This window comes from Vigna umbellata, chromosome 5, assembly GCF_029865625.1.
Source record: "Vigna umbellata cultivar VRB3 chromosome 5, Vumbellata_1.0, whole genome shotgun sequence".
Taxonomy (NCBI): Eukaryota; Viridiplantae; Streptophyta; class Magnoliopsida; order Fabales; family Fabaceae; genus Vigna; species Vigna umbellata.
Window position 1 is genome coordinate 10,748,708 of NC_142169.1, and position 72,089 is coordinate 10,820,796.

At 34.6% G+C, this 72,089-nt stretch overlaps 3 protein-coding genes and 1 pseudogene across 4 annotated transcripts; all 4 read right to left on the reverse strand.

Moving 5' to 3' along the window:
- Positions 1-5,834: 5,834 nt before the first annotated feature.
- LOC148197676 (uncharacterized) lies at positions 5,835-17,347 on the reverse strand. The gene is made up of 6 exons (XM_088115610.1): positions 15,514-17,347; positions 14,507-15,423; positions 12,836-14,257; positions 12,357-12,733; positions 10,914-11,552; positions 5,835-6,345 (listed from the first exon to the last, which is right to left on the reverse strand). The coding sequence occupies exons 1-6, from the start codon at positions 17,345-17,347 to the stop codon at positions 5,835-5,837; spliced, it is 5,700 nt and encodes a 1,899-aa protein (XP_087971736.1).
- A 13,743-nt stretch (positions 17,348-31,090) lies between these two features.
- Positions 31,091-35,531, reverse strand: LOC124827703 (SNF2 domain-containing protein CLASSY 3-like). Of its 2 annotated transcripts, XM_047300818.2 has the most exons (3): positions 33,886-35,531; positions 33,627-33,779; positions 31,091-33,302 (listed from the first exon to the last, which is right to left on the reverse strand). In XM_047300818.2, exons 1-3 carry the CDS (start codon positions 35,281-35,283, stop codon positions 31,359-31,361), a joined length of 3,495 nt encoding a protein of 1,164 aa, XP_047156774.1. In that variant the 5' UTR covers positions 35,284-35,531; the 3' UTR covers positions 31,091-31,358. The 2 variants fall into 2 exon arrangements, with proteins under 2 accessions (XP_047156774.1, XP_047156775.1); XM_047300819.2 differs by lacking the exon at positions 33,627-33,779.
- Positions 35,532-37,976: 2,445 nt separating this feature from the next.
- Positions 37,977-39,539, reverse strand: LOC148197677 (uncharacterized; annotated as a pseudogene).
- A 4,595-nt stretch (positions 39,540-44,134) lies between these two features.
- On the reverse strand, positions 44,135-55,276 carry LOC124827705 (phragmoplastin DRP1E). Its single transcript, XM_047300820.2, has 15 exons — positions 54,955-55,276; positions 54,255-54,318; positions 54,066-54,173; positions 53,368-53,469; positions 52,032-52,082; positions 51,870-51,931; positions 48,881-48,971; positions 48,735-48,799; positions 48,434-48,628; positions 48,235-48,354; positions 48,069-48,139; positions 45,895-46,120; positions 45,762-45,812; positions 45,316-45,684; positions 44,135-44,472 (listed from the first exon to the last, which is right to left on the reverse strand). Exons 1-15 carry the CDS (start codon positions 55,096-55,098, stop codon positions 44,344-44,346), a joined length of 1,848 nt encoding a protein of 615 aa, XP_047156776.1. The 5' UTR covers positions 55,099-55,276; the 3' UTR covers positions 44,135-44,343.
- Between the last annotated feature and the right edge of the window lie 16,813 nt (positions 55,277-72,089).

Below are 72,089 nucleotides of genomic sequence, written 5' to 3' on the forward strand. Positions count from 1 at the left end.
ATTTTAAATGAATTTTTTGTATAGATTCAGTCCTACAAAATAGAAACAAAGATGGGGAAATGATAAAATGAATTAAAATGTATGTAAACTACTATTTTTAATGCAAGGACTATTCCTAAAATGAGCTATGATAGAATAGTATGCATATGCATTAAGTAGATGGCTAATGATTCATGAGATGGTATTGAACTGGTTAGAAAATAAGAATGATTACTTAAAACTGTTAGAATGATGTAATGTAATATGTTGGGATGCTTACAATTACGAAAAGCTATGCCTAATTATGAAATCTCAAACTGTTTAATGAAATGCTTGAATGAACATGCAGTTTTGCCAAATTATTTGTAAAATTGCTTCAATGAATCAAAAAAGCAGAAAATGAATATGCAATGAATGCAACAAGTCTTAAACGATGAATATGAATGGAAGATGCTATTTATTCACAAGAAATGCATGCAGAAACGAAAATCACTAACTTGAACCTAGTTTGGCAGCAAACAACACACTGGTGCTTATATCAGTTTATCAAATGTGAATTTTGTCTATTGGCTTGATTCAACCATGCAATGCAAGATGCAAACATATATGAGTGAACATGATTTATAGATTAATCAAACTAGTTGAAGCAAAGATAACTGCAGAATTATAATTTCTAAATCAAAGCAATCTAACAAAACATACTTTTACCTACTTGCTAAAGAGGGAGATTGGTGTTTTTTTTTATATTTCAGAAACTGTAACAGGGGTTATAAACCAAACTCTATCTTACCAACAAGTTCAATTGATGCAAAAGAAAATAAAATGAATTTAGGAATGCAGAACTGAATGAAAAAAAAAAAAATTCAAAGTCAATAGCTAAAACCCCCCTACTTACGTAACTATGCTAACATGATGTAGTGTATCAGAAAATGATTTAGCCGATTGGATTAGGAATGTAAAAGTACAGTAATTTCAAAAAGAAAGTAAAGATCAGAACATGTTCTTGGTGACAGATTTAAAGCATGGAAAACATAAACTAAAGTTTAAGTTCTAAGGGAAACAAACATGAATCAGAATTAAAAGTCTCACTTCAATCTAGGTATTTTAAACCTTGGCCAGAATCGTCTCCAAGTTGCTATCTTGTGAGACACATCTCTTGCCATGTGGTGTGCTCCTAATAAAGAGGATTTCTCCTTAATAGTGGCCATCTGTCATCTTATTAATGGCGTGAATTTACCTTGATCTCCAAAGTTAGAGTATTAGGATTTTGCATCTACAATTTGGAGACACCTTTAAAGGTATATAAACTTATAAATAGAAGTGTCTCTCCCAAGCAAATTCACCTTTGAATTGAGTATTGTTATCCTACCAAATTTGTGTTGTACTACTCAACTTAAGTCACCGAGGCTATCTCATCTCGGTTTCCTCTAGCCACCTTTCTTTAAGAGTTGACTCAACGTCTCTTGAGAGCATCCCAACACCACCATAGCCTCTTCCGTTGCTTGAGTCGTAGCTTGGAGGAGGAGCCACCATCTCACCACATCAACCTATCATATGTGCACAATATTCCCATAGCATCAAGGTTTCGCAACCATCAACACATTTGGGAGTCTCTATTTTGCTTGATTCATATAGCTTGGATGAGCTTATTCCATCATTTGGTAATCAAAGCTTAGGTTATTTTTGTTTGCCTTTATGTTTTTCTAACCTTGTCTTGTTGTAGCTATCTTGGAATGGTCCAAAATCAACATTCTTTACACACAAAACAGTTGTGGCAGTAAACGTTGACTCTTTTCAAAATTAAATTTGTGTCTGTAGTTAAATGAAATCCATTTGAGTCTAGTTTTCAACAAAAATATAATTATCGCATTTGGAATTATGTGAACAAAGTTATAAGTAAAACAATCAACAAATATCATATTTGTCATAATGTTGTCATCAATGTGTTCCAGGTTTTGCTTTCATAGTTTTGACTATTGTTTTATACCTTTTAAATACTTTAAATGTGTTAGATAACATGTTTACATATTTTAGCTTTTGTTGAGTATTTTCTTCATATTTTCCATTCAATCTTATCATATAACATGTTCCACCACTACATAGATCATTTCTTATGTCAAAACAATGATTCACTCACCAACAACGTCACAACATTATGTCTATTTCTCTGTAACAGCACCAACAATTATCACTTGACATAAATCCATTATACCAACCAATATCCTGCACTGCACCACCAAAACAATGACGACAAAAACCCAAAATTGTCAAACATTAACCTATAACTCATTACAACCAGAAGCCATGCACTGAACCATAAAAATAGTGACCACTGCTAGAAACAAAAATTTTACAAAAAGAGCCCAAACACATTTCACTACACTAGAGGCAACAACCATACTACCCTCAAACCACATTAGTAACCAGAATCACATTATGGCACAACACTTAGAATTTCTTAAAGGATTAATCACATACCTGGTCTTCCTTCTCCTACCACCAGACTATGAACCATAATGTGTAGAGTTTTACCCAATACCAACGAAAAGAAAACAGATGCTCAAAGAGGACACAATTTCATATCATATAACGCAGCACGAATTACCAAAAATAATAAACATGAATCTGGAAACCAATACATAATCAACGTAACCCCAAACCTCTACCCAATCTATTAATTCCATAATATTATTACCACCCAATTATAATAAATTCCTGATTGATTCTGATTAGAACTTTCCTTTCTTGCCTCACGTAAAAAGAGTCCGATCATTACATGTATACTTGCACAAAAAATCATATTCATACAACAACACACGTTAATAAATAACATATCTAAAATAAATAAATATACATTTTAGGAACACAACAAGAATGATACAGATGAACACTAACTCATAATAAATAATTCTAATCATTTACACTACACATCACTTTTGTTAAACATATGATTTCTCATTTTAATACAGTTCATTAACATCCAACTCACCTTTCTATAACTTCATCTTTATATAACTTCATTTTTCTATAACTTCATTTTTCCTGGATCTTTAAAAGACTAGAAATTGAAATGGCCATCAAATGAGAAACTTAAACATGTTTTGCATTCAAGTTTTACATTTTATCACCGTGATAGAAATAAAAGGCAAGATGTGCAACTCTTGAACATTACAAGGAGTAGAGTAATGGTTGGGTGACACATTTTTATATACATTTAACACAAGGATAAAATGGTCATAAAAAAATAATTTTTTATATTTTTTCAAAAAGAAAGAGTAAAAAAGTAAGAAATAATAACATTTAATGAATATAAAATGTTTATGTATACGAAAATATCATTTTTCTAACGATTATCATCCTAAAAAGACACACACAACACTACACAGATAAAGGAAACAAAAATAGAAGAAGGACATATTGTCAACGACAACACTACATCAACCTATTATTGTACTCCTACAGCCAACTTTCTTCTTGACATGCAGCCATCCACTTCTTAAGAATTTCCTTCCGGCCTAAAGCATTTTCATTTGTCTTAATAATTAGGTGCTGAATTTGATATGCAAGAGTGATTATAAAAATGGAGGACAAATAGTGATATTAATGGAACACTTGTTTAACAATAACAAACAGGTAAATAATTAAGAAATATTTGAAGCATTCATATAATTAGCAGGCGAGAGAAAGGAAGAAATTTACAGTAATAGCCATGTCATTATTCTCATGACTATTTTTTCAACAGATAATATGGTGACTAGCCTACGCTTTTGTTACTTAATGTGTAGCCCAATGAGAAAAGGGGAAAAAAATAATAGCAACTTAACAAAAAGTAATAACACAACAGAAAATCAATCCTCCTTCTTACAAGAATGTGAGGAGCATCAAACAAATAGATCCAAAAAAAATAGAATTCAAAGTATAAAGAGACATCAACAATCTTTAAAATGAAAAACCCTTCAATGCAAGGGTAAAAACTATAAGTCATCCTGTCGCAACCGGAATCGCGACGGGACGACGATCCAAAAAGGAAACGGGTTTCGAAAAGAGATTTGGAGTCGCCACCATAGTTTATTATGGAAAACTACGGAAAAACCATAAAATGATAAGACATGGTCTACAAGAACCAGATTCTAGGTTCGGGAGTCGGTTACGTGTAGGGAAGGTATTAACACCCTACAACGCCTGCCTTAAGGCAGTACCTTTAACTAAATGCACGAATATGATGTGGTTTTCAAAATGTTTAAATATCCCCTAAAATAAAATTCTAAAGAAACAAAATATATTTTTTAGTTTTTTGGGCCCGACAAGGATTGACCTTGCTCCTACGTATTCTCATTCAGAATGAGAAATCAGGGTTACGTAGTTCTTTTTGAAACTGTTTGAGAAGTTTGTTTGGAAATTGTTTGAAAATTTGTTTTAAGATGATTTTGGATTTTTGGGAAGTGAACCTGACAAGGACTGACCTTGCTCCTACGTATCTCCATCTTTTATGGAGAATCAAGGATCACGTAGTTCTGGCTAGAAATTGTCTGTTGCTTTGAAATTGTTGATGTTTTTAGTTTTTTTGAAAATTTTATATATATTTTTTTTGATATTTTTATAAAATAAACGGAAAAGGTATTTAGCACAAGGACGATGCGTGCGATCACACGTGTGCTCAACCTTTAAAATATTTTTTGTAATTTTATCTAAGAAGGAAGAAAAGGTTTTAGCACAAGGACGACGCGAGCGGTCACACGTGTGCTTAACCTTTAAAACGTATTTTTTGTAATTTTATAAGGAAGAAGAAAAGGTTATTAGCACAAGGACGACGCGAGCGGTCACACGTGTGCTTAACCTTTAAAACGTATTTTTTGTAATTTTATAAGGAAGAAGAAAAGGTTATTAGCACAAGGACGACGCGAGCGGTCACACGTGTGCTTAAACCTTTAAACGTATTTTGCAATTTTTATAAGAAAGAAGAAAAGGTTTTTAGCACAAGGACGACGCGAGCGGTCACACGTGTGCCTTAACCTTTAGACGTATTTTTGTAATTTTTTAGAAGAGAAGAAGAAAAGGTTCTAACACAAGGACGATGCGTGCGATCACACGTGTGCTTAACCTTTAAAACGTATTTTTTTTGTAATTTTATAAGGAAGAGGAAAAGGTTTTTAGCACAAGGACGACGCGAGCGGTCACACGTGTGCCTTAACCTTTAGACGTATTTTTGTAATTTTTTAGAAGAGAAGAAGAAAAGGTTCTAACACAAGGACGATGCGTGCGATCACACGTGTGCTTAACCTTTAAAACATATTTTTTGTTATAATTTTAAAATATTTATAATTTTAATATATATTTTTTTTTGTAATTTTTATGGAGAACGAAACAAACAAGTCTAATAGATATAAATAAAACAAAAGGGGTAGGGGGATACTATACAAAAGGGGGTTATATATAATAAAACCTAATAGTCAAACAAATAATAAAAGTAATAAAATACAAGCAAAACAAAAATAAAAATAAAATAGAGGCCATCCCGATAAGAATAGAGGTGCAAAGATAAAAAACCAGAGGTGCGTGCGGGGTAAAAACGGGGCTCCTTTAGTTCGGGCCAAAATCCTTTTTTCTAACTTTTGTATCTGTCAGGGGTGCAAGAACGAAGATGGAAGTGCATCCTGAAATAGTGTGCTTAGGTCCAATTCATTTTTTTTTTATTATTCTGTTTGCACAGAATGGGTTCAAGCCCAAACGAAAATGGGGTGTGAAACATGAAACCGGGGTGCAGATAAAGTTCCTTTTAGTTTTATTTTTTTTTTTGGCCCAAAATATCTTCAGCACATTAGGGGTTCATTTCCCTTCTCTTCATTCTTTCATTTTCATTCTTCCATCTCCCACAAACACAACCAAATCTCTCTTCTTCCAGCCAAGAAACTCCGGTGAAGGGTCGTCATCTCCGCACACACACTGCTGCCTCGCCATACCGACCACCGCGTGTCGCTGCTTCTCTCTCGAGCCCGTCCGCTCTCTCCGCCATCAGCAACCCAGGGAGAGTTTCGTCTCCGCCGCGCGTCGATCCGGCCATCCAGGACGTCGCCTTCGCCCTCCCTCTCTTCGCTTCCGAGACGATGACCCAAGGAGGGGTTTGCTTCCTCTACACATGCGCCACCACCTCCGCCAAGACCGGCCGCCGCCAGTGCGCCGGTGGCCGCCGCAGATCCTGCCGGTTGCCGCGCCAAGCTTCTCCTCTCCTTCTCTTCTACCATAGACGCCGCCACCCAGTCACCCCCTCTCGGACCCCGAACCAGGGTCGCACCGGCGATGCGACCCGCCGCCCTCGCCGAAGCTCCTTTCCTTACCGGCGCCACCACTCTCCTTCTTTCATTCTCTCTGAAATTTATTGATTAGTTTGGATGTCTTGTCTTCTGAGATTAAGAACGATGGGTGTCTGTTTTGTCTGAAACAGTGGTGGCCTCTTTTCTTTTTTGGAATTAGTCTGATGAACGTTGTAACATAGAAACTTTGAGGGAGTGGACTAAATCTGATAGATTGTGTTACAGGCTGAGGATGACAAAATTTTTGGTGCTTGGCAGGATGGAGCCGTGATTTGGTCTGTTTATTCTGTTTGATACAGGTGGAGGATGATCTTAAAGTGGAAGCTAGCTGCGACCGACATGCGCAGGGTCCAGTGGAGAGAAAAACTATTCCTCTTTTCTATTCTCTCATGAGAGTTGATATGAAAACACCTATGCTGTCTCTGTTTGCTTTTTATTACATGTTTTTCTGGATGCTAATGGGTACTGAAGCTTTGATGTTGGGGGTACGTGCCTATTTGTTATTGTTAACAAAATAGATGAAATTTACAGGCACCGAAACTGCATTTTGGGTGCAGTCCGAATGAACAGGGGTTTTGATTAAGAGAGGAAAACAATATGCATTGATTGAACGCAATTTTATTCGTCTTTCAGCAGGCATAAAGCAGACATACATAGAGCATATAAACGAACATGACCAAAAGAGGTTGGATGTCTGAAGAATTACCTTCGCAGCCTCTAAGAGAAGATAAAACTTTCCTTTTTGTTTTAGTCTCCTTTTCTTTACTGGATTCAATCTCCTTTGCTCTCCTCCGCCGAACTTCTCCTTCAGTAACCAAAATGATCTTGCAGGCAGGCACTGGAAAGTGAAGTGGAGTGGTCTGCTCGGTTCATCCAACACTCGTTGCTTCTCCTCCCTTTCCTTTGGTCCCCCCCGTTTCTCCTTTTTCTTTCTCTGGTTTCGATTCTCTCTTCTTTCCGTTTTTTCTCGTTTCAGTCGTGGTGATGAGTGTCCCCCCTAGTGTGATCATCTCCCCTTTTCAAAACCAAACCCCTTACTTTCTGCTGTACCCCTGAGATCCCCTCTGAGGCCAGATTTCCTCTCTCCCTTTTTTCTTTTTTTTCATGTTTTCGTGTTTCCATTTTGCAGGTGGCCAAAGCTCGTTCAAAACTTTTTCCTCTTCCATGTGTGTCCGCTGTTGCCGCTTAAGAATTTCAGCAAGAAAAAACAAGTAACTTTTCCACGCTGCCACCACGCTAACACTTTCTAAGCATTCGCTGCAACTGGCTTCAGAGGAGGGAAAGAGTTGACCTTGGGATTTTACTTTTCCTTTTCTTTTTTTCCCTTTTTTTCGTTTTCTTACAAATAAAATGGAATAACTAATATATATATATATACATGATAATAATAAAATAAATAAAGGTAAAAATAAAATATAAATTAAAATAAAAATGTAAGAAAATAACATAAAGTAAAATAACAAATAAATAAGAAGGTAAAAATAAAGTATATATTAAAAATGAAAAATGAAAGAAAATAACATAAAATAAAATAAACCTATTAGTCAATCCGGACGAAATTGGGTGTTGACAGCTGCCCCTCTTTACTTAGATATTATCGGATAATATGAAAATTTGATATTTTCATATTATTGAAGTAAAAGCTAAGTAAAGAAAGAAACACTAATTTCGTTCAGATTTCAAGATAACAAAAACAACCATATAGATGAGTGAATGAGGTGTAACAACCTCGTGGAGGGTGTAACAACCCTATGGATGAATGAATGAGGTGTAATAACCTTGCGGAGGGTGTAACAACCCTATGGATAACGAAGAATGAGGTGTAACCTCGTGGAGGGTGTAACAACCCTATGGATCAATGAATGAGGTGTAATAACCTCGTGGAGGGTGTAACAACCCTATGGATAATGAAATGAGGTGTAACAACCTCGTGGAGGGTGTAACAACCCTATGGATGAAGAATGAGGTGTAACAACCTCGTGGAGGGTGTAACAACCCTATGGATGAAGAATGAGGTGTAATAACCTCGTGGAGGGTGTAACAACCCTATGGATGAAGAATGAGGTGTAACAACCTCGTGGAGGGTGTAACAACCCTATGGATGAAGAATGAGGTGTAATAACCTCGTGGAGGGTGTAACAACCCTATGGATGAAGAATGAGGTGTAACAACCTCGTGGAGGGTGTAACAACCCTATGGATGAAGAATGAGGTGTAACAACCTCGTGGAGGGTGTAACAACCCTATGGATGAAGAATGAGGTGTAATAACCTCGTGGAGGGTGTAACAACCCTATGGATCAATGAATGAGGTGTAATAACCTCGTGGAGGGTGTAACAACCCTATGGATCAATGAATGAGGTGTAATAACCTCGTGGAGGGTGTAACAACCCTATGGATCAATGAATGAGGTGTAATAACCTCGGAGGGTGTAACAACCCTATGGATCAATGAATGAGGTGTAATAACCTCGTGGAGGGTGTAACAACCCTATGGATAATGAAATGAGGTGTAATAACCTCGTGGAGGGTGTAACAACCCTATGGATGATGAAATGAGAGTGATCATAGGTTCGACGATTGTCCTACAGAGGAGCGCCGTCGTAGAAGGAAAACCTGTATTCAAATTTTGGAAACATCAGTAGATACTGAGCCGATCATTGAAGAGACTTAGAAGCAAAGGTTGTGTTAAACTTTTCACTACTTCTCTTTCCCCTTAAGGATTTTTCAAACGTTTTTCCTTGCTTCTCATGAAATGTATGATGTAATGCCACGAGGGTGCATGAGTGCATAAACACATGAGACCTTTATTTCGTTCTTTTCTCTTGCTCTCCTTTTTCTTTTCTTTCTTTCTGTTTTTTTCATTATTTGTTATCATTTTATTTTATTTTTTTTGAAAATTTCATGTTTGGAACCCGTTGTCAATATTGTCATCAAACTCGATGTACATTCAAAATGCATTCATTGAAAATAATGTCGAGAAATGGTGAGCCCTTTGATGAAAAGGAAAATAGTGTAACTATTGGTTCAAATTCCCTTTATCGCTTTTTGCCATCCAAACTAGCTTGAACCCGAGAAAGTGTGAGAAATGGTTATGAAAAGTGTATGGCTGAGTGATGGTTTGTGAATGATGGTTTGGGGGAAACATTAACTTTCGTGCTCTCCCCATCCGCGGGGGTGTCGTTAATATTTCAACGATCAAGGCTTACAAGCCTGCCCCAACTTTGCTGTGCACAATAAGTGTGATTTGGAGAGGTGGACAGGTCTGGGTAGGAAGGAATGCCCTAGTTTGACGGTTCTCTCTTGACGGGGAGACTTCACATTTTTCATTTTTCCTTTATGATGCTTTTCTTTTCTTCTAGCGATCGTGTCATTCGCCACATCATTTCGTTCAAGAGTTAAGTTCATGAGAAAGATCAGGACAAACATTCTTCAGTCGGCGTGGACTTTAATTGGCTTGTACCGTGGTTAAAGGTCAAAGGGTTTTGAAAGAAACGGATAATGAAGGCCCAAATAAGTGTTTGACGGTCGAATCGTCTTAACAAGAATCATCTGCAAGGTGTCGAGTCAACTGTCTCTAGGAGTTTGGAACTTCGGACGTCCTTTTATTTTTCATTCATTTTTTTTTGTTTTTGTCGTTGTTTTTTGTTGTTTTTTTTTCTTTGGTTTTTTTTTTCTTCATTCGTCTCGTTGCCTCTATTGTGACCCTTTTTGAAACTTTTCTTTTTTCATTTATCTTTTCCCACAAATCTTCTCCTTGACTTGGATGCCCCTGACGTTCCTTTGGATTGACATCGATATGCTAATGATTCTTGTTGAGGGTGATGAAGAAAAACAGTTATAACTTACGGCTCAAAGAGGGTGCAACTGGATAAATTTCTTTTATCACTTGAGTGAAGAAAAATGGCCACACGTCATTCTGAAGCTTGCTCGCCCTACTTCCCCCAACCTTAAACCTGAAGTGAAACTCTGCAGCGATTGACAAATCAACTTAATTTCTTTTTCTTTTTTTTTCTTTCTTTTTTTTTATTTTTCTCCCCGATCGACGGATCATTGGGTACGCGTATCCTGATGAAAACTGCCCCAGTATTATATTCATGACAATCCTCTATTTTAAAGGGGAACGAGAAAGCTAGGGGTTCAAGTAGTATGAATGCAGATGCTTCAGTAGGAAAAGAACACTAGTTACTATGAATCAAGAAAAGACTCAACACTAGCATTTTTCAAAACTTTGTTTGCTTTTGCTTTTCGAAAGTACTATGCCCTCGGCAGACTTTATTGACAACGAATTCAACATGTGTCTTTTTTTTATTTATATTTTTTTTTTTTTTACGACATCCCTCAGGAACGAGTTCGTGCTCGATGGATATACCTGTGATGCTTTAATTATTATCACTTTCTTTTTCCTTACTTTACTTTAAAACCCAGTGCGACATGAATCGTGTCGAAAGAAAAATCGGAAAAGTTGAATAATGGATAAAACCGTATGGTATTTATTGAATGAAGTAACACAGAATACAACATAATTCAAAAACAGTGTTAATATCCCTTAGTGGCATCCCCTATCGCGGAATCATCATGCGTAAAACTTTTTTACCGCATCAGAATTAACCGGTAAAGGTAACTCCTCTCCATCCATCCTTGTGAGGATTAGTGCCCCTCCAGAGAATGCCTTTTTTACTACAAATGGTCCTTCATAGTTTGGGGTCCACTTGCCTCTGTGATCCTTTTGTATAGGCAAAATCTTCTTTATCACCAGTTCGCCTTCGTGGAACTCCCTTGGGCGCACCTTTTTGTCGAAAGCCTTTTTCATTCTTCTTTGGTACAATTGTCCGTGGCACACCGCTGTTAGTCTCTTTTCTTCAATGAGATTGAGCTGGTCAAACCGAGTTTGAACCCACTCAGCTTCCTCCAATTGGGTTTCCATTAAAACTCGTAGAGATGGGATTTCCACCTCAAATGGAAGTACCGCTTCTGTGCCATACACGAGCGAGAAAGGTGTTGCCCCAGTTGACGTTCGTACTGATGTACGATATCCATGCAAAGCAAAAGGAAGCATTTCGTGCCAATCTTTATAGGTGACTACCATCTTTTGCACAATTTTCTTGATATTCTTATTAGCAGCCTCTACTGCCCCATTCATCTTAGGACGGTAAGGGGAAGAATTGAGATGATGAATTTTGAACTCCTCACATAATTCCGCCATCATCTGGTTGTTTAGGTTGGTGGCATTATCAGTGATAATCTGGTTAGGTAACCCGTATCTGCAGATCAACTCCTTTTTTATGAATTTGGTCACCACTTTTCTAGTCACGTTGGCATAAGAAGCAGCCTCAACCCACTTGGTGAAGTAATCGATCGCGACTAGTATGAAACGGTGCCCATTTGACGCTTTTGGCTCTATAGCTCCGATAACATCTATTCCCCACATTGAAAATGGCCACGGTGCAGACAACACGTTCAAGGTCGTGGGCGGCACATTGATATTGTCTGCATACATTTGACATTTCTCGCACTTCCTCACGTGTGTACAACAATCATTTTCCATGGTCAACCAGAAGTAACCAGCTCTCAAGATCTTCCTGGCCATTGAATGCCCATTCATGTGTGTGCCAAATGTACCTTCGTGCACTTCTTTCAATATCAATTCGGCTTCCTTTGCATCCACACATCTGAGGAGAACCATGTCATGATTTCTCTTGTATAAAATATCCCCATTTAAAATAAAGCTGCCAGCCAACCTCCTTAACGATCTTTTATCGTTTTCAGATGCCTTCTCAGGATATTCTCGGGTCTTAAGATAGTGCTTGATATCAAAATACCAAGGTTTACCATCTACCTCCTCCTCGATGAAATGGCAATATGCTGGCTCTGCATGGCACTTCATTTCAATCATTGGTAATTCTGCATCTTGGTCAACTTCAAACATCGAAGACAAAGTAGCCAAAGCGTCTGCTAATTGATTATCTTCCCGCGGTATGTGGTTAAATGTGATGACGTCGAAATACTCCATTAATCCCCTGATGTAAGCTTGGTAAGGAATTAATTTCGAATCTCTAGTTTCCCACTCTCCCTTTAACTGGTGGATGACTAAGGCTGAATCTCCATATACATCCAGAATTTTCACTTTGGACTCTATTGCCGCCCGAATACCCATAGCGCAGGCCTCATATTCTGCAATGTTATTTGTGCAATTAAAGCATAATCTTGCCGTCATAGGTAGGTACTGATGCTCTGGAGAGATGAGAACTGCCCCTATGCCATGCCCCATCACATTCGAGGCTCCGTCGAATAATAATGTCCACGTTTCTTCGTCCCGGTTTTTTCTACCTTCTTCGAATAGAGCCATGATATCTTCATCGGGAAATTCGGGCTGCATTGGCTGATAATCGCTGATGGGTTGATGAGCCAGGTATTCTGCTAACGCACTCCCCTTGACGGATTTCTGAGTAACATACACGATGTCATATTCTGACAATAGCATTTGCCACCGAGCTATCCTTCCAGTAAGAGCAGGCTTTTCAAAAATGAACTTGATAGGGTCCACCTTGGATATCAACCAGGTTGAGTGACTCAACATGTATTGCCTTAAGCGATGAGCAGCCCACGCCAATGCACAACAAGTTCGTTCTAACGACGAATACCTTTGTTCGCAGTCTGTGAATTTCTTGCTCAGGTAGTATATGGCGTGCTCTTTCTTCCCAGCTTCATCGTGTTGACCCAACACACAACCCATCGACTTATCCAACACAGTCAAATACAAAATAAGTGGTCTTCCTGGCTCAGGTGGACGTAATACGGGAGGGTCTTGTAGGTATCGTTTGATTTTTTCAAAAGCGGCTTGACAGTCCTCGTTCCAAACCACAGCTTGATCCTTTCGTAACAACTTGAACATTGGTTCACACGTAGCGGTTAATTGGGACATGAATCTAGCAATGTAGTTCAGTCTACCCAAAAAACCTCGAACCTCCTTTTCTGTTCTAGGCGCAGGCATTTCTATTATCGCTCGCGCCTTATCAGGATCCACTTCTATCCCCTTTTGGCTAACCACAAAACCCAACAATTTCCCAGATTTCACTCCAAACGTGCATTTGGCGGGGTTTAACCTGAGTTTATACTTTCTCAATCTCTCAAATAATTTCTTCAAGTTGAGAATGTGCTCTTCTTCCGATTCAGACTTTGCAATCATGTCATCCACGTAAACTTCGATTTCCTTGTGCATCATGTCATGAAAAAGTGCCACCATCGCCCTTTGATATGTTGCCCCGGCATTCTTGAGCCCAAAGGACATCACCTTATAACAAAAAGTTCCCCACAGCGTGATAAAGGTTGTCTTTTCCATATCTTCTGGCGCCATTTTGATCTGATTATATCCTGAGAAACCATCCATGAATGAAAATAGCGAAAACTTGGCTGTGTTATCGACTAGAGTGTCGATGTGCGGTAGTGGGAAATTGTCTTTTGGACTTGCACGATTCAAATCACGGTAGTCAACGCACATTCGAACTTTACCATCTTTCTTGGGTACTGGTACGATATTCGCCACCCATTGCGGGTATTTCGCCACAGCCAAAAATCCTGCATCAAATTGTTTCTGCACCTCTTCCTTGATTTTCAAAGACATCTCAGGCTTCATTCTCCTTAGTTTCTGTTTGACCGGGAGGCATTCCGGCTTAAGAGGGAGTTTATGCTGCACGATATCGGTATCCAAACCGGGCATATCATTGTACGACCAAGCAAACACGTCCTTAAATTCCTTCAATAGGACACGCAACCTTTCTCTTATTTCCTCTTTCATGGTTGTGCCGATCTTGACTTCTTTTATCTCGTCTTTCTCACCCAAGTTGAGTATTTCGACATCTTCCTGATAGGGTTTTATTTCTTTAGACTCTTGTTCCACTAACCTCATTAGTTCTGGAGAGGGTTCCGAACCATCTTCATAATCATCTTCCGTATCATCGACAGGGTGCTCCAGATTAGGGATATCGACATTGTTATTTTCAAAATATTCATTGTCATATCTGCATTATTTAAGTTTTTGAAAAAAGAATAAATAAACAAAAAAAACGATGGAGGAGGCTAAATGAGGATAAACACGATTCAAATATCACACTGAAAGCAAAATAAAAGCGTCAACCCGTAAGTCAGGAATCCTAAAGCCCCGGGTAAAGCGATAGGATCAATTAATATATTACATTTCGTTCGAATTAAACATCACAGGTAAATCCACAGTCTTCCAATTGCTGAGCCGCGCATCTGGTGAGCAAGCCCACACGAAGTTCGAGCTTTCAGATCCATCTTCCTCTTCCAAGACCGCTATAAGGCTAGTGTTCACCCATCCAGCGCTGCGAAAACTCTCCTTGATATCACAAATGTGAATCTTCCTCGTCCTTGGTTCCCGTCGTTCTATCCGAGCCAGACTACGCTCCCTCCTTTCCTCGATCAGCCTCTTCTTATCCCCCTTGCTGGGCTTGTACCCTAGGCCATACCTGCTTTTGTTCTCGACCACCTCCAATGGGGATGTCCGCCCCTGTCCGTGCTTGCCTAAACCGCTCCCGTACTTATAGCCTTCTTTCAGCATGACCTTGGCCGCCATGATAGAGGCACATGACAGATATGGGTTTACTGGAAATGGTTCCACATAGGTGTTTCCCACGATCTCCAATGATTGGAAAGCTGTCTCGAGAGCTTCCTCGGCTGCTTCTATATAACGGGCAGAGGATGGCCCACTCACAAGGAGATCCTCCTCTCCAGAAACTATCACTAGCTTATCTCCCATGACATATTTCAGTTTCTGGTGCAGTGTGGAAGGTACAACTCCTGCAGAATGGATCCACGGGCGACCCAATAAACAACTATAGGCTGGGAGGATATCCATGACCTGGAAGGTTATTTGAAACACACATGGGCCAATCTGGACCGGCAACTCTATTTCGCCCATGACTTCCCTCTTGCTACCGTCAAACGCCCTCACAATCATTGAGCTTGGCCTCATATGCATTCCGTCACAGGGTAGCTTCTCCAATGTTGACTTTGGCATGACGTTCAAAGCGGAGCCATTGTCCACCAAGACACGCGCTATGACGTGATCCAGGCATTTCACAGAGACATGAAGAGCCTTGTTATGCCCCCTGCCTTCAACAGGTATCTCCTCATCGGTAAAGGTGAGGTAATTATTAGCAACGATATTGCCAACAATGCCCTCAAACTTGTTCAGAGAAATACCTTGCTCCACATGGGCCTCACTAAGTATCTTCATTAACAACTTCCTGTGAGATGCAGAATGCATGAGCAGTTCTAACAAGGAGATCCGGGCAGGCATGCGGTTTAGCTGTTCCACCACCTTGTACTCGCTCTGTTGTATGAACTTTAAAAACTCGCAAGCCTCTTCTTCGGATATCTCTCTCTTCTCTCCTTCGTCAGGGGTCTCTTTTTCTTGTACACCCTTCCCTTTCAAGAACTCCTTAGCTTTTGCGGTCATTGTTGCTTCCTTATTGTTGGCTCCCTCTCTTGTCAGCTCTGGTGGTGTAAAGATTCGACCACTTCTCGTCATTCCCCCGATGCCGGATATGTTTTCAATGGCCGGGTCAGCACCCTTTCCTTCTCCTAACGCAAATGCCCCATATCTCCAAGGGACAGCTTTCTCATTTTTGTAAGGAAAGGGGGATGGGACACAGATAACTACAGACGGTTTTTCTTCAGTCATCGGTGCAGGAGTGGTTCTACTGAAATGTATCACCAGCGGTTCCGGTAGAGTTACATCAGATTCCCCACCAGTTTGTGCAAACACTTCTTCCTCTTTATCCTCGCGGCATACTTGCATCAAACTTCTGTCAAGCAGGTCTTGCAGAATATCTTCTAATTCAATACACTCTTCAATAGAGTGCTCAGCATCTGGATGAAGTGCACATGATGTACCCATATCATAATCACCTTTCACTAGGCCCACTTTTAACAACGCCTCGAAAATAAACCTCCTAGAACTCCGGATTTCACTCACATCCCTTATCAACTCCTGTTTTCCGGCCTCGATGGCGTTCGTCGAGGTACTCCCATGCCCGGACAATGGGTTATCCTCGATGCTAGGCTTATCTTCTTGAAACTTTAGCCAACCAGAGTCGATTAGAGCCTGTATCTTATACTTGAAAGCCACACACCGCTCGGTTGAGTGACCAATACCTCCTCCATGGTAACTACACTTGGCATCTGCATCATAACCCCTTGGGTATGGAGGTTGTACAGGCTTCATCGGGCAAATGGCAACCAAACCCTTTTTTACAAGTTGAGGCAACAACTCCGTGTAAGTCATAGGGATGGGGGTGAAATTAACAAATTGATTCTTTCTCGGGTTGGTGTTTTGACCCGCATTGATATTTGGACCCGCGTTTGCCCCGGCCCTCCACGCTTCAGTTGGGACTCGCGGTGGTTGATAATACCCTTGTTGTTGTTGTGGCCTAGTTTGATGATCGAACGAGGCGTTAGCTGCATAGGGGGGTTGGCCTAAGTATGGTCGATAACCATGAGTGGGAGCCTGACCTCTCCACGCAGGCATTATCGAGGCTGCATGCACCTCCCCTTCCTTCTTCTTTCCCGGATTGAAACCGGGTTTTTTGTAGTTTGTAGCTGCGGGCGGGCCATACACAATTTTCCCGTTTTTCAGCCCAATTTCTATCCTTTCGCCAATTATGATGACATCCGCGAAATTGACGGACACGTTCCCCACCATATGTTCATAAAACGGCGGCTGAAGAGTATTTACAAACATTGCCACCATCTCTCTGTCAAACAAAGGTGGCTCAACTTGCGCGGCCAATTCTCTCCACCGTTGGGCATATTCCTTGAAAGTTTCATTGTCTCTCTTCCCCATATTTTGCAACTGCAGACGGTCCGGTGCAACATGCGTGTTGTATACGTATTGTTTCACAAAAGCGTCAGCTAGATCCGCCCAACAACGAATTCTAGAGGGCTCTAAATGGGTATACCAGTTTAGCGCCACCCCAGCCAAACTGTCTTGGAAAACGTGGATGAGTAGCGGGTCATCATAGGCGTACGCAGCCATCTTTCTACAATACATGGTCAGATGGCTTTTAGGGCATGTACTACCCTTGTACTTCTCAAACTCCGGCGCCTTGAACTTATGCGGTATTTTCACACCAGGGGCCAAGCTTAGTCTTGCAACATCTCCAAAGCCTTAGCTTTCCACCCCTTCAATGGCCCTCAATCTTTCCTCAAGAATCTCCAGCCTGCCTTTAGCTCCTTCAAGGTCACTGATTCTCCCATGCACTGCGGTTTGCGATGCGGCCCTAGCTGAAGATTCATGATTAGCGACCACGTACGGCATTGCAGTTACTCGTGTCCCTTCAACTGTGTTTGTTTCGTTCCCTTGTGCACTCACCATGGGAGCTGACACGGAGACGGGTCCCTGAGTGCCGATTGGCGGTACATTGACAGTTGTGGGAAAGGAGAAAGATGCATGCTCTGTTTCTAAGTATTCTCCTACGGGAGGAGTGTAACCTGGGGGTAACCCATATGGCGGGAAAGGTATCGATTGGCTGGCGGTGTTCAACAACGGGGGATAAAAATGGGCATTTCCTCCGATCTGTGCGGACGAAGACTCTGCAGTAGTCTTCAAGGATTCAAGGGCAGCCAAGATCTGGCCAACCTGGTCTTTCAACTGGCTAACTTCGGCTTTAATGGATTCTTGCGACTCCTCCCAGCTTTCCATTATCCTTGAATTGGCTCGAGTCCTGTAGGGGTGTCGCGGAAAATTGGCCGTTGTTTTCCTCACTTGTACTGTTTTATTATTTGATTAACTTTAAATTAGATGAGAACGAAATAAAGAAAACATGATGCATGTTGGTAACAGGTGGAAATCACAAGACCACGATGACATCACTGATGGAAATCAATACAAGTTGATACCAGACAAACCTTCCATATCTTTCATTAAAATACTCAGTTCAATACATCGCATAAAGAAAACGAGACACAAGGATCTCAAAATACATCACGCTCGAGCTCGAGCGATAAAGGATTTCATCTCGCCTACCAACCATTTACAATGATTAACAAAAAGTTTTATCTCTTCCGGCGGGCTATAAAAATGAATACTCGCTTCGGCGTCCAACACCATCTTGGGGATGTCTTCAATTGCTTCGTTTGCCAAGGCCGCCAATTGGGAGAAACTTTCCTTCCAATGTCTCACAACCACTTCTTGCTCGGCGATGTGATCCTCCATTCGCTTTACCAAAGCCTGATGCCTTTCTTCGAACTCCGTCGACCTCCACCTTTCCTCCTGCTCCTCAATGTACTCCTCCATTTGTTTTATCATGGCTCGATGCTCTTCTTCTGCTTCTGCTAGCTTCCAACGCTCCTGGCTCATATCTGACTCAAAAGACACGGCCATTTCTTTCATCTCGTGCCCCGCTTTTTCTACCTGAACCTGCGCTTCTCTTAGTCTTTTCAGGGCCTCTCGCTTATCTCTTTTGGCTTCTTCGTAGAGGTGCTTCCACTGTTTTCCCTCTTCTAACGCCGCATTCTTCTCCTTCACTCTCATGGCGAGCTCCTTGCTTGCAGCTGCAAGATCTTGTTTCAGTCGGAATGTATAATCTCTTTCGGCTTTCTGACTTCTGACAATTTCTTCATAGGCCTGTGCTTTTTCTTCTTTATCATTCCTCATATCAACGAAATCGTTGCGCGCAGCTTGTAATTCCTTTCTCAACCTAGCATTCTTCTCCCTCAGTTTTTCCATCTCTATTTTCAACCCCTTCACCTCTTCGCTCTCTAGGTCTTGGCAGGACCCTTCATCAACTGGCTGATCGCTGATTGGCTTGAAAGGCAGTTTGACTTCCTTTACCCTTTCCAGGATCCAGGTATGATAACTAACTTTGTCGTCCACCACTCCCAACCTTAAATCCTTTTCAGCTCGCATAATGTTTTCCCAAGCACTTCTAACTTTCCTCAACGTTTCGGTGAGGTGCCCATCCTCATAATAGACGAACAATGTCGTAAGGTAGTCCGGTGAAGGTGCCCCTTTCATGGGATTTCCGAATTGCCTTTGAACCAAGACAGGGTTATAATTGATGCAATATCGGGTACCTATGAGGGGTACATTGGGAAAGTTGCCACAATGATGGATGGAGGGCTTAATCCCAAGCCAAGGAAGACGCCATTTTACTTTTCCACCATTCAAGCCAGCAAAGAATTGGGCCCACTCGTTTCCTCCTTTGTCCTTGGGCCCTTGGTGTGAAGGATCTCCCGATAGACACCTGACACTAACCGCCCCCTTACATACGCGCGCAGTCATCCACTCATACAGTGCCGGCAAACAACAAAGAATTTTCTTCCCCTTTCTTTCATGGCAAAAACTCAAGGTCCCATAAACATCTGCGAGGACTGCTGTCACAGGGTTTTCTGATCTCGTCTTTCTTGCCACGAAGACATCTATCGCGGCATAATCCACAAAGTCCTCTACTTTGGGAAACAACATGACGCCATACACGGTAAGGGCTAACACGTCCATAAAAGTCTCCCACTCTTCCCCATCAGCTAGATGGTGCAAGTGCTGTTCCAAATATCCTTGCGTCAGTCCGCGCACTTGATTCCTAGTCACCAACCTGTCTTCAAGTTCCTCGGGATGTACCTTCATTATGGCGGCGATGGTAGGGATGGAGGCGTGATGCTCCAAGTGTTGATACGGAGTGGTACCCTCTAGCGGCAATCCTAGGATGTGCTCAAACTCCTCTATAGTTGGCGCCAGCTGAAAATCTTGAAAGGTGAAGCATCTTAGCGGAGAGTCGTAATACTGTGCCAGGGCTGTGATAGCAGGCAACTGTACTTCTACCTCCATTAAATCCAACAGATTCCCATACTTCTTCTTGAAGTTTTCTCTCTTTATGGTCTTTAACCTTTTGCCTAAGTCTATCAACCCTGTCAAGTTCCCACTATGAGTCCTCAGGCGAGATTTTTTTCTTAACACGGCAGAGTCGGTCTGTTGTGTAGCACCAGATCTTGCATCAACTTCCATCTTGTACGAGATCAAGCGAATGCCTGTGATTTCCCCCTAAAACCAGCATGTTACCAAATGACGAATGAACATGATGCATGAAAATATAGTGAAGTAAAACAACATGGTTAACAAAAATGTATGCATGGTATGAGAATGCAAAGTCATTATTTTCAAAAAAAGAACAAACAGAGTGAGGGTTACAGGAATGCACATTTCTCCCTTTGTGCTCTAATAAAGGTTCAACGCTTCAGATTGAAAGTCAAGTACATGCAACCTCACAAGGATGGCTCTCTGAACCTAAAGGTCGATGGTCACTAGAGCTATGGCCCTTTTCATTGCTTCTCCACAACAGTCAGAGTAATCAACTAGATGTGGAGACACAAATGAAGAGAACAGACTCTAGCTGGAGTTCTCACGGTAGCCAGACAGGAAGTACATCCCAGAATGACACCGCTACACAACTCCTCTAATTCTAAGTTACGCTCAGACCCGGGTATAGGGCCCCACTCATGATATGCACAAAGTGTGTGTGTGAAGGGAGAATGCAATGCATACCCAAACCCTCACCTGCAAAACAACCAGAAAAATTCCCAGGCATATATAAACATGTTTTCTACCCTAGGGTTCAGCATACAACAATTTTTTTCACAGAACAAGCAAAACAACTCATATGCAATTATTATAAATATCAAACATAGATAAAGAAATGGGAAAGGAAAACATAAAGAAAAACCACATCAAATTCGCATATCTAATTAAATGGCTTGACTCTCTAAAAGTCCCCAGTGGAGTCGCCATCTGTCGCAACCGGAATCGCGACGGGACGACGATCCAAAAAGGAAACGGGTTTCGAAAAGAGATTTGGAGTCGCCACCATAGTTTATTATGGAAAACTACGGAAAAACCATAAAATGATAAGACATGGTCTACAAGAACCAGATTCTAGGTTCGGGAGTCGGTTACGTGTAGGGAAGGTATTAACACCCTACAACGCCTGCCTTAAGGCAGTACCTTTAACTAAATGCACGAATATGATGTGGTTTTCAAAATGTTTAAATATCCCCTAAAATAAAATTCTAAAGAAACAAAATATATTTTTTAGTTTTTTGGGCCCGACAAGGATTGACCTTGCTCCTACGTATTCTCATTCAGAATGAGAAATCAGGGTTACGTAGTTCTTTTTGAAACTGTTTGAGAAGTTTGTTTGGAAATTGTTTGAAAATTTGTTTTAAGATGATTTTGGATTTTTGGGAAGTGAACCTGACAAGGACTGACCTTGCTCCTACGTATCTCCATCTTTTATGGAGAATCAAGGATCACGTAGTTCTGGCTAGAAATTGTCTGTTGCTTTGAAATTGTTGATGTTTTTAGTTTTTTTGAAAATTTTATATATATTTTTTTTGATATTTTTATAAAATAAACGGAAAAGGTATTTAGCACAAGGACGATGCGTGCGATCACACGTGTGCTCAACCTTTAAAATATTTTTTGTAATTTTATCTAAGAAGGAAGAAAAGGTTTTAGCACAAGGACGACGCGAGCGGTCACACGTGTGCTTAACCTTTAAAACGTATTTTTTGTAATTTTATAAGGAAGAAGAAAAGGTTATTAGCACAAGGACGACGCGAGCGGTCACACGTGTGCTTAACCTTTAAAACGTATTTTTTGTAATTTTATAAGGAAGAAGAAAAGGTTATTAGCACAAGGACGACGCGAGCGGTCACACGTGTGCTTAAACCTTTAAACGTATTTTGCAATTTTTATAAGAAAGAAGAAAAGGTTTTTAGCACAAGGACGACGCGAGCGGTCACACGTGTACCTTAACCTTTAGACGTATTTTTGTAATTTTTTAGAAGAGAAGAAGAAAAGGTTCTAACACAAGGACGATGCGTGCGATCACACGTGTGCTTAACCTTTAAAACGTATTTTTTTTGTAATTTTATAAGGAAGAGGAAAAGGTTTTTAGCACAAGGACGACGCGAGCGGTCACACGTGTGCCTTAACCTTTAGACGTATTTTTGTAATTTTTTAGAAGAGAAGAAGAAAAGGTTCTAACACAAGGACGATGCGTGCGATCACACGTGTGCTTAACCTTTAAAACATATTTTTTGTTATAATTTTAAAATATTTATAATTTTAATATATATTTTTTTTTGTAATTTTTATGGAGAACGAAACAAACAAGTCTAATAGATATAAATAAAACAAAAGGGGTAGGGGGATACTATACAAAAGGGGGTTATATATAATAAAACCTAATAGTCAAACAAATAATAAAAGTAATAAAATACAAGCAAAACAAAAATAAAAATAAAATAGAGGCCATCCCGATAAGAATAGAGGTGCAAAGATAAAAAACCAGAGGTGCGTGCGGGGTAAAAACGGGGCTCCTTTAGTTCGGGCCAAAATCCTTTTTTCTAACTTTTGTATCTGTCAGGGGTGCAAGAACGAAGATGGAAGTGCATCCTGAAATAGTGTGCTTAGGTCCAATTCATTTTTTTTTTATTATTCTGTTTGCACAGAATGGGTTCAAGCCCAAACGAAAATGGGGTGTGAAACATGAAACCGGGGTGCAGATAAAGTTCCTTTTAGTTTTATTTTTTTTTTTGGCCCAAAATATCTTCAGCACATTAGGGGTTCATTTCCCTTCTCTTCATTCTTTCATTTTCATTCTTCCATCTCCCACAAACACAACCAAATCTCTCTTCTTCCAGCCAAGAAACTCCGGTGAAGGGTCGTCATCTCCGCACACACACTGCTGCCTCGCCATACCGACCACCGCGTGTCGCTGCTTCTCTCTCGAGCCCGTCCGCTCTCTCCGCCATCAGCAACCCAGGGAGAGTTTCGTCTCCGCCGCGCGTCGATCCGGCCATCCAGGACGTCGCCTTCGCCCTCCCTCTCTTCGCTTCCGAGACGATGACCCAAGGAGGGGTTTGCTTCCTCTACACATGCGCCACCACCTCCGCCAAGACCGGCCGCCGCCAGTGCGCCGGTGGCCGCCGCAGATCCTGCCGGTTGCCGCGCCAAGCTTCTCCTCTCCTTCTCTTCTACCATAGACGCCGCCACCCAGTCACCCCCTCTCGGACCCCGAACCAGGGTCGCACCGGCGATGCGACCCGCCGCCCTCGCCGAAGCTCCTTTCCTTACCGGCGCCACCACTCTCCTTCTTTCATTCTCTCTGAAATTTATTGATTAGTTTGGATGTCTTGTCTTCTGAGATTAAGAACGATGGGTGTCTGTTTTGTCTGAAACAGTGGTGGCCTCTTTTCTTTTTTGGAATTAGTCTGATGAACGTTGTAACATAGAAACTTTGAGGGAGTGGACTAAATCTGATAGATTGTGTTACAGGCTGAGGATGACAAAATTTTTGGTGCTTGGCAGGATGGAGCCGTGATTTGGTCTGTTTATTCTGTTTGATACAGGTGGAGGATGATCTTAAAGTGGAAGCTAGCTGCGACCGACATGCGCAGGGTCCAGTGGAGAGAAAAACTATTCCTCTTTTCTATTCTCTCATGAGAGTTGATATGAAAACACCTATGCTGTCTCTGTTTGCTTTTTATTACATGTTTTTCTGGATGCTAATGGGTACTGAAGCTTTGATGTTGGGGGTACGTGCCTATTTGTTATTGTTAACAAAATAGATGAAATTTACAGGCACCGAAACTGCATTTTGGGTGCAGTCCGAATGAACAGGGGTTTTGATTAAGAGAGGAAAACAATATGCATTGATTGAACGCAATTTTATTCGTCTTTCAGCAGGCATAAAGCAGACATACATAGAGCATATAAACGAACATGACCAAAAGAGGTTGGATGTCTGAAGAATTACCTTCGCAGCCTCTAAGAGAAGATAAAACTTTCCTTTTTGTTTTAGTCTCCTTTTCTTTACTGGATTCAATCTCCTTTGCTCTCCTCCGCCGAACTTCTCCTTCAGTAACCAAAATGATCTTGCAGGCAGGCACTGGAAAGTGAAGTGGAGTGGACTGCTCGGTTCATCCAACACTCGTTGCTTCTCCTCCCTTTCCTTTGGTCCCCCCGTTTCTCCTTTTTCTTTCTCTGGTTTCGATTCTCTCTTCTTTCCGTTTTTTCTCGTTTCAGTCGTGGTGATGAGTGTCCCCCCTAGTGTGATCATCTCCCCTTTTCAAAACCAAACCCCTTACTTTCTGCTGTACCCCTGAGATCCCCTCTGAGGCCAGATTTCCTCTCTCCCTTTTTTCTTTTTTTTCATGTTTTCGTGTTTCCATTTTGCAGGTGGCCAAAGCTCGTTCAAAACTTTTTCCTCTTCCATGTGTGTCCGCTGTTGCCGCTTAAGAATTTCAGCAAGAAAAAACAAGTAACTTTTCCACGCTGCCACCACGCTAACACTTTCTAAGCATTCGCTGCAACTGGCTTCAGAGGAGGGAAAGAGTTGACCTTGGGATTTTACTTTTCCTTTTCTTTTTTTCCCTTTTTTTCGTTTTCTTACAAATAAAATGGAATAACTAATATATATATATATACATGATAATAATAAAATAAATAAAGGTAAAAATAAAATATAAATTAAAATAAAAATGTAAGAAAATAACATAAAGTAAAATAACAAATAAATAAGAAGGTAAAAATAAAGTATATATTAAAAATGAAAAATGAAAGAAAATAACATAAAATAAAATAAACCTATTAGTCAATCCGGACGAAATTGGGTGTTGACACATCCAAACCAAAGAAAAATTCACTATGATCAATAATATGGTACAAAAGAGTCTCCAATAAAAATATCAAATGACGTTCTCAATCAGAAAATTTAACTAAGCACAAATGCTTACAAATGAGAACAAAGAAGATGATGAAACTTCTCCAAAACAGAGTTGTTGATGCGGGGTTGTTTTCTCCCAAAATAGACGACTGATTGACGATCCGAACGGTCAGAATGAAGAACCATACGTCTGGAACCCACTGTTCAAAAATCAATCTGATCCAACAGTGAACGATTTTAAAACAACGAAAACACTAGTACAAGTTTTGTGTTATGTGGGAAAGACTTTCTCTCTTTCTTTCTCTCTTACTTCTTTTTTCCACTCTTCAAATGATTCTAATGTGCCTTATTAATCAAACTCATTCCCATAAAACAAAAGTGAAATATAATTATCCATATTATTTGGGTCTATTCTCTATGTAGGAATAGAACCCAATTGAAAAACTTAATTAGAGCAACTTGGAAAGCTTAAGAAAAATCTTTCTATAGTCTAAAAGCTTAAGTGAATGCTGAGACAAAGCCAAATAGTAAAGTAAGAACTACCCAAGCTTTTGTCTACATTAGGCTACATCTTGAGCAAGAGTAGCAAGAACATACTTGTGCATTATAAGAATATATATCTAGAGACAGATTTATTCATCTGTTCACATATGACTATAACTTTTTCAATGAGATAAAGTTATAGGGTAGATATATCCCACAGCCTAAAGCTGATTTTCTACAACGCCATGGCCAGTACAAAAGTCAAATTTCATCACATGCAAGATGGCAATAGAATTTTTGTATGGTTAAATTGAAAACTGCATGCCTCCTGTTTTTTTTTTTTTTTCTCAAACTGAAAGCTCGTTGTTTGACTGCTTACTCTGGTAACTGTCAGTGTCAGATATATGGCGCACAAAATGAAGCTGCAAAGACCATAACAAACATGAGTCAAGGGTCATGAGAGCTACCGTCTTCTAAGTTCTACATCCTAATACAACACATCATAAGAATGAAACATAGTAGAGTAAAAGAAAAACAACTTTAGACTCCGTTTTCAATAAATCTGACACAAACCTGGTCACCATCCTTCATGCCATAATCTCGAAGGTAATCCGTCTCTGTAACTAATTTATGTTCTTGATAGAACATCATGAATTTATTATTTTTGACCTTGTTAAGTGTTCTAATAATTTGCCAGTGTTTTTCTTAATTAATGAAATGCATAGTTTGGGATAACTGATAACAACAAAGGTGATTCACAGATTTATGAGGACAAAATTTTGTTTTTGTCATGTTCATACCCTTTTACTAATATGTACTCACTCGCAAATGATATTATATAACTCGAACCACAAGATCGAGAAGGCTGGAGAAAAGTAAAAATTTATGTTGCTCCATTTAAAATAAAAAATAAAAAAAATATCCGTGTTTGGTGTATAGAGTAGGTTTTCTTCACTGATGAAGAAAAGCATGTAATTCGAGCAAGACCAATGAATCTATCCTAGTCGTTCTACTTCACGACGTAAACATATATTTCCCTATACTCAATTTAAGGTAAAAACCATTATTATTTGCATAAACTTGGCGACTTTTAGAGTTTATTAATGGTACGTAGAAACCTAAGCGCCACCATCGACCTCCTTGAAACTTGTAGTTGAAGATTCGTGCTTTACAAGCGGACTCGATTTGGAAGGAGTGATTTTGGAAGCTAATAAGCTTCGTACTCAGCAGTGCAAGTTGAGTTTGAGAGATTTCGACAGTAATCACAAATTACACTGATCCTACTTGCGAAATTGGGGAGAACAAACAGGGGAGGAGGGGAAGAGATTTTAGGGTTCAGTTAGAGAAATAAATGTTACGGGCACAAGTTCTCTGAAGATGAGAATAAAAAAAAGAACAATGAGAAGGAGTGAGTGCAAATGGAGAAATGAAGATAGTCTGGGAGAAGAGGACGGGAACGAGAAATTAACTTTTAACTTTAATTTAAATAACTATAACTTCAACAAATAATTATCTAATTTAAATTTAAATTTGAATTTTTGAATTTTAAAACTTTTATAAAATTCTATTAAGAATTTTTATGTTTTGCTAAATTTTTAATTTATATATTTTTTCTAAATAATTTTTTTTTAAAAAAATCCTATACATTTTTAGTATTTTCTTTAAATGATATTTTTATAAATAAACTTAAATGTTTTACATTTATGTTACTAATTTTTAACTTTACATTAATTTTTTTTCAAATATTTCCACCAACCATCATATTATTATTTAACTTTATTTTTCTAGCTTATTACATACCAAAAACATTATTACAAATTATTTTAACCAAATAAATATACATCTATCAAAATTAATTTTACAAAAAAATAATCACAATTCCAATATTGTAATTTATGGAAATCCATAATATTTCCAAGTCACTATGTTCATACTGTTTACCCAATCTTGGAGACTAACGTTTCTCATTTTTACTTTACTTCCACTGTGCATAATGTTTACCTTATGCGCTCTTCATTGTCTAGTACTTACTTGTTACATGATAGCCACCATAGTCACAAGTGTCAATTTTTTTTGTCAACAGTGATACTGCTAAAATTTGGTCAAGTTACATTCTTTTGGATGGAAACCGGTTTGGATATTTAATGCAAACTTGAAGGAATCTGTGGAAATTCCAAGCGACTCTGCTATTACATTCAATGAATAACCAGAAATGAAAGCATTGCAGAGGTAATTAAATGGTTTATCAAGTGACTTTTTACTTTGGTTTTGACTTTTTACTGCATATGGATCTTCTGCTCTGCAAAAAGTTTGTTTAGGTTATAAAAAATCATTTTTTTATCTCAGTTTGCATTATGAATTATTAACTTCCTTGCCAAAATTGCAGGGAATGCAGGTAGCTATATCAAAACATACATTTTTTATTCTTTGCATTTGAATGAAAACTGAACTTTCTGAATTGAAAATTAATTTGGATAGCCTTTCCTCCTTTACTTCTCTACCTGTTTGTTAAATGGTGTAGTGTACTCATTTATGCGTGTTTCTAAAGTTAATCATTATTGGTCTATTTTGTTTTGGATCCAGCAATTCAAGCTCTTTAAATGTTTGGCTTTTTTAAGACCTGCTTTGTCATTATGTTGTACCTTATAAAATTTTAAGGACAATGATATTTTCACTCTTCTTTTCTACATTTTAACTTCGTTACATGTTAACCAAGGTCCACATGCCCTGAAATTAAAACAAAAAAAAATGACATGAAAAATCCAAATTTATGAATTTCGATCTTGCGGTTTCCCTTATTTGGTTCAAAATTGTTTTTCGAAGTTGGTTTTTGGTGAGAATTCTTTGCGAAAGGGAGGAGGTGTGTCACTGCAACCACCATCGCTAGAACCAACGGTATTCATGTCAATTTGTCGTCGTGCCCATTTGTCGTCGTGCGTTGGTTGTGGGTGTCACGGTTTGTGTTTTTGTAGAGGTTATGGGTCCTTTTTTGTGGAATAATCACCATGGTTGCACCGTTCATGGGTTGTCGTGGTTGCGATGTTGGTAGTGTTTGTGTTCTAGTATACGTAATTAGGTCCTTTTTTATTCAGCATTTCATTTTGGGTTTTCTTTTTATCTGTTTTTAATTTTTGGACTCCTTTTTTCTTGAACATTAGGTATTTTTGAAATGGACTAAAGAAAAGCAGTATAAAAATTGATCTAAACATGTTATATTTACATCATAATAACATATCCATATTAAAAACAGCGGAAGCAAAAAAATCAAAATTATAATATGCATACATACTGCCATTGCAGCTTTAAAATCCAAACACAGCTTTGTTTTCTAAACCTTAACTCACTCAAACTAGATGACGTGTTTTCTAAATAGAGAGGAGTATGCTTAGTGATCAAAAGTGAGAGTCACTCATTCCTTTATATAAAATCTGGTCATCACAGGGTTTTAAAAATAAATGGGCTTTATGTTAAATTAGTAATTGCTCCATAACCTCTATGCAGTTAAAAAGATAAAATATAACGCCTTAATTGACCGACCACTTTATGTTCCTTAAAAAAAATTAGGAACTGAAAATGCTATAATATTTAAAATATTACTAACATGGACAACTTTGGTGAAGTTGGTCAATTTAGTCATGGCAGAAACAATGTATGTTTAGTTATACAAAGTTGGTCAATGTAGTCATGGCACAAACAATGTATGTTTGGTTATACAAAGTTGGTCAACATAGTCATGCACATCCCTTATTTTGGACAATTGATTCACTTCTTTGAGTGAAATCCCGGCAACACCAGAAACTCCCTAGCGATTAAGTTTCTGACCTGGTCCTCTTGTAATAGATGTGTGTGCTTTCGATACCTCAACAAGAATAGACAAGTTATGTGAAAGTAACTTCGAATAAATCTTAATTTTCCAAAATAAGAACCTATTTATGACGAGAAAAAATTAAGGGACCTCTTTGACATTCTCAACCCAAATAGGGACTTATTTGAAATTCTCAATCTAAATAGGGACTTTAGGAATGATGAAACCAAAAATGTAAAATAAAAGTCATCTTATCGAATTTATTTTGGATCTTACATCTATCATAATTCAAATAGAAAATTTCTACTTATCTTAATAGACTGTGACAATCCTAATAACCAACCAAAAGTTGTGTTCTTAATATAACTCTTTTGTTTACTACTCATCCTTTAGTTCAAACCACCTACAAATTGTGTTGTAAGAATGTCTAAACTAACTGCATAAAAATATATTGTTCTTATTCATATACAAAAATAACCTAAACTATTTGGAACTATAGTATAGTCACACAAACCAGGTTCACTATGTTCACCAACTTTATCCATTTCAAAAATACTTAGAGTACACAAATAAAGAATTCCAAAAATTAAAAACAGAGTAAAAAAAACAAAAAAAAATGACGTTGACAAAAAGGACCCATATACCTTAACCAGAGTACAAAACCCACCCACACCCACAACACCACAACCACGATGGCCAACGAACGGCACAACCACAATGATTGAGAAAACAATGACACCCACGACCAAAAGCAACTTCGATAACGACACACAAATTCGAAACCAACATAAGGTGAGAACGACGACACCCACAACCAAAACCAACTTTGATAACAACACCCAACTTCAAATCCATCGCAAGGCACACCTCCGACAAAGAACTCGCACAACAAAAACAACTTCCCCGAAAGCAATTTTGAACCAAATGAGACAAACTACAAAGTTGAAACTCCTAAATTGTATTTTTCATGTCATTTTTTTTTTGTTTTAATTTTGACCATGTGAATCAATCAATGTTTAGTGACAGAGTTAAAATGTTAAAAAAATTCAAAATATCATTATGCTAAAACTAAAGCAAATTAGAAAAGGAATTAATACATCTATACCAAGCTCCTCACTAGCAGGGATACTTCTATGTTAAGACAAAATGTGCAAAAATAACTTTGGATATTTTCACTTGTTATATATAAAAACTTGCTTTACTTGATTCATTTGATATTTTCACGATTCTAAATTTATTGATTTAACTACTAACATTTTTTATGCGCTTTTGTTTTTGCAGGAAATTTTCGTAAGTTACATGATACTATAACATTTTCTTATCATGTCAACGAGTGTTTGAGTACATTGACCATTGAAGCCAAATGCACGCAACCCATCAAAACTTACATTATGGGACAAGGGGGAAGAAAAGGACAATCAAGCATACTCAACGTTTCACGAGGTTTTGATTGTGTAGAATTCTTTTCGATCAGGTTATTTCACGAAGTGGGTCGGAACCCTCGCTAGAATAACAACCCGACAATGAAAGACATAAAATTCATCGAATTCTATCACAGTCTTGGAATCAAACATGTAGTCAACTCAATGACACTTAACAATTCATTGCCGAATTAAAAGAAGATTTGGCATCGGAAAAGAAACATGAACAAAAGAATTGCTGAAAGTGTTCTGGGGTGTTGTACTCTGCAAACCTCAACGAAAATACTAATGTCATTATACCCTTCAATTATCAAAAACTGAAACGAAAATTCAATAATTATCAAAAACTAAAATTATATAATCGAACAAGAAAAACATTTAGGGAACATTTCTATATGTTTAATGTTACGTGAATTATGGAAAAAAAAATATTTAATCCAACAAATTCCCATAAACTGTGAAACAAACATGATAGAATAAACTAAATCATGAACTCCCGTCTTCAACTAATGGCAGCAGTTGCGGCAGTCATAAATTTGTGTATCAAATAAATTGTGCAAAAACAATTTTCCAATCATCCAAGAATAACTTGAAAAAATTCCAACACTTGGAGCATTAAGGGCCCAAAGTTTCCAAATCTCTGTCCTTTGGTTGAACCAGACATTGACCAAATATGTCCTTGAGACTGTTATGCTGAACCATGAGATCAAGAACTTTATCCTCAAACTTCACTCCAACATTTTCAAGCTTATCATTTTCAACATTCCTACTTGAGAATACCAGTTCAGATAAGCGGTCCTTCTCTGACTGTTTATCATATTTTGCACATTCAGGGGTGCCCTGTGCAAGAAGATGATAAGTATAAACAACCCTCTTCTGTCCAAGTCTATATGCTCTACAAATAGCTTGCCTTTCCACTGAGGGATTCCAAACAACATCAACAAGCACGACCCTTGAAGCTCCAACCAGGTTAATGCCTTCAGAAGATGCTTTTATAGAAGCTAGCAACACCTTTGCCTGGCTATTTGCATCATTGAAATTGTGAATGAGAAATTGCTTTTGCTTTTGATCAAGCTTTCCATGCATATACAACACGTCCGTTCCCACACTCCAGTTGAAGGCTGACTCCAGCTGGTCCCTGATCAAGCATAAGGTATCAATGAACTGGCTGAACACAAGGACTTTCTCATTAACTGCATCACATAGTCTCACAAACTCAATCAGAAATTTGGTTTTGACCCCTTGATAAGAGTCCAATCTAATCCTTTTCAACAGCTCCGAATCAATAACAGATTCTTCTTTCTTTGACAGAGCACAGTTTAGGAAAAGGGAGGGATGAACAGAGACCAAGGCCAACTTGTGCTCGAAGTTAAGTGCATTTTGAGAACAATCAATGCTCTCCAGAATGTCTTTCTGCAAGCATTCTGGCTTCAAAACCAGCACACAGTCTCTTAAACCAGGAAGATTCTTCTGAAGAATACTACCTTTGTGAACATGAACAAAGGGATTCATCAGCAGCTTTAGCTGGTTTATCTTTTCATCGGCTTGATTTCCAGCAGAAATGGGTTCCCAACTCTCGTCTTTTGAAGCTTTCGTTTCCTGTATCAGTTTGTTTTTCAAGAACTTCTTGAGTTCCTGCGGTATGCTGTCAGGAAAAGATGGTTTCATTAAGCACAAAATATTGTAGAGTTCAAGAAAATTGTTCTGGAAAGGAGTCCCTGAAAGAAGGATCCGCTTCTGACTTCTACTCTCTGAGAGAACCTTCCAAATACAGCTTCGCTTGTTCCTTGGTGTGTGGCCTTCATCAAGAACTAATAAATCAGGATAGTCTCTCAGAACATTTCCCAATTCAGTTTCAACACGTTTCTTCTCTTTTACGATCTTTCTATTTTTCTTCTGTTTTCCATTCTTTCTATTGTTCTTCTCTTTCTCCCCATCTCCTTCAGACTTTCCCCCGGCTAGCTTTTCATAAAGATTGTAGCTGATTAACAGAATGCTCTTCTCTTTGTACCAAGAACACAACTTCACCATTCTTATGACATCCTTTTTTTGCTGTTGGTTGAATAACCAATCAACTTCCCTAATGGCATGTTCCTTCCCTGATAATTCAGCATTGTTCAAATTGTGGAATGGAATTCCTATGTTCCACTTCCTCAGCTCATCTTCCCAAGTGAGTAATATGTTGGCAGGAGCAATGATAATGGGTAAACACTTAGGAAACACCTGCAAATATGTCTGCAGAAACACCATGGTCAACCTCGTCTTTCCAGTTCCAGGAGCATGAGAAACTATGCACCCACCCTCACTCTGAGGATCAACCATCTTCAACTTTGAAAGTTCAATGGTTCCTGCCAAATTTGCCCAAATAAACTCAAATCCCTCTTGTTGGTGAGGAAATAAGCTTTCTTTTATGCCTGGAGTAAGGTCCCAAACTGTGCCATGATTGTGAGACCTAACTGCTTCCGACTCTTCACCACATTCACTGAAGAGAACCCCATCAAGTCGCGAGCTGTTCCCTCCACCAGACGACACCCTTCTGCCATATCTCTCAGAATCTATCTGCATTATGTGCAATGCACACAACGACGCACACATCAGAACTTCACATCATACCAGAACATAAAATCACAGCAGAAGTAGTTTATCTAACCCCTACGCTTCCAACACTAGTCAAACACTGTTTCAGTTTTTACATACGAAAGAAAACTCAATTAGTAATACTGAGCATCATGGTTCAATGGAAAATAAAAATATCATCCTTTATGTCTAGGTTCACATGTGGAAAGAAAGTACTCTAGATGGGCCAGTTAAAATTTATTTAATACATTAAAAGAAGTGGAAAATATTTTCAACAAACAATCATCCAAGTTCAAAGGAACTTACAAATGGCGGTGTGATATATTTAATTTCAGTTTCAATCCAACCACACCATCTACAGTGAATCCCTATCTGCTCATCAAAAATGGTGTCATGTTTGCATCGAATGGCTGGATTTTCTTCGATTTCTCTTGGTTCATTTATCTCTATATTATCACTCTGCCGATTATACAAAGTTAGTGTGTAACTTCAAATTTAAGAATTCCTAAAATCTAATGACAAGAACTAATATTATATTACAGTTTTTGTTTGGTCTAAAATTTACCTGGACTCCAATTTTTTCAGCTTGAAGCAACATCTCCATTTCTTCCCACAGCATATCCAACTCTTGCTGTGACTCAGATTTCTCAACAGGTTTTTCTTTCATCATGGAGTTCCAGTTTAAAGAAATTGTCTCCCTTGAACCAAATGGCCGAGTCTGACCCTCATCAACACCAACCTTCTTATCCAAATCTCTTGAAACATCTTTAGCAGAATCACGCTTGCCCCTAAAGCATTCATTGAAGAATTCAAAACAGTGGTTCTTTGTTGTCGATGACATCCTCAGCATTTCATGCAGCTCATCTTTATGTCCAGTTTCTTTAGCATTGGCCTTGACCTTATTATTTTTCCCACACTTATTGATCACATTTGAATATCTTGTCTCGTTTTGAAAAAACACCCTTTTATGATCCCTCACTCCTTTCTCCTTATCCTCTAGTGCATCATCATCAGAAGACACATAGAGACCTGAACTTTTCCCCTGATCACTCAAAACTTCAGGATCAGCATTATTGACATTCTCTACTCTGTTTGCTCTTTGTTTATTCTCTTGTGCCCTTTTTGTTTCCTCCTTATTGATCTCTGATTTACTAGAAGCCACGCTAGCACAATCACCACCATTCCATTTCTCCACCAACTCTTTCTCTACATGCTTATTCTTTCTTTCACCTTTCCTTCTCCAAACTCTACTGCTCTCAGATTCACTCACCACCTTTCTTACTCTTTCCTTAACCATCTTGTATCCCCTCCTCTCATCATCTTCAGAAGAATCACTCTCCTCACTGCTAGAGTATTCACTCTCAACATCATCATCATCATCATCCTCATCAACCTTAAAATCATCGTCACTAGTCTCAACATCCTCACTCTCCGTTGAAGACCACAACGAATCATATCCATCATCAGAACTACTACGTCCACCCCTAAATGAATCGGGCAACAAAACAACCGGCTTTTCAGGTTTAGTACCGTATTCATCATCATCAAAGCTCTCACCTTTATCAGCTCTCACAGCTGCTACAGAACAACCTTCACCCTCCTCATCCCTCTCTTCCTCCTTAACCTGAAAACCCTTGGTTTCGTAACACTCATCAATCCTCAGTTCAGCCCCATCATGGCCTTCGAGGTCAACCACCTCTTCAGGATCAGGATCAGGATCATCCTCAGTCTCTCCCAAATACGCGAAACCATTCTTCATATCATCTGGTGATGAACATGAAGCCCCAGACGCAGATGCAAATTTCTCTCTTGCAGCCCCTTCCCCTTCCAAATTTTCTCCCAAGCAAATCACTTCATCATCATCTTCTTCATCCACCTTTCTTCTTTTCCGACCCATTGTCAAACCACCACCGACCACCCAAGGTTTCTTGCTTCGAGTCCGGCGAGCAACAGCCTGATACATTTTCAAACAACAACAAAAAAAAACGAAACAAAACAAAGGAACACTTTTTTCTTGTATTCTCAAAGGACGCAGGAACGCCAAAACCCAAATGAACTATTTGCTCTCTGGAGATCACCAAGATCAATCTATTGCCCACTAAGTGATAATGCGAATGTGAAGGAGAGAAAGAATGAGTTGGAAGAAGGAACCATGGTTGGAAAGCAAACAGATTGAGAATAGGAAGAGTATCAGAGTGGAGTTTCCAAATTGGTAAATATGGCGCCAATAAGAGAAACAAAAGAAGTAGTGAAACAATTTTTGCAATAAAGTTTATCTAAATAAGAGCAAATAAATAATAATTCATAGAAAACCAGAAAGTATCTCCACACATGCTGTACATACTGACAAAAATCATTCTCAGTACAAAAATATTAATATTATGTTTCAAATCTCTAACCAAAAGAAACATTCCAAACTCATAGCTTAATTTTATTTATCACACCTCCAAGTGAATAGTCCTTTTTCTCCTTTCATTTTAAGTTTTTTCTTTTAAATTAAGAAGAAAACATGGGTTAATCTTTTAAATGTATGTCCATCAACATAGATCACAAACATACAGGAGTAATGCATGTTCATCATAGATAACAAACATGCATATTATTATTCCAAGATATTTCTTGAGTATTTTTTTACTTTTCTATTGAAACTAATAATGCATAAATCACTACAATTTACTTTATTATTTATTATTAGAAAAAACACTTTGTCACCTCCACATTTTTCTAAAATTTTAAAAGATATTGTAATTAAAATGATATAAAAAAATAATTCTCTGAATACATTTTAAATTACGTTTAGTTTGTTGAATGTGAAAAAATAAAAAAAAAATAAAAATTGAATGAAACACTCGTATATATATTTTATATAAAGGAAATATTTATACTGATAGGTAATTTTGGAAAAAAAGAATTACATACATCAAATGAAAGATTCTTTTAATATATTATTATAAAAACATTTAGAATGACATAGATATAATATTGAATAAAGGAGGCATGTTATTGTGAGTGAGAGGAGTTAGTCTCTCATTAAATAACAGCGAATTGAGTTTGGTACACTCGGTGTCTACCTAATATCCATCCCCTGTTGAAAAAAATTCAATCTGTAGTATGTTAAATTGACATTATTATAATCATTTCCGGTATCTATAGATACTTACGTATTTTATTTTTTAACTTTTAAATAAAATTATTTAAAAAGAAGTATTTAAAATATAAATATAAATAAAAAAAATCAATTTAAAGTAAAATCTAAATAAAGTTAAGTACGAACTTATTAATGTAAATAAATTTTATTTCTAAAATATAAATTTAAATGAATTGCACAAATTAGCATGTTTGAAACTCTTTCGCAAATTAGCGTTTTATGGTTTATAAGAGATATATGATTTAAATAATATATTTCACAAATTGAAAAAATAAATAATTTTAATTAAGATTTTATAATTCAAATTCAAAATATATGACAGGAAATTTTATAAGGACTACTTGATTATTCAAGTTAATAGTAGTAACTTGATTAGTTTATTTACAAAGGATTTTAACTTATCCATGTTGTAAGAATATTCATAAGTAGTTTCAATACATAAGATAAACAATAGAAGGTATTGCGACATTACAATTTTTTATATGAAATTGAATTATTCAATATCTTATATAAATCAATTACAATATTATTGTACACTAAAATTATTAAGAAAAAAATGTATTTATTTAAACAGGAGTAAAGAAAAAATATTTAACTTGTGTAATAAAAGATGATGGTTTATTCCTTTTCAAATTTTTATTTAGTTTTTTTCTTCATGGTCATTTTTGTGGGATTTGCAATTCAGTCTCACAAGTCCTTTTATTGTTGTCAAATTCAAATTTGATCATGGTTCACAACATCTTTTAAATTATAAGTTAAATTAGTAGGCTACATTTTTCTTTGTGTATTATTAGCATAACAATATTTATAAATTCCAAACAATGCATCAACCAAACACTATAACACCATCATAAACTAAGTTGTTGGTTAATAGTAAAACAACATTAATACAAATAGTAATAACTCAGAATTGATATTTGTGTATTACAACTATCCCCTAAATTAAGTATGCAAAACTTAATTTTAAGATAGTTAATTTTTTAGAAGGATATAGAATTTATTAAAACATGTATTACTAATGAATACAAGAAGTGCACAAGATTTAACATAAGTTTATCTATATGAATAATCATCCTAGATATTTTGATTCCTTTTACAAAAGTTAATTATATGAAACTCTATATAGATGTAAAAGAACAATAACTTGCATAATACAAGAAAATTTATTCATGTCCAGTTTTGTATTTATTTTTTTTTCTTCCTCTTCACTTTAGTGTGATTTGCAATTAACTCTACATAGTCTTGTATTATTAATAGATTTAGATTGACACTTTGTTCACAAAAATATTTATTTTTAATTTATAAGCTCAATTAACATAAAAATATTGCATATGTACCATATAATCCATCAAGAGAACACAATAGTGAAAACATAACACAACTAGTGGATTAAAAATAAAACAAGATTAATACACATAGTGATGATGATCTAGAATTGGTATTGATGTATTCCAATTATACTACTAATTATATAAGTTATTACATAATGATAAGTAATTAGTTTCACATCAAATTTCTTTCAAGTACTTGTTTGGTATTTGTTCTGCCAAGTAAATATAGAAATGCCCTATTGCTCCAGTACGAAACTTGTTTTCATATATGGATTCTAGTGTTAGAATTTCTCCATCTGCGATTTTGATGGAACCGGATTTTGGATAACAAACTGACATTCCAACTAGGTAACCCTTTTCATTTCCTGCTTCTTTTCCAGTTCCATATTTCGGATTTGAAGTGCATAAACCATCCTAAGTTAAGCATAATCATAAAAATATATATTATTCAGTAAACTATTTAATTTCTTATAGAGATATATAGGTATCAACAAAATTTATTCGTGATGAATATATGAATTAGGCAAAATTTAACGTAAGTTTATCTACAAGATAAAGCTTGTATTTGAGAACAACAAATATCAAATGTTACGTGTCCATATAGAGTGACATTGACAATATCGGTGTGCATATGAGCAGTGCCATATATAAGATAACCACCTTTTATCATTGGGATGTTTGCTTTCTTAACATGAGGGAAGTCATTGTCATGATTTCTCGGGATCGTATACTCTACCTATAGAAAATTGAGGAATTTATTTTACTCACATACGGATGAAAAAATCAATTAATACCCTGATATTTTTGTTTAGAAAATAAATTAGTTTCAAAAGTTTGCTAATAATCTGTAAAGTATAGTATGTATTGAATAAATCATCTACTTGATAATCATGAATTGGTGTAGAACCATTTGATCTCACACGATCAGTTGAATCAAGTATGTAGAACTTAAGAGGCATTTGGTGTTCATCCCAATCAACCCACCTTACTTTGTATCTTAGGGAAAGCTTTCTTGTTGGGCCACGAAAACCATTTCTTAATTTGCATTGTACCTTATCTTGACAACAAAAGAGTCTTCCTTTATAATTTTTAGACAACAATTGACCATTAATGCCCGTCGTAACATTGTAAAAGTCCTTTGGGAGATTCATAAGCTTACACCTACACTCTGTACAACCTTTTCTATCATGTGTTCAACGTGTATCAATAACCATTATGCTAAACAACCATTTTTCTTTAAACCCACGCTTTATTTTTGTAGCATTACCTAATTCAACAGCAAAAGGATCTGAAAGATTTGAATGTGTTCCTCGTGATTCTCCTCCCAAGCCCCAATAATGTGGAAGCAAAAAACCTTGGCATGCACCATCATTTCTTTCAAATTCGATACCATTGCGAAGGTCATGAGATTGTTTAATGTTGTGTGACATGGTAATGTTTTCAATATATTTTACACCAAACCAATGATGAAGGTAAGTTTCATACAAAGGTACTGAATTACCAACTTCATCAAGTACTTCAACATCAAAACTCTTGACCCCAATATGACCCTTTGGAAAGTCAATCTCTAATAATGTTTTCACCGCAATTTTTCCTGGTCCCACTTCAAATTTTTCAGAGAAAAAAAGTAATTGACTTTATATGATTTTCACTAGAGTCTAAAACAACTGAGTGGGTTGTGTCAGAAAGCAACATCATTATTGATAATAAAATCAAAGCTACTTTAGAGATACTCCGCATATTAACCTACACATAAATTGTTGCCATTAGCCATGAAAATATGTGTATATAGGATCAATCTTTTGATAATCATGTAGATAACTTAAAATATAATGAGAACTGTGAATTTGATAACATGGAAATGAAAAGGTAAAGTAATAGAACATTGATAATAAAAAATGGATACATATAACAAAAAGATAATGCTTTGATCTTGGCCATGATTTGTTCTTAGATGAAGACGATGTTGTATCGTTCAAATTTTAAAGGAAGTAAATTTATACATATATGAAATTAATTACTAGTTTTATATACGATGAATCACTAAATAATAACATATCTGGCATAACTAAATTTTTAATTGATGTTGTTTGTCTTTTGTTGTATGTATAAGGGGTTTGGTAATGTATTTAAATATAAATTAACATGTATTGACTTAGTTTTACAGGTTACAAAACTATTTGTAAACTTTTGTAACTATTTGTATATTTAAAAACAACTTATGATTTGTTTGGAGAAACTTGGCATGGTTTCATAATTACCTATTTTTTTTATGACAGTAAAGTGTTGGCTTAAAACTTAAGAGATGAAAATAAAAAATGAGTCATATAAATTTGAATAAAGTTCATTCAAATAAACCTATATGAAAGAGACAAAAAAGATTATTTTAATAACATTAATTAATGGTACTTTAATACGTAACGTATATAAAATAACTTTTTTACATGTTAATAATAATATATATATATATATATATATTATTATGAATATATATATATATATATATATATTCATAATATATATATATATATATATATTCATAATAATATATATATTATATATATATATATATATATATATATATATATTCAAATATATATAGAGAGAGATAATTGAGTATGCTTGATATTTGTTTATTACTATTAATAGTATTTTAGTAAGACATAAAATAATGTTTCTATATGATTTATGAATATTTTTCATATCTCTAAAATTATATAAGTTAAATATTTATTAAGATTATACTTTAAAAATTTATTTTTCATTTGTTTTGTCCTTGAATCATAACTACTAGAAATAGAGTTGTTTATAAAGTTGTTTATAGAAAAACTACTACCATGAACATAACCTTGTTTTTTTTAATTAAAATAAATAAATAATACAACACACAACAATGGAAGGTTCTGTAATTTTTTATGTGCAAGTGCGTGATATCACTTATATCAAATGCAGTAAATTCTAATCACATATACATGTCGCTCAATGTAATGTGACTCGGTAAAATGAACAACATATGAGTAAAATAAAACAAAAAACAGTGAATGTACAACAATCAGTTTATGGCAATACTTTTATTTTTATAAAAGGCGAATATGCATAAAATAATCTTAGGCACCTACTTATTATAAAAAAAAATAGTTATCCAAAAAAGAAAATGACATATTGAACAAAACGAGAACATAAAGTTTTGTAAATCAATCTTATCAAAACTACACTTGCTTTTAATTAATATCACTCCTTTTATGGTTTAAAAGCATATGAAATGAAAAAAAAAAACATTGTTATTTATTCCTTCATTTTGTATGGTCGTCAAACTTTGTTTGAAAAAAGTTTGAACCGAGAAGAGGGTCTCACACGCTAAGATAAAGTGAAAATATCTCACTCAAATTTTTATTGAATTCACTAACCTTTTGACGTCTAACGCTCTCACATTCGACGTTTTATATCTTTTTACGTCGAATTGCAATTCTAAACGACGTTTAATAATTGCATTTATTTACAAAAATGTCACCCATCATTATTAAGGTTCACTATTGAGTGATTGAACGTTGAACGCATGATGTTATAAGTTGTTTTTGCACTAGTGAAGTAAACATTCCTCGTAAAACTCATGTATCTCTTAAGGTCCTTTTGGTTCAGTAAAGAACTTTAATAAAGTCTTTCGTCCTTGTAAAAAATAATTATTCTTTTAATGATTACGCACATAGGATCTAAACAATACATTGTTTACTATATGGTTTACAATAAGTTTTAGTCAGATAACGTTTAACAAGTTATCCAAAACGGTCTTTGCGATAAACATAATTTTGATAAAAAAATTGTTAAATTCAAAATAAAGGATTCCTACACAATCTTGTCTTAATCTTTCCCTTTTTGATGTTTAACCAATACTTTGCAAAATATAATTCAACAAATAAATTCGATCAATGAATTTTTATCATGCTATGTAGCTAATCATTTATGCATATAGAATATGAGAAAAAAAATATAAGCATATAATAGATAATCAATATAAGTGTATATATAGGACAAATGACTCCCCAATAATCACAAGATATTGTTTACAGCAACACTTAATAAAGATGCTTTATGTATTTGCGAGCATGTGAGCATGTTTGTGTTAGAGTAATTTAATAAATATTTTTTTATTAATAAAATCAAATATGCAGTACTTAACAAAAACGATGACAATTACGTGATGTATATATATTTTTTAAATGATATAAATATTTTTTTGGATATTTAACTGTTTGATTATTGCTTTTGATAAAAAAAATTAAAAATATTATTATTTTTACATGTTGAATTACATTATGATAATTAATAATTAAAGTTTAATTTGTAAATATTAATGATTTAAGTTAGAAAATTATCATATATATATATATATATATATATATATATATATATAATACAATGCAAAAAAATCTTTCATATAATTTGTTATTTTATCTTTTTAACAAAAATAAATAAATGGGTTAACAGGACAATCTATCCTATCTGATACCATAAAGACTAAAGAACTAATCTAACCCTTCCAGCCCCTCAAATTTGTCACTCTTATCTAAATCTTTTATAAAATATTTTCAGAATAATTTTAATCCCCTAAATTAACTGACATTGTTTCTTAATAAAATTGAAATAACTGCGTAAAAGTAGTTAAAACTAAAGAAGATTGCGTACTAGCAGTGTAAAGTAATATTGGCCTGCAATCATAAAGAACAGTTCCCTGCACCTCTATTTTTATCATGCACTTCTAATATGTCAAAAATGTCTTTACAAATATTCGAACATAGGTTAAAATATTTATTTAATCGGCGTTGGTTAAAAAATTTATTCAACCGACATTTGAATATCGTTAATTTTTTTTTAATTTACATTTTCTGCTTTTATTTAATAATAATAACAATAAAACATATTAAAAACTTTAAAATTTAATATTTTTAATTAAAAAAATAAATTAAAAAAGTTATTTATTTAAATTTAATAATCAAAAATTGTTCTTTTAATATAATAAATATTTAATTGATTTTATATTTTTCATATAATTAAATATATATTGATATTTTAATTTATAAAATATTATTTATTAAAATAAATAAATAAAACATATTACAAAATTAAAAATAAAAAAATAAAAAAAAATATGTTAACCAAAATACGATTAATATATTAACATATTTTTCTGAAGTTTTTTTGTTTTTAATTTTATAATATGTATTATTTATTTTCATTTAATAAATAATATTTTAATTTAAAATATTAAATTTTATTTTGTAATTTTTTAATATGTTTGTTATTATTATTATTATTATTATTATTAAATAATAAATAAACTAAAGAAAAATTGAAAAAAATATATACTCGGATTAAGGTTTTTATGATTTTTAAAATTTATATATTTTATTTATTTTAATATTATTATTATTATTGATATTAATATTAATATTATTATTAAATAAAAACAAAAATTAAATTGAAAAAAAAAACCTTAACTTATGTTCGAACGACGATGAAAGCATTTTTAAATTTTTGGAAATACAAGATAAAAATAGAAAACTGGGGATGAATATAGAGAAGTGTAAGAAGAACTGCTGAATCATGAATCATAAGTGGATTAACTTTTCCAATAAAACTTTAAAAACCCACCCCAATAAAAACGTAATATTCGAGACAATTGAAGACACCGATCAGGGCACAGTTGGCAGTATAAAGTTTTATGGCCAATTGAACGGAACCATCATACCATGATAATTGAAATTAAAATAATATCTGACGAGTGCAAAATAAATGAGTATTTGAAGGAAATCTGCAAAGTAAATCAAATTTGATGGAAATCTGCATAGAAAGAATGATGATAAAACCGTAACAGAATAGATATGGCACTTCAAAATACAGCTATTGACTACATAAAGCTTAGCGTCTAAACAAAGCAAGAGTAAATATCGCTGTACAGGAGGAAACTAGAATCTACAAGGTATTTAGGCATACTTTCCGTCAAGCAGTTCTGCTATAATCCATCCGTCAAAACAGGACATTCTTCTTATAGGTGTGTTCTCATGGATTCCTTCAACCTTTGGCAGACAAACTTATATAAACTTCAACTTTGCCACATTAACATGATCAACTGAAATACCTCCCACTTTATTAGATGAGCTATTGTTGTCTCTGAATTTGTGTCTCTTCCTCGTATTGTCTACTTTGCCGGTTTAATCAATTCTTATGGGATTGCCTTCTCAACCAGTTTGTTGTTTGACAGTTCAAGGTCAAGAAAACAAAACAAGCATTGGAACACCAAATTCAAGACTCGATAATGTTAACAACCAAGAATAAGATTACAAAGAATACACAAATTATATAATCAAAGTGAAGATCATCGTTCTGTGTTGATGTACACTACAATTCAGACAACCAAATCAACTCCATCTTACCCTACAGACAAACGCTACAAGAGCAGTAAATGAGTACATTACATCAGGGTCCAGCCAACCCATAACTGATCGCTATCGTACAAGACTAGGAAGACACTCAGTTAGCACCAAGCTCATCGTACCCAGGAAACAGAATCAATTTCATCCCGTGCTGCTTTATATAGTTCAAGCCTTTTCGCACACTGTTGTCTCCTCTCCATCAATGCTGGGTCTTCATCTAACATTTGCGACAGCTGTTTACCCTATAGCAGGTAATATCTTATCAAGAATATGTTGTCAAACATCAAAACAAAGGACGATTAACATTTGTCCGGATACAACTCTGTAATTCGCCTTGGCTTCCACTTAGGACTATTTCATTAACATTGCTAAGCTTATAAACGAAATAAAAGGATTTTAATATTTATTATCATTTATATTTAAACTTCAGAAGCATACTATCCGATGAAAGCCTACTATGTAATCCTTCCATGGTAAAGGTATTTGGACTATACCATCAAGAACGTGCAACTCTGTCTCCGAGTATGTCACTAACCCTAACAGTATAAATTAGGTTTTGTCTAAAAAGTGTGAATATAAGATAAATAAAATATTAGAGGCAACTCACTACTTAGGGTTGATGTTGTCACAATCTGGGTTATAACTTACAGCTTCAATGAAGTTATTGAACTTCAACAATTTGTATAGTACAATTGCAAGGTATGGGACTTCCGTCCCACACTGAGAGTATGAATATATAATTTGAGGTTAACAAGACCCTAGGCTCTCCAACTACTACAAAACAAAATTTTAGTAGTGTGGCTCTCCTTAGGTTATTATCAATAGGGATAAAGATTTACGGAGTCTCTTCAAGGTAGCAACACAAGTGTGGTGACATTTGATTATTGCAGTGTCTGCCCAGGATAAGTTGGAGTGGTTTAATACACAGCTACCCTGTGTGGATGCCGGTGGATATGGAGTATGTGATCTAGTCTAGGCTATGAGGTCTTGGAAGGGTGATTTACCTATAGTTATGATTCTCCATTAAGGAAAAATCTATACTTTCTTAAGAGATAAAAAGAAAGAAAAGGAAACATAGAATATACCTCCTTCTTCCCTATTTGTGTATAGAAATGGTTAAGCAAAGACTGTTTTGCTTGTTTGACCTGGCAATGAACAACAGCCTTTGGAATTGTGATTCTAAGTGTGTCTGCAACCAACCCTATATATGATGACACATTTGATGCAATTCTCCTGAAATGACCCTCTGCATAACGATCAATGTTTGAGGGGGCAGGAGTTGCAGATTTTTCCACTTCTTGAGGAAGTCTCCGAAAGAAATCCACAGTGAGATAAGAAGACTCCATGTCTACAAGCCGAAGATTTGTCTTCTTACTCTCTTCACGAAACCTTTCTAAAGCCTCATTTGCTGCTGCAGCTAGTTCAGCTTGAAATGTTGGAAAGCGTTTCAGTTCCTGCAGTAACATATTAGTATCTCCGCAAATTGTGCAAACAATTCATGAACAAGGTAAAACATATTTCCAAAAGTTACCTGAGTTTCAGCTATTGATTTCCTCACAAGTTCTTTTAGAACAAAGTTAACCTACAGAAAATCAAGATCAGTCAATTTAATTATTCCTGTTAGATCAAAATTAAAAATCAGAGAATACAAGTGGACTGTATACAGCATCAACTGAAGCTTCAGCTGGGCCTCTAAAGTATCCAAGAGCCCCCTCAATCAAGCGCCTGTAACCTTGCTCTGGAGCAATCAAGTGAGGTTGGTAACCATCAGCCTCTGACACTACTTTCCTTACATTCTGGAGAGAAAGATGCCGATCAAATGGGAGCTTCCGTAAAGCAGCAGGAAGCTGATTGTCAAAGACATTATATATCCTATCTCCTCCAGGCCGCCTAAGAACAATAGAGAACATTATTATTTAAATGGAGACCTATCAACTAGCTCATCATCAATGACCACAAACTGACAATCTCCACAATCAAGTCAATCAATTTTTGGCTATGTTCCCTTTAGCTTATGCAGTAGGCAAACCACATCATAAAGGTTTGCGTTGTTGAAAGCCATTTCCTTTCGGCGAAGTATATCATTAATCATTTCAGGTAATAAATAGTAATACTAAAGGTTGAAGATCCAAGTGAGATATGTTGGGTCTATCATGCCAATGTTACCTACTATTGGACCACTCATGAATATTCATTTACCCACCTGAGATGTTAAGTCCTCAACATGAGATGTCTTGAAGATCCCACATCAACTAAAGATATGGTCAATCATAATACGTAAATTGGTGCAAACCTACCATACATACTAATTTTGATTTTGAGTTGGTTTGTCCACTTCGTAAGACAATTTTGACTTCCTCAAGAAACTGGATATAGTAGTTTGTCTAGAATATTAGCAGCCCAGAAAGAAAAACCAAGGAACTAGACAGTTGAGAAAAAGAGTGTATTATTTCAAGACTGCAAAATCTCATATGATATAGATCATCCATCGATGTTGAAATATTGAATACTTCAAACCATATGCTTTTTAGTAAAAACATCTCCATTTAGGAACAATAAACACTGATCATTGATAATCAGTGCAGTTGTTCAATATTGACCTTAGATTCTTGCCCCCACAATCTGAAGTTATTTTTGAGGGATCAATCGAATGGCTGTAAGACCCCTGCAAACAAGCTCAATGAGCATATACAATAGAAAACACCTCTCCCGGAAAAAAAAGATCTACTCAGAGAAGATACTTTCTCTTCCCAGCTAAAAGACCTAAACAGACAAAAATAACTCTCTTCCCCTTTATCACATCAACCCAGCCTCCCTCCCTTCAGACATGATAACAACCTAGCAACTCAGGTCGTCCACAACCCAGACTCCTTATAGTCCAATAGCTGACTTTTTGACCAATTATCTAAAGCAGTTCCTGCTACTGTAGCATTAAGACCAAGGATCCTATTAATAGCCTTCTTGTTGGCTTTTGTGCGGGTAGAAAGTTAGATGCTTCTCAGGGACCTTTGTGTTCAATGGGCTTGCCCAAGATAGAGGAGAGGCTACTATAAATCCTAAGGATAAGTTTAAACTGATGGAAAGAGATGCAAATGAATGACAGTGGGATGGTAATTGTGTTTCATTTTGGGCCATTCTAATTATTCCAAACATAGACTAGAAGTTGGTCAATCAATTGAAATTGAAGGATATGAATTAGTGAGGAAAAAATTTAATAGATTTCCTTAACTGAGTGAAGGAAAAACAAAAAACCCTTTAGTGTAAATGAGGGTAAAATACAGATTTTGTTTGCTTAAGTGCGCATTGAAAAGGACTTTTGTTTTGAAAAGGGATGAAAATCTCTGCAGAATCATCTTGATTCTCAGCCCATGATTTGGGGCTGCAACTCCACCGCAATCCATGCATCTATAGCGACCAAAGCAAATGAACTAGCAACAGACCTATGCAAGGTTACTCTCAACTAGAGCAGCACTGTTACTTAGCAGTATTAGCTACTATAATGCATAGAAAAATTTTAATTGAGGTTGGTATTTACATTCCTTGTTATGATTTGATGTTATTCGTATATCCCTTACACAATCCTACGTAGGATCTACAAGTTTCATAACCTTGGTAAACTCTTATTTGGATTCTCTAAGAAAAAGACAATAATTTTATTCACTAGATAAATTTTAAGTGTATGCCTAGCTCCCAAATCTGGACAAAGAGAAATGAATCAATTTCATTCACCTTCTACAAATCCTTCCAATCAAAGATGTTTATCACCGATACCCTCCCTTCCCCTTTTCAAATTGCACTCATAGCATAAAAATGGAATACAGTAAAAGAACATATTTACCCTCCATCTAAATGCTCCTTGAATATTCTTTCAAATGCTCGGCAAAGTTCTAGGATGGTGTATAATTGAGCCTGAATAAGAAATCAACATTCAACAAATACTTAGAAGGACATCATGAAAAGAGTTCTACTTTTCAAAGAAATCGTTACAAGTTTAAAGCACTCACTCCAGCATCAAGAGCAATAGGCCTCCCAAGATGATCCATCTCTGATTCAAGTTCCTCAATGCTTTTGTTTATTAAAGATGTTATACTAGGTATCCTTGCCCTAATTACTGACTCCAAATGCTGCAAAATAAGTTAACGGGCTTAAAAGTACAACTTATCTCAAAAAAGGATTAGCAAAGAGTATCTTCAAAAAGAAAACCTGTGAGAGAAGTTTTGCAAGGTATTCTGAACCCATTTTATTGGCCAAGTGCCCATAATCAGAACTGGAAGCAAAATACTCACGCTCCTTTCGTCGAGCAACAATCATATCAACATTTCTATTGATATCTGCTTGGGATCGATTTACTATCCCAACCCAAGGATGTTGCAAACGATAAGACCTTCCTTCAAGGACCTTGAGGGGATAAAAGCGAAAATGAGGATATATTAGTATAATTTTACCGGCACAGTTCAGATTTTAACATTAAAGGTACATGCATCAAATAAAAAAGAAAGATTACATCTAACGCATTAGTTCCTTTGTCCATCAAATCTAGCTTTGTCAACACCCCAAATGTCCTTTCACCTAGCCAGATTACAGGTAAACTTTAGTAAAATATGAGAAAGCAAGGTAAAAATGTCCATTACACGAAGCAATCAAAAGTACCTGTGGGATCAACTTCCCGAGAAAGTTTAATAGCATCAGAAGTTGCAATATCTTGATTGGCTGGTGATATTGCTAATATGATGCAATTAGGCTGTTGAACATAAAGTAATTGATTAATGAAAATAGATCATGCGAGTAGTTTATTTTAAGATACGAGGAAACAAAACGCCCCCATCAATTGAAATATAGAGAAAGCAATGTTGTTAAGAAATAGACTCACAATAATAAACTAACAAAATAAATGTGAAACTGTTAGGTATCTAGATAGAGGAAACCAGGAAAACGAATGCAAACACCCAGACTCACTGAATAGATATCGTATTATTGATTCTAGGAAACAAGTACAGCATGAATGCATCCAAGGGACAATGTTCCCTTCACACAGGATGTCAATATGATCCTGTGAACAATTCTCCAAACATTCAAAAATAATGTCCCCGAATACAAAAACCTCCCAACTATATGTAGAAAGTCTCACTCATCCTAACAACCCAACCAACAGCTACTTTTTAATATATTTCCTCCTAACATACACATTACATAGCCTATTAGAATCAAAAGGTCATAATATATGAAATTCTGATGTACCATTAAATTAAATTGTAATAAGATTTAAGTAATACACTAAAGAGCTTCACAACAATATTCCAAACTACCAACTGATTCCCAGACTTATGACATAAAACAAACGAGAAAGTTAACACATTATTGTTTACTGTTAATTAAGTCATACTGAATAGTTTTATCACGTTGAGACATAAGCACTTCTTGACTAAAAAATGTTCAGACCCATCAGCATATCATTTTGGAGTACATCCTACAGGAACATAGTGTAGCCAGAGATGGCAAACTGTACCCAGAACCTTCAGGTACTCCCAAAAATATCTGCAAATGAATAGGGTAAATACCTCCTTGTTTGTGGATGGATTCAGGGCAGTAAGTTACCGGCAAAATTTAATGAGTACGAGTTCATGTACTGTATTGCCAAACCTGCCCCCTCACCTTTGTGTTAGAGCATTATGTTTCCAATATTTTTTGTTGTGACTAACATTTTAATGACTTAAGGTTGTAGTTTTAATATTATGTTTTAATAGTTTCGATGTTTTGAGCAATTTATAGCAAAACCACTATTTGGTTTCTAATTAAAAATTCATGATTACAAAACAATGATAATTGTAGAAATAATATAATTTTTAGTTTTATATTTGTGCACAATATTACATTTCATTTTATGTGTGAATATATAATAATCAATTATTTTTATACTTTTTTTGTGAGTTAAGATGTTATACAGTTTCTCCAACTTTCATAAATTTAATTTTTTATACATTTGCATAATTTTTTGTTCTTATAAATGTGTTTTATTGATGTTTGAACATAAGAAAAAAATGGTTTTATTTATGATATGGCTGTGCTATACAAAGTGGTAGAATGAAAAATTATAGTGAAAATCCTTTTGTCAAAAAAATGGTAAAAGTTTGATTGCATATATATCTACATTTTTTTTCATAATGGAGATGTCATTGTAGAAATAATTCAAAATTAAAATGGAGATGTCATAGTAGAAATAATTCAAAATCAAAATTTAAAATGTAAATAAAACAATTGAAATTCAGAAATTAAATTATATTCTATAACAGATATATACATACTCATAATTTTAAATTTGTAAATAACAAACACAAGTCAAAGTGACTGTTTCAAAATTTTAAATTATGATAACATGTTTACCATCATCAGTGTCTCAGTACTAGTAATACAGTTATACATACATATACATACATTGTATACATATATATATATATATATATGTATATATATATATATATATATATATACATATATATATAATACCTAATGTAAATAATTATATAGCATAATTTAAATTTTAAAAACAATAAATGTTTACAAAATTGCTGTTATGATTATGTTTGAATGACTCAAACCAAAGATATGCTTAGTTGATTTTAATTTTACGTTTTTTATGTTATTTTAGATTAGTAACAGTGAGATTTCAGTTTATTAAAGGAAAAATATTTTTATAATTTTTTATTACGGATGGAGATTAAAATTATACTTGTGCCGGAATACCAATCATGGATGGGATTTAAAATTGATACCGGGCAGGAGGGAGGAGGGGAACCAGTACCGTTAACTTTTTCAAAATGTATGCACTAGGAAGGGTACTATAGTTCTACCCTACCCATTGTCATCCCTAGGTGCAGCTGATCCCAAAAACGCAAAGTGAATTGCAATGAGACCTTTATATTGAAGATAAGGATAGAATGCAAGTGGTTTATTACATTCACATGCTTGTAAATACTAAAATTTGAGACACATTAGCCTTAATAATCCCAACCTAAAAGGAACAATAACCAGCTTAAGGGATAACTAAAGACAAGTGAAAGAAAATGTAATTTTTCCTGTATCTTTTTCCCATGGTCTGATATTTTACTGAGTTTGGAGCAGGGGCTGGAAACACTGCATGAGAGTGGAAAGAGAGTGGAAAAAGAGTGGACTTGTCTGAAATGACTACGCAGATTCAATTAATTATCGCACATAGTTGGCACACAAAACAAAAGTGCTCTCGCAGAAATCAATTATCTGTCAGAAATGGAATTCATGTTGTAGTTGAACTATTAAATCAAACTACAAGTAGCGAATAATTTCTCAAATTAGATCATATAATTGTCTATACCATTCTCACCTGTTTGGTAATGCAAATAAATTATTAGAAAATACAGGGAAATTTGGTATATTATATAAATTTTAAGGTCAGGTGAGGTTCCTCGGCCAGTGAAAGCTTCCAGCTCAAGGAGAACTTGCTCATATACTTAAAGGGATCCATCAGATATAAAAAGCAAAAATAAATGATGCTAACATACATCCGAACTGTTGCAATTCAAATAGACTAAAGGCAGACAGATTGTGGTCACACCAAAGATATGTCCAATGTATATTAACTGCCTAAGAGAAAAACGTTTTTTACCTTTTCAACGTATGATCGAACCATAGCTTCAATTTCTTGAACAATACTCTCAGGTTGTCCCTCTGAAGAAGATGGACACAATTGTCAATCAAAGATAAAGATTATCTTTTGATCCAAACACTTGATTTCTAACTAAAAATAGGAGTTAGATACAAAGCATACCAACGGCCACTTTAGTCAAACCCGGTAAATCAATCAATGTTAGGTTGACAACTGCTCAAGAGACAAAAAGGAAAAGGCTGTAAAATTAGTCAGATAATAAAGGAATCATATTAGGTATGATAGCTGTTCAAATTTTCAAGCTCGTTAAAATAGTTTTGCAATGTGTTAAAACTATAGTTTCATCTTAGGAGTAAGTAAAATGAGAAGATAGCTAACAATAAGATGGAATATATTATTGACTGCACATAACATAATACAAGACACTAGCCAACTAAAATAACACTACCATTTATATATTAATTAGGTCTATAAGTCATATTTGAAAAAGAGGGTAAAAAACCAAATGGTTACATTGCACTAAGAGTGGGGAGGGTGATATGGGAATCATGCATTGGGGCTAAAAGGGAGAGAGAGGAAATGGGTATATAAGGAGGGAGGGTACCCAAATGAAAATGGGGGAATTATTGAGGTTTTAGGTGGTGATTTTGAGTAGAGACAGGCACTTCTCATCATCTAGATGTGTTTTTGTTTTTACAATCTTAGTGGCTATTCCATGCTTGTAAGGAGATTATTATATCCATGGCCATATGTTGTTTCTCTATTAGACTTCTCTAATCCATTATAGAGGAATTTTATTCTGATACGCATACTAGTACCAGTTTAGCTGTTTCTCTTGTTTGATACCTTGGTTCCTATCATCCTGTCTTTTTATAGACAAACTGGGCATCATTTATAATTACATCAACCAGAGTTTGTTTTGGGATTGGGGGAGGCAGGATGCAGGGTTAGAGATATAGTGCCTGCATATATCACTGATTCGGTATTCTAATTTAGTATGGCAATTGTATAATAAATAATCTAGTATATGTAACATCAGTTAGTTATATCTCTGTTGCAATTGTGCTGGGCCTGCACAGCTAATATTCTAACTGCCCTAACTAACTTCTCCTTCTTGTATTCTAACACATTGGTTGAAATTCTTTTGCCTTAGATTATGAGTAGAGTCATTATATTCCAAAAAAGTTGTGCGATTTTTGAAATAAAATATAAAGTTATGACAATATTAGTTAACATTAACTATTTTACCAAATTTTATTGGTCTTGATGACTGAGATATTTGTTTCCTATATAGGGTCAGGTGGTAACATTCTAGGGTATTTTTTCCAAGATTTCTTCATCTGATTCTTATTTTCACCTCTCAAGAACCACTTGAACCCATCACAATATTAGATATTAAAATGAATTAAATATGAGTTCAAATCTACTTTATATGTTTAGTTTCAATTTTTAAAATATCTTTGAAAAAAAGCAAGAGACAATGAAAAGAGATGGGTACCATTTGGTGAATAGATGCTAAGATGAATTGGAATGGGAGATATTTGTTTCGTCTTCCCTGTTAGTCTATCAGTTTCATCCTGAATTTCTTGGCGGACCAAAGCTGCAACAAGAAAATTTCTTTTAAGAAATGAAATAACATAGATTATATATATATATATATATATATATATATATATATATATATATATATTATGCCACAGAACACTAATAAAAAAATCAACTCCACAAAATTATAAATCATATTAGCATGTGAACAGTGTCACAATTAGCATGTGAACAGTGTCACAACGAACAATTATCATATGATAAAGTGCTAGCCAAACACAATCGTAACACTTGATCAAAGGTTCTGTTCAGAGTATTGATTGAATCTCAAAAAGAATTAGAATTTGTTGAACACGTTGAAAATTGATTTGTCTGTAACCACAGGGACACATGAGGGCAGCTATAATATTATCATTAAAAAAAATGAGATAAATGCACTAGATATAAAAATAACATAATGGAAAATTAAAAGAAAATCAATCCGGCGGCAGGGGGCACATTAGTGAACATGCAATTTACAAACAAGCATAAAAGATGCTAACAAGCCTTCAAATTCTTTTACACGCAACCAGAAAACATAAGTCATCCTATAATTAGTCAAAAACATGTCATTCCCGTATATGTAAAGAGGGAAGTGGGCTACGATCGTACAAAAGTCAGTAAACTTCCTCCTCGGCAGGTGAAGAAACTCGGCATACTCTTGTGACCCTGTTTCCAATTTATGTAGCTGCAACACCAACGGACGCCTTGTCACAATCCCTGTAGTCCATTCACAAAAAGTAAAATGGATAAGTCCAACAATTCGTTAAAATGAGAAAAATAAGAAAGAAGATATCAAACCTGATCCTCTAGGCAAAAAGTCACGACCAACAATGCTCTCCAAAACGGAAGACTTCCCTGAACTCTGCTCAAATTTTAAAAGATATAAAAAGAGAAAGTGAATTCAGACCTACACTCAAAATACCGATGTTAAAATAAAATTAAGCAAAACTAAACAGTTTTCTCAAACTCCACTCATTTTTTTCTGAAAGAAAAAAAAGGAAAACACACTCTTCAGACTCGTATATCATGCATAAAAAATAAACAAAAAATTAAAACAAAGGCTCCTAAAAAAACTGTTTAGTCTACTCTATTACTGAAAAGAAAAAAAAAAAAGCGATAGAACTACACCCTGAAAATTACATTATAACAATATGAAAAGAACCCATTTCCAATTATCCAATTGATTCTACTTTCTCCTCCGCAAGTTTCAAAATTTCATACATACACACAGCCACCGAGCAAAAACACACAGAAAAAGATACCTACGACCAGAGCCACTCTCCAAACTAAATACTGAAGTCAACTCAATCAAAGAAAAATATAATTCAGAAACACAACTAGTTTGTTCGAAAAATCGATTGTTGAAAAACGCAAAAGCAGAAACCCAAAAATCCGTTTACTGAATCTCAACCTTTCATTCTCTGCCGAAAAAATTTAAGAGCGTGTAAATTTAAAATTAAAAAGCAAGAGAAAAAAAAAGGGATTAGTTGAGACGAACCTGGCCACCAACAACAGCAACGGAAGGAAGAGCTTCCCAGAGAGAAGAGAAGGTGTTGTTGTCACCACCCCCATAGTCACCGAGCACCGTGCAAGCCCTCTGAATTCGGTTCACCAGCCCAATCAAACTCTCCATGGTCGTCATCTTCTTCCACGAAACCCTAGAATCCCCAAACGACGAAGTAGAACGCGAACGCGAAGCAGAGCACCAAAACGCAAGGTAGATTCTAGAGAGAGAGAGTGAAGTGAGATAAAACAGGATGGGAGAGGTTTTCGTTTTCAAACAAAGGTCATGCACTGGTCACCACTAGTTGAGTAGAAAATCCTGAAAATTACGAATATGCAATTATAGCTCGGTGCTCACCGTTTTAGACGTTTTCTTGTCTTAACGAAAGTTCTATTGCGTTTTCGAAATTTGAAAATGGTTGGGGTCCACCAACGTTGCTGTGTGTGACTTTACACGAGTGCACTCTGAATGTTGATGGTTAGTGGGTGGGTCGTAAAGTAATCAACAACGCGCCAATTTGAACGTTCATTGTCTTCGCATTAACATTTCACACCCTTCTATTTTTTGTTTTATAGAACAGAACATAAGAGATAAAAAGTACTTAAAAGGGTTTTTTAATTAATTTTAAAGTTTTAATGATGTGTTATGTATTTAATAAATTGAAGTTATCAAAGTAAAAAAAATTCAATTTGATTTAAAAACAGAATCAACTTTATTTATAGTAAATTATATAACAAACAAAAATGTTCATAAAATTTAATTTAAATGCATTAGTAATACATAGATAAACAACTTTCAATCGAATATAAACTTTATAATGATAATAATCCTATAAACTTTTATAACAATGACTTTGAGTTATTTCAAAAGTAATTTTAATTGATGGTGTATATATATTATTTATATCCACAATAAAATTGTGGGAGCAATTTTTCCACTAAATTTTAAGATTTTTTATATTAATATTAATATATATATATATATATATATATAATTATTAATTATTAAGACTTCTCTTCTTTTATAAAATATACAAAAATTAGTTCTTCTCACATCACATTTAGATCCTACTCATTTTTTTTATTTCTTTTTCTTTTTTCAAAATCTCACATTTTTCCTTCCTCGGCTAGGGTTGGCAACATAACAAGTGGAGGAGAATTCTTACACTCCGTTGTCTTAGTTTATCTCAAAGTAAGTCATTTTCCTTTCTCTCTCTTTTTTTATCAATCACTCATCTCTTGCAAGCTTTATCTTCCTTGCATGTGTTTTCTTAGGTTGTCGTTGTGTTTATAGAGTCTTTCTAGGGTCTTTAGATCTTAGAGCACCTTGAAGGAACATTAGAATTTGTCCAACCCAACAAGGTGAAGGAAGTTAGGTTTCTCACAAATTGTATGCTGATTTTCTGTCAATTAGTTGTTTGCATGTTGAATATGAGGGTGGGTATTGTTGTTAAGATGCATAGTACGTGTTAAGATAGTTGGCCAATTTGGTATAGTTAAAATAATGTTTTAAAATGGAAGAGGATTGAGGGTGTCGAGCAATTATGTAAGAACTAGAAATCTGATATCATAAAACCCACTAACAAAGCGTTGAGTGGTAGTTTTCACCATTAAGTGTCACTTTGACAACGAACCCCCTACCTTTGTAGTGTTAAGTGTCAATTTGTGTCGTTGGGCGCTAAACCCCATGGAAAAACGACATTGAGCGACCCTCCTTACTATTAAGCGTCATTTATGTGTTGTGTTCTCATATACTATGTGTTACATATTTTTGTTTTGTTGGTTTAGATAATTTATTGGTTAATGTTATTGAAGTCCATGATCATTAAGTAAGAAATATAATTGAGGTTGTAGTGTGTCTATATATATGATTTTATGGGAATTATATGGGGAAAATTCCTAATGTTGTGTTTTCTTTAGTATATGGATTCGAGTAAGGAGATATCTTAATAGTCAATAATTATTTACACTCACATAAAGTAGATCGGGTATGTGGTAAGAATAATAAGAGAACTTAGTCTAAGGGTTTTTCCTTGGCCTAAGATGCGAAAGAGCTACAGAAAATCTTAGTGCGAGGGAGGGAGAATTTATGTGGTTTTGGAGTTTAGATAAAGTTCTAGTATTGGTCAAGGTATGGAAAGCTTACCATGTTTATTGTATGTTATGCATTCTTGATTTACTTCCATGAAAATCCTTGTTTGATATATGTTTATATGATTATGATTATATGTTCCTATTATTGGACAAGGGTTTGTGTATGCATGGGCATAGGTTTTTGGTAATATATGTGATGGGTTTTCCTTATGAATATATTATGTATGTTTTGTTGGGTTATCCCAACAGAGGGTTTGATGTTAATGGAGAAGAAAGTCATTATGCATGTGGATTTCCATGCAAACATATGTTGTAAGGGTGTGGTATTAATCATATGTAGTATAATTGGGTTTATTGGGGGTATAACATGTCAATGATTGGATTGGATGATTCAAGTGATGTATTATATGTGTTTGAGTATGTTTGAGTATGATTTGGATGATTCAAGTTATAAAAACAGATGTCATATCTTCATTTTAGGCATTGAATTGAGGACCAAATATGTAGTAATAGAGTAGGAATGGGTTTGTGAGGCTCAAGAGATATGCTTTCATTGTAAATCTTATGTATAGATGTTGTTGGGATTACATTGCAATATTCTATGAGTAGTTGAACTCTCTTGTGTCGAGGTTAGGTATAATCAATTCTAACTCTTTGTACTTCTATTTCTTGGATATTTATTTATGATTTTATTCAATCTATTTGTGAATTGATTTATGCTTATTGTTGGATGAACTGATCACTCATCTTATTTAATCGGCTTGACATTAAGTGGAAACTAATTTCAAGTTATAGTCCAATCAATTCTCCTATATGCTTTTAGATGCTAGGAATAAATCTAAGGTTGTAGTTGGACATATAGTATTGATCTTAAAGGAGGTGATTCATTTAAGCAATCACTAAAGAATCATACTAAAGTTTAGTGATCCTATGCTCTAGATTTCAATAATGGACCTAGAGTTACATTAAAAAAAAGCACTCATAGGACAAAGAATGATTTGCGTAAGTACGTAGACAAGATCAACAGTGGTGCAGTGGAAGAGGATGAGATGAAATCCAGTCATAACCTCTATTTCACTTAATCTATATAATATATACTACTATCAATATTTTCTAAATATGTATTTTCTATCAAAATACAAAAATCGAAAAGCAAACTACCAATATGCTTGTTGAATCCCTATGAATAGGATAACCCCCATTCGATTGTACTTCAAATGACTTTGTGCACTTGCTAATATGTCACACAACTGGATAAACCTTTTAAAACATGATATTGTGTGATATTGGAGATTTTAAGACTTAATCCTAATAAACACAAAAATCAAAACCCAAGTTTACCCCATCAATACTCAATTTTTTTAATTAGAAGTGGTTATGTTTCAAATAATACTCAAGTTTTTAGCTAGTAGTGGTTGCATGTTCAAATAATATTTGGTTCATTTAGCCATAAGTCAATGAGTTCCAAGTAATACAAATGTGTATCTCTACACCATTTAGCCATAAAAGAGGACTTATAATTCTAGAGACAAATATTCATTCGAATAAAAAAAATTATGATAGTAAAATGATAGAATTCGGAAAAAAAAATTTGCAAGATATTCCAAAGAAGAAATATATTAGATTAACTAAAACATCACATTCTTTTTTCAATTTTTCATGAAAAAAAATATACATAGATATCTTTCTATATATCATTTGTATTCTGAAAATCCAGCTACAATTTTTTCTTGAATCAACAAAAAAAAATTTAAATAAATGGCTTTATGATAATAAACTAACTATAGAAAGAACTTATAAAACAAATCAAAGTATAATTCCCCTTTATTTTAAAATTACACAAATACTTTAATAATAGGAATGCAAATTCCCATAATTATTTTGATGTCTCCTTTTTGTCACAACCATATGTATTTTTAAATTTGTTACAAACCCGCTTAGTGAAACTTAATCAGTTGATGGAAAATTGGACAGAATAAATTATTTAACCAATATAAAAATAATTTGTTTCGATTGCATGTTGCTAATCTTCATTTGACTTAAAGAAAGAAAGCCTTATGAAAAAACATGTTTTTATAAGAGTTTTTTTACAATGTGTCTATCCAACTTTCAACTGAACGATCTCTTTCAAACACATCCTTAAAAAAACAATTTGACAAATCATCTGTAAAGTATAAACTTTGTATTATTATCATATAATTGAAAAACCTTTTTGTGAAAATATTTCAAATAAATTTAAAACACTACTAAACCCTCAATTCTTGTTTTTGGACATGTTTTCACTACAAATGTAATCAATATTGGATTAATTATTTGATATTGGTTTATATTGCTTAAATTTTTTAGCGTATTTGATGAGTACATTTTCAATCACATTTAAAACACTTAATGTAGTTTTTTTTAATTGTATAAATGAGATTAAATGATCTTTAAATAAAATCATCCACTAAAATCAACTTTTTAAGTCATGTTAGACAATATATGTTCTAGGCATCTAGACAATGTATTCGTCTGGTCAATGTATCATTGAACTTGTCTTATGTGTTTCACTAGAATTGTTTACTTTGTGTTATGTCAAACTCTTTTAATGAACTCGTATACCATGTATTGTCTGATGGACTTATCTAATATGCATAAACACTAGTCATATGATGCATTGGGGGTCCATTGGATCATTTGTTGAGTTGGACTTTATGGGAACAACTGTTATATCAAGTTTATATATATTTTGTGTGAGATGTGTAAGGTCATTTGATATCGAAATACGTTGTTTTACACTAAATATTTCGCAAAAATGAATCTTGTTTGGATATCTTGAGTATGAGCAAAGAAAATTTATTCAAAGAAAGTGAAGTTAATTCATGTATTGTATCTCAAATATATATAAATGAGAGAAATGTGGAACATAAATCAAGATAGATCAAGATATATGTCCAAGTACATGTCTTGAACCTAGAGTAATAACAAAAAGGTTTACAAAAGATTATATCCTTAATCAATGAATTAAACAATTATTGTTCATTAGAAGACATTGACTATGCTAATTCATGCTCATACACAATGACATATTGTAACTCTCTAAATAGGTTGGTATTTTATAGGTATAGAGAGCATTCAATTGTCTTTACTACTCATAAATTCACACAAACTAACTTGAGTATCAGAGTGTCTTGTAAGAACACATATCGCTCAAATTTTGCTTGAAAAAAAAAACCACATTAACTTCAACTTAACCATCCCAAAAATATGGTAAGAGTACAATGAAATAGTGGGAAAAAAGTCCCTCTAGACTTATGTAAAAACAAAAAATAAAAACAACATTGAAATTAATTAACGAAAAACAAAAATTATAATTAAGATGATGTAAATAAAAGTTAAATTAAAAAGAACTTGATTGATAAGTAAGAAAAAAAAGAGAAGGAAAAACGTTAAAGATAAGAAAAAAATAATAAATTATAAAATTAATTTAGAGATAAACGAAGAACATCATCATATTAATATTTATATAAGACACATCATCCGTAGAATGTATATATATTTTTTAAAGTTTCACTATAATTTTATCATTAAAAAGGGTTTTGAAAAATTAAGAAAGTATTTAAATTACCTTAAATTTTAATTTATAAGTGATTTTATAAGTGATGTGAGATTTTAGTCCTATCAGAACAAAGTTTTTGTTCTTAGTCAAAGTCTAAAAAGAAATGATGGTATGCCTTTGTAATATTTATTCCCAATCCATTAAAATAATATCATGAGTATGAATTAACATATTGTGAGATATTATCTATTTCGATACTGAGAATTGGAAGCTTCATTACAATTTCCAAGTGGTGTGGGTCTACGAAACATATTTGAATTTCTTGCTCACGTTACAATGGTGACTAAAATTTGAATTGGACCTATACATATTGAATGATTAATTTCTCTGTATGGCTGTCCCGAGCTGTTAGAAACTAGGACTCTTGAGTGATTGTGAAACGCATTTTAGGGTATTTTGTTGATCCAATTTTCAAATTATGTTAAAAGGTGTGTGGGGTTTCTCTGATTCAACGTGACACTTAATTCAATGTTGTTTTTAGTGCAATGTCGTTTGTAAGACTTTATCATTCAGATTATAATTTTTGTCGCGTGATACTTGCACAGAAACGGAATATGCTTTTATTAAAAAAAAATAGCAAACTACTTGTAAATACCTAAAGTTATAATATGCGTGAAATTGAAACCATTCAAAGCTAAAATTTGTCATTGGTACGTGTAAGAAAGTAATAGTGAATGTGAATGATAATCAGCATTTAAACTCTTTAATTTTAACAGACAACATTCCACACTCCCTCCTCCAAAAACCTGTAATACCCACAAAAATATAAGTAGAAATAAATAGGTTTAAACTCTCGTTTTGTCCTCATATTTGTTGATCAATCTCAAGTGGGTTTTTGTTTTTTTTTCGGTCTCAATTGGATCCATAAACTTGTAAAATCGAGCCAATTAAACCCTCTTCGTTAAGTTTTCATTGAAGTCGTCTAACTGTGTTGAGCTGTATTTTTTTTATATGGCGTGTTGTATATTAAATTGAATGGGTGATCTGTTGTATAATCAACAATTCCACGTGGCGGCCTCTTCTCCTACTTCTTTTACGGCCACTGGAAACCCTCCCAGAATCGCCCCACCGGCCGCGGCGGTCTCTTCTCCAGTCGCCGATACCCGCTAACCTCGACTGCAAAAAAGATTTCAAAACACAGTGACACACACTCATACAGGTAAAAAGGAAAAGCAAGAACTTTCTTCCATTGTTGCTGGGAAGAACACACATCCCTTTCTTCCATTGTGAAGAAATCTTTCGCAACCACTTTCCCTTGTGACGTTTTAACCATCGCCTATGCCACGTTTTCAGCAATTTTACCTGAGATACATTGATCCTTTTGCGCGTTTCGTGTCCTTGCTCGTGGTTCTGGGTGAATTGATATGCGAATTAAAGATCGTGACTTAGGGTTTTGATTTGGGGTTTTTCATGGATCTTTTGTGTTGTCTTGGTTGCAGGTTTGAAAGGAGGCATCGCGTAGAGATTGGAGAGGTTGAGGTTTTAGGGTTCTTCGTGATTGGAGGAGACCGGAGGAAGAAACAAAACTACACAAGTAAATTATATGCACTTTTTAAAGTTACTCCTTTGTAACACCATACCATGATTTCTCCCAAACTTCTTGAAGATCCTCACCTTTTACATATGGAAGAACGTCCCTCAGGTATGTTTTTCCATCATTTTAAAATTCCAATATAGGTGGAGAAGAATGTTTCGTTTGAAATGGTTCAGACGTCCAAATATGATGTCACTAATCATAAGTTAATTTTTGAAAAAACAAAAATCACAAGGAGCAGCCACGACATGCTATGTTGCTCTCCACCCAAGCGTGAAAGGTGTAACTGGGAAGTACTTTGTGGATTTCAATCTATGCAAGCCAAGTGCGCATGCCAAAAAAGAACATCTAGCAAAGAAACTATGGGATTTCAGCAACGAGTTGATCAAATCAATTTTAAAAGTTTGAATACTCTCGCAGCTTGGTGTTTTCCTCCTTAATTAGGGACAAAAGCCACTTGAAGTCTATGAAAATTTTGCAGCTCATGCAATAAGAAGAACGTTATATACAGTTATATATAACCCGAGTTTGTTCTCGGAGGATGTTTTTGAACTTTAGATAATTCCACCGCTTTCGCCTGAACGTGATTTTCAGTTTTCTGCTTATTCTGCCCATCAGTATTCCCCCATAACTAATTCTTAGTTGGCTGTTATGTTCTATGCAAGTACCATAACACTCTATACCTCCAACGGATGGAGCGACGGTGACGGCGGTTTCCGGTGGCCGTAGAAGAAGTAGGAGAAGAGGCCGCCACATGGAATTGTTGATTATACAATAGATCACCCATTCAATTTAATATACAATGTCACGCCATATAAAAAAATACAGCTCAACACAGTTAGACGACGTCAATGAAAGCTTAACAGAGAGGACTTAATTGACTCAATTTTACAAGTTTATGGACCCAATTGAGATTGAAAAAAAAACGAGGACCCACTTGAGATTGACCAACATATATGAGGACCAAACGAGGGTTTAAACCAAATAAATATTATATATTTTAAATATTTTTTAATTAAATTAAATTTAACTAATTTTTTTAATTCAAATAAAAAGTGTATTAAAGCATATAATAAACTATAAAATATTTTAAAAAAACATAATAACCTCAAATTCATTTATTATGCTTATATGGTTGTAAAAATCTAGAAAATAATATTTTAGAATTAATAATGTGTTTAAAAAGAGAAGACTCGATTATTTTAATATCAAAAAGTTTAAAGTATAAATAGAATTTTTATAAATGAGTTTCATCAATGTTTTAGAACACGTATTCTCTCTAGAAACTCTTTTTTAGAACTTTCTCTCCATTTTCTCTAAGATATCTCCTAAATTGTTCATTCTTTTGAAGATACTATAGGATCTCTCCTGGAAGTGAACTTGTCAAGATCATTCGATCAATTTCTTTAATAGGGTAAGTTGATTTTTTGTTCCCTTCTGGTCAGTTGGTCTTTCTTCTGCATGTGACTTTTGTTTAGCTTACATGTAGTGCTTGTGCTCGTCTTATGAGTCTATGTTGATCAGTGATTCTAATGATGTACCCTGATTGTGTTTGTTTTGTTCACAAGGATAACTTGAGCTATTTGTGAGTTTAAGGATGCTTTGGGGTCTTTAAGCTGTTTTAGTCATCTTTTATGTAAGGGAAGCTAGATGCTTTAGTGTGCGTAAGTTGGATATTTTCTAATTGAAATTAGTATGTTGTGAATCTAATTATTGTTTATGTTGAATTGAATGGTATGGTTGTTGATTGAATTGAGTTTTTATTTGTGTTTGGATCGTTGAAATTATTTAAATTGGTGTTGAATTGGGGAATTGTGGATGTGACCATTTGAGCCAATTGATATGCATTCTGATATTGAAAACTTTTTTTGAATCAAGCATTGAGTGAGAAATGCCAATTTGATCCTCTGAATAGTTCTTTAGTTTCCCAAATCACAAAATTTAGTATAATATTTTCTTTATATGGCGTTGAGGAGTACTAGTGTAGCGTTGAGTGCAAGCGTGGTTGTACAAGTCTGGAAGCATTTTTGCTCTAGACCGCTAAGTGCCCCTTTTTATCACTGAGCGACCATTTTTGTGAATACTCTATCGTTGAGCAGTGGCAAGCTAGTGCTGAGTGTGAGTCTCTTATGCATATCTGGAAGCATTTTAGCTCTAAATATCTAAGCGTTAGGTTTGTACCCTTGAATGTGCAAAAAATGTGAATGATTTGGTACTAGGTGGTCCCAAGGTACCGCTTCCGCAACTTTTCACTTCAAGTTTGGAACAATTTAATTTCTTTTCACTGAATGGAAGAAGTGTGTCACTAAGCAAGACTTTTTGCGAGAGAAATGGTGCTGAGTGCCAAAACATGTCGTTGAGCATCATCCTTTTTCAAAAGGTCTGGCATTGAGCGCCAATCTATATACTATGTTTTTTTGTTTGGTATTGACTTATCTAATCATTGATTATGCTTATGAGTATGATGATTGTATATATGAAAATGGGAATGTTTGTTATGATTATATATGGTAATGTTGAGAGAATTTCAAAGAGAAATTTTGTGTGTGGTGAAGTTTAGTGTGTACTTTTACATATGAAAGTTCAGAAAGTGGGTATCCTGATATACTACCGGACATTTAACTCATACACATAGATGAATGGGGTGGGGGAGAGAATGATAGGAGTTCTTAGACCTGGACTTTTGTTCTTAGGTGTGAAAAGATTAACCTCGTGAGTAGTAAGGTGATAACCTTTATGCTTATGACTTTGTAGAGTATAGATACTACTACGAGTGCACACCTACAATAAATCTCTATGTCAAAACATATATCTAAATAATTGAGTTTAAAGTTAATTGTAGGTATGTTTAACGAGTTCTAGTACTTTATAAAATGTTGACATGATATTTGATATAATCTAGTTGTTTTATGATGTTTTCTTTTGAACACTAGCTTACCCTGCTTTTTTTCTTGATTTTTTATAATGATCACCTCGAACAGATGAGTTAAATGCTAACATATTTTGGTGGAATGTGACAACTTAATGTTTAGCAATATTCTTCTTTCTAGATGAAGTATATATAGAATGTTCTTCCTTTTGAAAAACTTTAATAGTTTTCGGTTGTTATTATGTTAATATAGTTATTATAACAGATAATTGTACCAATATTTTGTATGTTTTCTATTTATATGTTGTACATCATTAAAATTTATAATATTTTATTTAGTAATTTTATATTATTAAATAAAATGTTATAATAATAATGTTTTTTTTTATAGTTTTTCAATTTTTAAAATTCTTTCGATATATATCGCAATAGAATCATTTTCTAAAACTTTATGCTAGGACCTTATATATACAAAAATGTATTGAGACAATTCATTTTATGTCAAGTCTTCTATTATTCCTAACCATCAGATTTTATTTGTTGTCTCAACGTATAACTACTAGTAAGTCATATAAATAGGAATTTGGAAACTAAAATGCTTTCTTTTATTATAGGAGCAAAAATTTATAGACTAGGACACAATTATAACCACTGAAATAAAATTGAACCAAACAATATTTATTAAATTAAGCAGAACAAAATCCAACTAAGAATCCTAATACATACATACATATATATATATATACATACATATATATATATATATATATATATATATATATATATATATATATATATATAAAATTGTTAATATTGTTGTTTTCTTTAATTTTTATTTTTTAAATACTAATTAAAACTTAGATTAAATTGTTTACATTTTGACATCTTTTAATTAAATTGTTCTGTTTAATTTAATTTTACAAATAATATAACTTTTTCTTTAATTTTTAAATTTTTTTGAAACAAGTTATTTTTCAATTTTTATTTTTCTTACCTAAAAATAGTTTTGAAGAAACTTTTTCGAAGAAGATTAATTATTTAATCTAGATTTTGAAATAAGATAAGTTTTTAAACTAAAATATATCATTTGTTTTTATTTTTTAAATAAAGTCATATTAGATGTCATTATCAATTTTAACATCTTAAGTATATACTTCAAATCCCATCACTTATTTATCATCAAATACAAATTTCAAACTTAATTTAAGTTTGATTGATGTTTATTTTACTCTTTTAACTTTTTTTAATAATTTGACAAGACTATTTCAAAGTTATTTTTATAATAAGAGCTTTCAAATATGTTAATAAATAATCTGCTACATAGAATCCCGACCCGGAGCTTGCTGCCCTGTCATGTGGGTATCAACTTTTAGAAATATTGACTACTTTATAATGTCTGAAGAGTATACTAAAACATTTTAGCGTATTATTTACTTAAATAATCTCACCTAGATATTATAGTAATAAATAAGTTTAAAAAAAACTTTAATCTGACTAATTTAAATTAATACATATTAGACCGTATTTCATTTACAAGTGAAATTGACCTATTTCCATCTATAAATGTCACATAGGATGTTCTATACACGGTGAACTCTTAAATTTTGAAACTGAAACCCAAAAGAATTAAAAAAAGAAATTGAAGTTGATTAGGTCTTTTCATGAAAGCAATAAATTAAAAATTAACATTGTTTAAAGGATCCCGATGTTTTGACAACAAAATTTTGACACTCTTTTAACAACGCCACGTATCAATATTTCATTGGTTGTTTTTTATTTTTTTTAAATACTTAAAATCTGATGTCAGCATGGAGGCCGGTTTCATAAATTTGTGATTCCAAAAATGCCCCTTGTCCTGTTTCATTAGAAATGAACATTCTCTCTTGTTTGTCGTTCTCCATCTTCGTTTTCATTCTCACTCTGTGTTTCGTTCTCGCTTTCGCTCTCGCTCTTGCTCTTCGTTGCATCTCTTCGTTGCATCTGTTGGTTTTACTCAACGTAGTCGTCTTTGTTGAGTTTATTCTGCGAAATGGCAAGTTTCGGTAACCATGGTCCTTAGACGAGCAAGGTAAATGCGTTGTTCCTCCATTTCTGTTTGGATTTTGGGTTTTCCCTGTTGTGTTATATTTTTTGTTGTTTTTGTTTTAGGGCTTTTATGTTTTGGATATTTTGTTTGTCTTTGATGTAGTTGACGGTTCGTTGTCTTGGAGTCAGAGTTGGCCGAAGAGAAAGCTAGAAGAAGAACAACAGAGGATGGTGGACAGAGTGTGCCATGTGCAGAACCGTCCATGAATAGTGGATTTGATTCCCCAGGAGGCATATCCACCAATCCACCTCAAATGAAGACGTATGTCAGGATGGGGTCACGAAGGCGTACAAGAGCAGAGCGTTTAAGACTCCTTACACTGGACAACTTAGAATAACATATAAGTGATATTTGTATAGACTTCTTAAGAGAATGTAATACAAAATTGTACATAGATGAACGAATGTTTATAATTTGGAATATATTTTGTTCAATGTTATAAAAGATGCATCTTTCCTTGCGTTACATATTATTACTGTTAATTGAATTGCCTTTGTTATTGTCATTGTCAAATGAGGTTTTGTTTGAATTGTTAATGAATAAAAGTGACCACTTTGATTTACTATTGATGTATTTGATGGACAAATGAAACAAAGCTTGTGACATCATGATCCTAGCATAAGTTCTGCACCAAAAATCACACTTGTAATCATTTACAAGTACTTGGTAAACGATTACACGAACAAAAATTAGAATTTGTACAAAAAGTTGTACTGTAGGAGCCACCTATGGTAAGCTAGGGGACCACAGTCAAAAGTTTTGTATTTTTTGCATAAATGTCATGGTTTTGGTGTGATTGTGTTGTTTAAGTGTGATTTTAGTGTGAGAAATCATGTCCAAAACACCCCATGTTGGACATGGGTAACAATTGTGTTGAGTTGAACAACTTAATTGAAATCCTACAAGTGTTGCACAAAAAAAAAACACTTGTAATTGTTTACAAGTACTTGGTAAACAATTACACGAACAAAAATTGAGATTTGTACAAAAAGTTGTACTGCAGGAGCCAACTGTAGTAACCTAGGGGACCATAGTGTAAATTTTTGTATTTTTTGCATAAATTCAATGGTTTTTGTGTGATTTTGTTTTTTAAGTGTGATTTTAGTGTGGAAAGTCATGTTTCGGCATCCATGTTGGACATAAGTAACAATTTTGTTGAGTTGAACAACTTAGTTGAAGTCCTGCAAGTCCTGCACACAAAAAAACATTTGTAATCGTTTACAAGTACTTGGTAAACGATTACACCAAAAAAAATCTGGATTTGTACATAAAGTTGTACTACAGGAGCCAGTTGTGGTAACCTAGGAAACCATAATCTAATTTTTTGCATAAATGCAATGACTTTGATGTGATTTTGTTTTTTAAGTGTGATTTTGTTTTTTAAGTGTGATTTTAATGTGGGAAATCATGTTTGGGCACCCCATGTTGGACATAAGTAACAATTTTGTTGAGTTGAACAACTTAGTTGAAGTCCTGCAAGTGCTGGACCATAAAAAACACTTGTAATCGTTTACAAGTACTTGGTAAACGATTACACGAACAAAAGTTGGGATTTGTACAAAAAGTTGTATTGTAGGAGCCAGCTGTGGTAACCTAGGGGACCATGGTCTAATTTTTTGTATTTTTTGCATAAATGCAATGGTTTTGGGGTGATTTTGTTTTTTAAGTGTGATTTTAGTGTGAAAAATCATGTTTGGGCACCCCATGTTGGACATAAGTAACAATTTTGTTGAGTTGAACAACTTAGTGGAAGTCCTACAAGTGTTGCACCAAAGAAAAACACTTGTAATCGTTTACGAGTATTTGGCAAACGATTACACGAAAAAAAAATTAGGATTTGTACAGATAGTTGTACTACAAGAGCTAGCTGTGGTAACCTAGGGGACCATAGTCTAAATTTTTGTATTTTTTTGCATAAATGCAATGGTTTTTGTGTGATTTTGTTGTTTAAGTGTGATTTTTGTGTGGGAAATCAAGTTTGGGCACCCCATGTCATAAATATACTTTTATTCAAATATAAAAATTAAAGGACATGAACATAAATTGATGTTGTCTTTTGTGGTTCACACTGATATTGGGTGATTAACATTACAATTACATCCAGTAATGTGAACTTCAATTATAAGATCATTCCAATGATGATCAACCTCGAAGACAACAACGTCTCCTTCCTTCAAGCCATATTGGATGCAAAATTCTTTCCATCATTTTCCAAACTATTTTGAATTCCTGTCTGTGAAACTAAAACTTTGGACATGATGTCATCCTTATAACCAAGAAGCATAACCTCTGTGAACCCTGTGTTCCTAATTTCATTCCCAAATGTAGTATGCAAGTCTTGTGCAACAAGTAATATGAAGTGAATGACATTGTGAAAATTATATTATTTTTGACAAATACCGGAGAAAATATGAACTATTGCAGACGTAGCAAATGACTTCCTTGACATTGGGATGCTATTGGACCTGTAGTTATAACAAAAACAAAACAACAATGTCGACAACATGGTTAGGGTTGGTGAAAGAACAAAATGTCAATGATGGAGAAGATGTTTTAGGGTTCGCGTTTGACATTCTACTTATCAAAAAACATCACGACAGCGAGAACGCGAATGTTGGAGAGCGACGCCAAACACGAATGCTAGACAATGACAACGAACAAAAAGCAAAGTTCGACTAAAATGCTTCGTCTTTAGGTTTTCAACACTCGAGAAAGATGAGAGAACTGAGAGAGATGAGAGAACTGAGAGAGATGAAAGAACGCAACAATAGAGAGAAGACGAGAGGTGAAAGAAGAATACGGAAATCGCGAAATGAAAAATTCGTATTTTTTCCTTCCAATAATACCCTCGCCTGATAAAATATGTATTAATTCTCTTTTAAGACTTCAGCCAATAGACAACTGCCACGTGACGTTGTCAAAACTGTGTCAAGAAAATATTGTTTAAAAACGTTTTTCTTGTTTAAATTTAATAAACGGCCTCGTTAACAATCACAATAAATATAATATTATTACTTTTATTAAATTCTACTATAATATATATTTTTTAATTTTACACTTCTTTGTATTTGAAGTTTATAAACCATCAAATGTTTCTATTTATTAACGTATTTAGTGATACGGTTGTTACGTGACTATAAAATATAATATGAAACATGTTTTTAAGTCAAGTTAGTCTATATATTTGAAAAACTTATATCAAAAAGTTCAATCCTAAAAAGACGCATTAAACACAGACCTAGAAATAATTTTTTTTCAATGAATGTTGACTAATAATTTTGACAAAATAAAATAACATATTCAAATTAAATATAATTTTAATATTTATGTGAAGTTATTAAAGTCTGTCATCTGTAAGTTATCTTATTGCACTACTTTTATGTATGAATAAATAATATAAAAACAATTATACTTATTTTAATTACCAACAACACTCGTTCATATGCTATTAGAGAAAAAGTTTCAACAAAAATGATAAATCTGAAAACAAAATGGGTGACAGAACTATCCTCCCTTATGCATTTCTTCATGCTCTCTTTGTTTTTCCTTTGCCTTTTATACACATCATTTATTAGTTGCGCCAATTTCTCCCTAAATGTAGTACATTAGAGATAAGGTATCTCCCTACCTACTCTGGGAGAAAATACCAATAACTTAGAGGATAAGAACATGTGAATACGATTTTTTTTTTCAATTAAATTTAGATTTTGAAAGTTGTCTAGTTACTATTTTATATTGATAATGTGATATTTATGCTTTAGTTTACAAAAATCACACAGATAGGAAGTATGTTATAATATTTTTCATATAATTAGAAGGGTTAGTATAATTTGTAAAGAGTATCATTGTAACCTTGTTGAGAGAATTAAAAAGGTAAAGTAGGACCTAAAAGGATGAGAAAATTAAAAAAAAAAATTTAATAACTTTTTTACATTAGTTTATGGTAATTTGTGATTCATCCGTTTAAAATATACATGTCAATAATTTATTTAGAAAAGTTGTTAACATATTAAATTGACCTAAGGTAAACTTTGTCTGGTTGTTATCAAATGAAGTCACTTTTACCAGCTAAACTGGGAGTTTTAGCAAATATATTTCCATTTTCTAATGTTTGGTTGGTTCAGTTTTGTTGTGTTCTTGGCCCATCCTTTTAAGAATGTTTTTCGCTTATTAGCGGTGTTAACCTAAATTCAACCTAATACTTTCACAATTTTGTCTGTTTTCAATAAATTGATGCTGTTCGTAATACACAACTTTTGTCTCCATGCCCAAAACCTACGCTGAAAAAGCAATTTCCTTTACTATCAAATGCTTTTGCACGTCACATGTTTACACATACTTTATTTGGGAACGAATTTTCTTTCTTTATTCATTTAATGAGCGTGATTCAATAAAATGGGATCAATCAATTTTTTGAGGAAAGTACCAAAAACTGTCAAAAACTAGAGAAGTCATGAGTTAATATGGGTGAGTTAACTCACTCCTTTGACAATCCTGTATAAAACAGAGCCTTCTGCTTATAAAAATTAAATTTGATGATGATTTTAAAAAAAAATTAACATGAATATAATAATAGATAGATAAACTCAAAAGTAAATGATGATATAAAAAGGTCATGTAATATAAAAAGTTCATGTACGTATTAAGTTATATTAATTTAAGTCAAAATTTACCACCTATTTTATAAAAGTAAAAGTTAGGAACGTATACTGGAACTTGACCGTGTGACTCATAATCTTCCATTTCTTTCTAGATGTGTCACGAAGAACATCTGACTATTGTTTCACATTAATGCCAAAATATGAAACCCTAAACCACTTATTGAGTTGTTACAAAATAAATGGATAGATGTATATTAAGACTCAAAAGTATTTTACAATTATAACTTTTTAATAGAAAAAATAATTATATTATTTTTTGGCCGATTATAAAATGTGCAGCAGTTTTCG

Bases quoted from the DNA above. Each gene is read 5' to 3' on its own strand.
- LOC148197676 (XM_088115610.1), bottom strand. From the start codon at position 17,347: ATGGCTGCGTACGCCTATGATGACCCGCTACTCATCCACGTTTTCCAA. The intron at 12,734-12,835 runs GTGGACCCTATC...TATGTTACTCAG, and splicing joins CAACCTGGTTGATATCCAAG to AAATCCGTCAAGGGGAGTGC. The intron at 6,346-10,913 runs GTTACCTTTACC...AATAAATTTCAG, and splicing joins ACAAGGATGGATGGAGAGGA to AGAGAATGAAAGAAGGAGAG.
- LOC124827703 (XM_047300818.2), bottom strand. From the start codon at position 35,283: ATGTATCAGGCTGTTGCTCGCCGGACTCGAAGCAAGAAACCTTGGGTG. The intron at 33,780-33,885 runs GTAAATTTTAGA...TATAATCGGCAG, and splicing joins CTGAAAAAATTGGAGTCCAG to AGTGATAATATAGAGATAAA. The intron at 33,303-33,626 runs GTAAGTTCCTTT...CACATAATGCAG, and splicing joins AATATATCACACCGCCATTT to ATAGATTCTGAGAGATATGG.
- LOC124827705 (XM_047300820.2), bottom strand. From the start codon at position 55,098: ATGACGACCATGGAGAGTTTGATTGGGCTGGTGAACCGAATTCAGAGG. The intron at 54,174-54,254 runs GTTTGATATCTT...AATGGACTACAG, and splicing joins CTTTTTGCCTAGAGGATCAG to GGATTGTGACAAGGCGTCCG. The intron at 48,629-48,734 runs GTAATCTTTCTT...TATCCCCTCAAG, and splicing joins AAGGAACTAATGCGTTAGAT to GTCCTTGAAGGAAGGTCTTA.